The 70,482-nt window shown below is 55.0% G+C and overlaps 4 protein-coding genes and 1 pseudogene across 4 annotated transcripts; 2 read left to right on the top strand and 3 right to left on the bottom strand.

Annotated features, from left to right (window-relative positions):
- Positions 1-1,941: 1,941 nt before the first annotated feature.
- On the bottom strand, positions 1,942-17,942 carry LOC119092184 (leucine-rich PPR motif-containing protein, mitochondrial-like). Its single transcript, XM_037215162.1, is given in 27 exon segments — positions 1,942-2,593; positions 2,804-2,958; positions 3,831-3,961; positions 4,521-4,668; positions 5,128-5,317; positions 5,660-5,879; positions 6,202-6,347; positions 6,694-6,744; positions 6,883-7,057; positions 7,578-7,790; positions 8,004-8,117; positions 8,536-8,761; positions 9,193-9,385; positions 9,784-9,930; positions 10,367-10,540; positions 11,074-11,290; positions 11,641-11,863; positions 12,376-12,589; positions 13,037-13,228; positions 13,517-13,555; positions 13,558-13,671; positions 13,673-13,751; positions 14,448-14,567; positions 14,840-14,987; positions 15,335-15,457; positions 15,901-16,067; positions 17,708-17,942. Coding segments are annotated over 27 exon segments (4,107 nt in total). The 5' UTR covers positions 17,848-17,942; the 3' UTR covers positions 1,942-2,545.
- Positions 17,943-29,971: 12,029 nt separating this feature from the next.
- LOC119092185 (PMS1 protein homolog 1) lies at positions 29,972-36,014 on the top strand. Its single transcript, XM_037215163.1, has 9 exons — positions 29,972-30,078; positions 30,738-30,939; positions 31,102-31,222; positions 31,617-31,781; positions 32,534-32,613; positions 33,766-33,858; positions 34,316-34,438; positions 35,028-35,168; positions 35,886-36,014. Exons 2-9 carry the CDS (start codon positions 30,745-30,747, stop codon positions 36,012-36,014), a joined length of 1,047 nt encoding a protein of 348 aa, XP_037071058.1. The 5' UTR covers positions 29,972-30,078; positions 30,738-30,744.
- A 960-nt stretch (positions 36,015-36,974) lies between these two features.
- Positions 36,975-41,601, top strand: LOC119091859 (uncharacterized). The gene is made up of 5 exons (XM_037214760.1): positions 36,975-37,100; positions 37,792-37,933; positions 39,864-40,064; positions 40,472-40,913; positions 41,255-41,601. The coding sequence occupies exons 1-5, from the start codon at positions 37,088-37,090 to the stop codon at positions 41,399-41,401; spliced, it is 945 nt and encodes a 314-aa protein (XP_037070655.1). The 5' UTR covers positions 36,975-37,087; the 3' UTR covers positions 41,402-41,601.
- Positions 41,602-42,523: 922 nt separating this feature from the next.
- LOC119091858 (ribosome biogenesis protein BMS1 homolog) lies at positions 42,524-57,222 on the bottom strand. The gene is given in 21 exon segments (XM_037214759.1): positions 42,524-42,921; positions 43,259-43,426; positions 43,804-44,130; positions 44,494-44,725; positions 45,212-45,342; positions 46,181-46,237; positions 46,239-46,370; positions 46,691-46,827; positions 47,341-47,551; positions 48,277-48,458; positions 49,005-49,414; positions 49,776-49,975; positions 50,692-50,891; positions 51,460-51,588; positions 52,025-52,135; positions 52,509-52,653; positions 52,964-53,112; positions 53,768-53,958; positions 55,176-55,296; positions 56,521-56,620; positions 57,121-57,222. Coding segments are annotated over 20 exon segments (3,525 nt in total). The 5' UTR covers positions 56,576-56,620; positions 57,121-57,222; the 3' UTR covers positions 42,524-42,684.
- Positions 57,223-67,332: 10,110 nt separating this feature from the next.
- The window catches only part of LOC119092186 (ribosome biogenesis protein BMS1 homolog), a 15,687-nt pseudogene continuing 12,537 nt past the window's right edge, over positions 67,333-70,482 (bottom strand).

Raw genomic sequence — 70,482 nt, forward strand, 5'->3', positions numbered from 1 at the left:
CCGGGCGGATATTGAGGAGAGGCGGCGTGAGCAGAGCAGTTTTCTGTACCGCGTCCATCCGCCCGCTGTTAGCGGGGAAACGGAGCAGGGCTTGCAATCCCCAGCCGCGACCCCGGACGAGACGAATGCTTGTTTTGCCAATGTCGGCCCCCGTGTTGCAGCCAGCCTGGCTGGTCTCGGGCAGCCACCTGAGGACCCATGTCACCCGCCCAGCGTGGGCGAATGCGGTTTGCGAGCGACCGGCACGACCCATGGCGGGCTGCACGAGGCCATGTTCTCCAAGAAGCGTTCCAGGGCGTGTGGACCCGATAGCGTTTGTATTCGTATCCTATTCCTCTGTTTTGACGTGATCGACTCTATCGTTCTCCATGCCATCAACACCTGCCCCACCTCCTGCGATTTTCCCGATTCCTAGTAGCATTGCCTGGTTTCTCTTTCTTTCAAATCCGGCGATCCAAACCTGGTCCCCAATAATCGTCCTATTTCCATCGTTCTTATCGCCAAGATTGTCGAGCGTGAGGTGCAGCGTAAGATGTTCACCTTCAAGTCCGACAATCATCTGTCCTCATCCCAGCATGGTTTCCGTCACCATCACTCCACTGAGACTGCTCTGCTTACGATGGCCAACCGCATCTTTTTCAACATGGATCGTGGCCGTCTTTCACTCCTGTGCCTCTTGGATCTCAGCACATTTTTCGAATTCATTCCTCATACTCAGCTACTTTTCAAGCTCCAGCTCTATAACACTGACCGGCTTGGTTCTCCTATCTTTCTAGTCATTCTCAGTCAGTCTATATATCTTCTTCTTCTGGTGACTGTGGTGTCCTAGTCCCTCCCCAATACCATGGGAGTCTTCCAGGGATCAGCCCTTGGCACTCTCTTTTAACGCTCTTTGCCAACGTCCTCAGCCCGCACGCGCTAGACGCTCATGTCCCGCATTTCGTCCAAACCCGCATATCCGATGCTAAACGCAACCTTTCTTCCCTCATCCTAACGCATGGAAATCGCCCTGTCCTACATAGCATTGTGATTCCATGTCCACGGTCTCAGGCTCAACACGTTCAAAGCCGAGATTATTCTCTTTTGCACCATACAGAACAATTGCGAACGTTCCCCTGTCAGCGCACGGGCCGGTGGGAGACCGTTCGAGAAAGCGTAAAAAACTTGGGTGTGCTTTTCGACCGCCATCTTTGCTGGGACACATGCGTCCGTGATGTAAAAAAAAAACGCATCGGCGTCCTGATCGGTCTCCGCCACCCGAGACATTTTCTGTCGCAACGAGTGCTGATGACCATCGGGCTGCCTGCAGTCATCTCGCGCCTAAGTTACTGCATTTCGGTGTATGGCCAGGGGTCAGCCCTTAACGGGGCCAGACTGGTTAAAGTAGTTAACTTTGCTACCAGGGAAGTTACTGGCCTCTGCAAGTATGACCACGTGTCTCGCGCACGGGATGACCTGCACTTTGCCACGCCCCGCTAAATGTGCGAAGTACAAACTGTCATTGCTGCGCACAAAGCCTGTGAACGAGGTGAGCCTGCAGGTTTTGCCTGTTTGCTTCAAACATTCGCCGACACGTAGACCAGTGACCGAACTACCCGCATGGACCATAACCTGCGCCCCCCCCCCCCCCCCTGGCGGTGCGCACGGCGGCAGGACAGCGGTGTTTTGCATGCCGAGCGATGTCCTTCATGAGTTACCTGTGGATGTTAGACGACTGGATTCAACAAGTTGTAAGCGCGTTGCCGGATCCTTCTTTGTGAGATGGGGTTGTCTGTTTATACGTTGTATACTGTGTATGCGTGCATGCGTTTATGTGCTTTTATCCCTGATCACTTTTCGTTATTTTAGGCCTGCTGTTTTATCTCTAACTAATGACACGTAATAGCTACGTACGCATGTGGAGCGTCAGCTGGTGACAAATACGAGCACAAACAGCTGACGTTCCTTTCGTAATATATATTTCTCACAATCATTCTACTAGCAGCAACCAGCCACGATGCCGCGATGAACATGACGTGTATCCGACCCTCCCAACCAAAGGTGACTATGGCAATGCTTGCACTCGACCCCTCCTCTTTCATGCCTTTCCACAGCCCAGACGCACCGACCAGCCCCACAAGCAACACCGCCTGAGAGTGGGCACACAGGGACACTGGAAATGGGCATACCACACAGAACTGCACAACGGTGCTGGTGACCAGGTCAAGACATGTCTCGGAGAACCATTACCGGAAGACAGCACGTGCGGAAATGACAACCGGGCAACATCCAGCGAAAATTACCGCAACAAAGTTAGCGAAGCACTGCTGGCGCACCCAGAGGACTAGCGAGAAAACGCAGCAAACAGCATTGAGCGTTGCGTACAACACGTGCAAAACCACTTGCACTAATGCCACATGACCGAAACAATGCTGCAGTCGCGTACATAATCATCCACCAGCTACACGTGGAGAAATGGTTCCCAGAGCTCATCCCAGTGTCCGCCGCGGCCAAATGGCGTTCCCTGTCTCTAGCACTCTTACGCTAACGCTACGCTGGCAGGTGCTCAGGACGCCGGGGCCGGGGCCGGGGCCGGCGGCTCGGGCCCGGGGCTCTGCGGTAGACGGGGCGTCGGTCACCGGCGGCACAGACCGACATCAGTTGTCACCGCCGCACGCATTATCAGGACACACTGGCATCCCATGCCGAATTTGCACGCTTGAAGTAGTCGATGCTTGTTTCCGGCCTATGGTCTGAGACGTAACGCCACTGCTCAAACCGGCCCACGTACGAGAGACGTGGCGGCCAGCGCCAGATCACCTACCGTGGGTGCGGCGTCCGGCGGCGGCGGCGGCAACGTGAGGCCGTGGTCGGCCGCCGCGTGCCGCAGACGCTCTGCCACCGTCCGCTTCAGCTCCTCCACGTGGAAGCCGCTCCCCTTCAGCATCGCCACTGTCTCCCCAACATTCTCCTTGTCCACTGCGGGGGCATCGCGAATTGAACGACAGCCGTTTTTGATGACGCCGCACAGCCAGCGGAGTTAATACATTGTAACACACATGATTACATTCCATTGTAACACAACTGATTACATTACATTGTAACACACATGATTACATTACACTGTAACACATTGCACATTGTGACACACATGTAATACGCAGACCACAGCGATTACAAAAACATACAAAAATAGCGGACTTCTAACAAATCAGTACAGACTTTATGTGACACGGGAGTGGATCCAAATGGCGTGGACAATCACGATAATAAAACAGATATCCCATCATCCTGACTCGGAGCAGTGTTACGAGCCTCGCAGATTAACAGCAGACGTCCGGACGGCAGCACTGAGGCAATAACGCTGCACAATACAGCAGTGCGAAACACTGCAGGCCTATCATGGTGCGCCAGCAGCCGGCCTTGATGACTTCCCCTCCCGGAGCCGCAGCGGCGCCACGCCCGAGCCACCCGGCCCGGCCCGGCCCGGCCTGCTCTCGCGACTGAGCCCCTGGCGCCACCTAGCGGGGGGTGGGGAGAGGGCCACTTACGTGCGAGGTTGACCACTGCCGACACGACTGAGCCCCTGGTGCCACCTAGCCGGGGTGGGGAGAGGGCCACTTACGTGAGAGGTTGACCACTGCCGATACGACTGAGCCCCTGGTGCCACCCAGCGGGGGTGGGGAGAGGGCCACTTACGTGCGAAGTTGACCACTGCCGACACGACTGAGCCCCTGGTGCTATCTAGCGGGAGAGGGGAGGGGGCGAGCCACTTACGTGCGAGGTTGACCACTGCCGACACGACTGAGTCCCTGGTGCCACCTAGCGGGGGTGGGGAGAGGGCCACTTACGTGAGAGGTTGACCACTGCCGACACGACGACGGCCTTGGCACCCCGGGATATCTGCGTCGGCTTCAGCATCTCGTGCAGCCGCTTGGTCATCTCCAGGTTGCCCGTCTCCGAGGCCTTCTCGATGACGCCCCTGCCAAGGGAGTGGCGCAGCTCGCGTCAGTCCCGCAGACCGTGTGCCGGCCCGAACCGTCTCCACTATGGCTCTGCCGCCACCGTGTTGTGCTGTGTCCACCGTTGGTTTACGTGGCGCTTTACTACCGCAGCGTGGAGACGTGCCATTCCAGCCGCAAACGAGCTCAGCTCGTTTGATACGTGGGCTATGTGTTGGCCGAACTACATCAGGCATTTCTTGTCAGTTTTGTCAATAAAGATCACCTCTCCAATGCAATGTGTGCATGGTTTTCATACAGGTATAGGCGTGGAACGGAGTTGGGGGCGGGGGGGGGGGAAGGGCGTAATGATGCGGCGCCAGCTTAACGGCACCGCTAAAAACTGAATGATCGAACAGCACTCTATACGACACCCTCCTGTTTGTAGTACTCGTCATTTCGCGAGCTTCGTAAAAAAGATGGGCAGACCTACTCCTGCGCTTTCTCAAGAAAATCCATCATAACCTGCAACGATAACAAACAAAGCACCGACTGTTCGTGACTGTTCGCTCTGGGGCACCACAAAAGGCGGACACGCACCTGAACAGCACCACGTCCTGGTCGCGGAGGAACTTGTCGAAGATGCCCTGCGCCTCGTCGTACCGCTCGTTGACGAAGTGGTCGACCCAGAGCATGTTGGCCGCGCCTGGCACGCCGCGCTGCGCGAAGTCCTCGGCCAGCTGTACGCCTGCAGGCGCCGGCCCAGAGAAGAAGGCCAGTCAGACGCTGACACGGAACACCGTAGCCCAGCGGAGGTCAACACGGCAAGGACGGGCAAACGCTGACACGGAACGCCGAAGCCTAGTGCAGGTCACTACGGCGAGGACCAACACGCCGGCGGCATGACACCCCGCGCCGCTGCCGTGACATCTGGCCCGATGCCACAGTGAGGACTGGCGTGACCCGGCGTCACGAGTCGTCTCTCCGACGGTGGCCTGCCCGAGGGCCGATCCGGCCGGAGGCCGCGGCGGTGCCGGCGGCGGGCGGAGCTTAGCCCGGCCCGACCTCAGCTCTAATCCACGTCAAGTGGAACGACTGCATTACAACTCATCGGCATAACGCCTCACGCCTAAATCACAGTCCCACTGGGGGGGGGGGGGGGGGGGGACAACCAGCGTGCCAGCGGATCGGCCGTCGGGGCGCTCACATCTGTCATAGAGCTGAGGTAAGCCGCGCAGCATGCCCAGGAAGCCGCCCGACGGGAACACGTAGCCGGCGCCGCCTTCAGGCAGCCGGCGGCACGCCTCCTCCATCTGGCCGAGGTACTCCTCGCCACGGCCCGAGTTCAGGTACGCCGTGCATAGCCGGTTGTCGTAAGACGTGGCCGATTTCAGGTCCTGGCGGCGTGGCGGTCAGTGGTCAGCAGTCAGTGGTCAGAAGTCAGTCATCAGTGGTCGGCGGCCAGTAACCGGTGGTTGGAGCTGGTACACTCGTCAGTGGTCGCCACACAGATCTGGTACACTCGCACCGCGCCTAACCGCCACCAGCGCGAACATCGGCAGCGAAATGACACCCCGCACTTATAAGTGAAGGCCGACATACAGCTCTTCGTCAAACCACCTGTCACTTCCCACACACAGCTCTTCGTCAAACCACCTGTCACTTCGCAATGGGCGTCGAAGATGTCCAGTACGGCGCCCACCTGAGGTGGCCGGCTGCCAGCAGGTCGGCCTACTCACGTCCTTGAGCTGGGAGCCGATAGCCGTGATACCCTCCACGTCGCCGTCGGCCGACAGGCGCGACATCAGGAACTTGAACACGCGAGGCTGCGGGAAGGTGGCCCGCGCCAGCATGTCGGTGGTGATCTGTACGGCCTCGGTCATGCGGTCGGCGCGCACCAGCAGCTCCACCAGCAGCGAGAGGTCGTGGATGGCCGGCTCGACGCCCTCCGACTCCATCCTGGAGGCGCAGGCGGATAACGTCAGCGCCAGTGGGAGCGGCGGCGGCAGCACGCGGCCAGGCGCCCATCGAGAGCCCGGCTCGGACGCATACTGTGCGCTTCCGAGAGGTCACGGCAAAATCGGCAGGTCATGGCGCAATGAAACCGTTGAAATGCCCTCGTCCACAAGGCCGCTCTGGGGTTCGAAAGCCTTTATTCCTTCAAGTCCCTGTGGCCCCAGTGGGGGGTGGGGGGGGGGGGGATGATACATTAACGTTTGGTGGCATGCCATTACGCCAAAGCGGCGGCGACGAGCGGAGCACCTGGCGGGAGAACACATACTGTTTCCGATGCTCCAGCGCCTCGTCGATCGACTGTGACTTAATGGCCCGTTTCAGTTTGCTCTTGATGGAGTTTGCTGGCGGCTCGACAGCAGCTTCGGCGGCGGCTGCCGCGGCGGCGGAGGGAGCAGGACGGGCAGCGGCCGGCTGAAAACAGTGCAGGTCGTCAGTAACGGTACTAGCTGAGAACACAGCACAGAACAGTAACTCTTCGGGAGCACGGCGGAAACATCATTCACCAACATAGCATCACACCCGCACTTGGGGCGCGGCACTTATTGTTTAGCAGAACTCAAAATCGCCCTCTAAATAAAATACCCACACAATTGACGGCAAACGTGCCTCACCATTGTGCCAAAGCAAAACGCTACACAGCCAGCCATAGCAGTCCTATCATCCCGCGGAATGGCTCCCGACGTTGGCGTTACCCTCAGTCCGGACCTCTCAGTCCACCTAAACTGGCTGCCGTCCGGCTCGACCCGCACCCGCTCACCTGCTGGGAGGCGGGGCGGACCGGCGGCGGCCGACCCTGCGCCTGCGCCGGCACCGCCTCTTGGCCGGGCGGCGGCTCGGGTACGACGAACGGCACCGGCCGGCCGTGGCGGCGCAGCAGGGCGGCCAGCTCGTGCAGCATGGCGTCGGTGGGCGCCAGCTCCTCCTCCTGCAGCTGGGTCCACAGCGCCAGCGCGCGCTCCGGCTGCTCGGCGGCGCACAGCGCGCGCAACAAGTGGCCGTACAGCCGCAGCCGGTCCAGGCCGAACACGTCCCGCGTGACGGACACCAGGTTCTCCAGCTCGGCCACCCGGCCCATCTCCGCGTACCGCTCGCACGTCTGGTTCAGCCGTTGGTGGCGCACCCTGCCGGCAGCGGCGACGTTAGCTCGGCTCTCGCCGGACGCGGCAGCTCGGGCGCAGATGCCTGCCGACTACACGCGACTCTCCCCCTCCCTCCCTCTCACCCCCCACGGTTTAGCGGTCGCCATCAATCAACTGCATTTCACGGGCCTTCCTCATTTCCAGCAAAACGAAATTGTGTTTAAACAAACGGGACTTGCTTAACACCCCAATGTCTGGTTCAGACTAAGGTGCTCCCAGAAGCCCAAGCAAACGGACACACACGGACAAGAAAGTCGTATCTGCATGTTTGCGGCAGCACGCATCATCTGCCACGGTAAGGAAAGGAGCCTGCCCCGGGCGAACATATCACCCACTGAGGAAATCAGCACAGTTTAGGCGACACTAACCACTTTTGCGAGCTTTGCCTGCACTGCGTGAACTAAGACATGACAACCTCAATGAAGACTTGCTGTGCAAATGTCGAGGACTTGCATGCATCACGCGCCTGTGCCCTCCCAAGCGACTGCCGCCTGCCACCCACCTGAGACCCGGCGTCTCCAGCACCTTCTTAGCCTGGCGAGTCTTGCCGCACTCGATGAAGCTGAAGGCCAGGTCATAGAGCGCGTCCATCTCACCGTAGGCCTCCATGGTGAGGTCCATGAGACGCTGCAGTCTGCGCCAGGGGGTGCCGCAAGAGGTCAGCACACGGCCAGAAAGGTCGGCATACCCAGTCGACACGATCGGCTGGTCTGACCTGGCGGCAGCGTACCGCCAGGTCAGCAGCACCTCGCCCGCACTAGCTCGGGCCAACACACGCCGACACGCACACACGTGGCCGCCCGTGCGCCGGCCGGTGGCCCGGTCTCGTTGGGACCCCAGTCGCTCGCAGCCGCGCACAGACAGGACAAGGCACGGCACCACAGCCGGCAGAACAACCGCCGTCATCTCGCGCGCGCGGCCTGCTTACTGTGCCGTGTTCTCCTCCTTGATCAGCTGGGCCATCACCTGGCTCCGCCAGGGCACCAAGCGGTGCTCCTTGAAGACGCGCTCCAGCTCGTTCACCGCCTCGACCGTGTCGCCCCTGCGGCGCGGCACGCGCCCGCGTCAGTCTGAGAGCCGGGTGGATGGGCGCGGACACCAGCCGGCGCCGACCCGGCACGGTGAGCCGCCTGGTTTCGGCTCGAGCTTCAGCAGCGCGACGCCAGCGCAATCGCACCTGGTCCACTACAGAGACCATCCAGGGTGATCGGTTCTCAAAATCAAACGTCAACATCTGCGCTATAGGAACGCCGAGCGAATGCATTCATCTATTCGCGTCTCCAAGGAGGCTTCGCATTCAAACGCCACGACATTAACACAGGCATAACATCGTGCGGAGGGGGGGGGGGGGGGGGAGGAATTCGCCCACGACGCGTTTGACCCCCCCATTCCCCTGCCCCAGCTGCTCAGCTCCCCATCCAGCGGCGAAGCGCCGCGAGGGGCCGCCGCGGACCGCTCACTTGGCGAGGTAGGCCTTGACCGGCATGGCGAGCAGGGGCCGCTTGAGCTCGGCGACGTAGCCGTCCTCCAGCAGCACGGTCATCAGCCGGCGCACCGTGTCCGGCTCGCCACGGCTGGCCGGCACCTCCAGCAGCCGCCAGCTGGCCATGAACAGGCCGCGCGCCGCCTCGCTGCCGGCCTGCTGGGGCGAGGCGCGCGGCTGCGACTGCAGGAACGCCACCGCGTCTGCGAGCAGGCGGTTACGTTGTGACGTCCAGGTGCGTTTATGACGCATATAAACCATGAACCGGCCAGCATACGCATGTCACTGTGCGTGTGCGCACCCAACAACGCACCTGCAGGTGCACATGTGCACACCGAACATAATATGGGTCTGATTTGTGCCAAGTTATTGCGTTCATGAGGTAAATGCACCACAAACTCTTACGACTGAGATCACACACAGAACCACAGACACACAAACACACACCGGTCCGCATATTTATATAAATAGCGGGGAAAACACACCGACACCCCGTCTTGCGACCGACGGTTACATGCCACAACCGGACCCTCCCGCCCCCCCCCCCCCCCCCCATCGGCATGCTACAGCACACCCCGGCCAGCCCCGCGGCAAGCTCCGCCCAGCCCGAGCGAGAGGGCGGCCCGCCGCTCACCGTCTAGTCGACCTCGCAGCACCATGAGCCGCGCCAGTCGCAGCACGCGGCTGTCACTGAGCGCGTCCGGCCGCGCCTCCAGGATGTCGCGGTAGGCCTGCTCGGCCTCCTCCAGCCGCTCGGCGTCCGTCAGCGCGTCGCAGAGGCCGCCCAGGTGCGCAAGCGTCAGCTCCTCCCCCATCGCGACCAGCTCCTGCGGGCGGGCGTGACAGCGTCCAAACAGCGCCGAGTCAGTGGGAACACCCACACCGGCCGTCGTCGCTGGGACGCGAACACGGTGCACCGCTCCGGCCATACCACCCGCCCAGCCCGGTACCCTTCGACTGATCACCTCAGGACGCACCAGCCCTACGGGCTAATGACTTCCGGACAAGCCCAGGACGTGACTTATTACTCACACGCATCTTGCTATCTCGCATACCCTTATTCTAGCACAACCGGAATCGCGTATAAGCGGACACGTTGTTTGCAATGGCGCATGCGCGTGCTACGAACAAAGTGACCACAGCATAACGTAGCGCAGACCGGCGCCGGGGCCGACCGTGGCTGCTCACACGGCGGCCGGTGGCCCTCCGTCGGCACGTCACGCACCTGCTTGACTTGCAGGGCGCGGTCCAGCCGCTTCTCTCGGATCAACGCCCACAGCAGCCGGGACAGCACCGGCGGCACCGGCTCGCCGGCGGCGCGCGCCTGCTCCACCGCCTTCTCCAGCGACGCCGACAGGCCGCCGCCGTTCGTCTGGCGACGGAGCGCGGCGCGCGTCAGGGCAGCGTTCGGCGGTGGCGGGGCGGCGCTTGTGACGGCGCGCACGGCCACAGCACAGCACAGCACAGCCACCCGCCAGTGACCTGACGCGCCCGTCACCGACCGGACCGACAGCACAGGCCGCGTCCGTCGACCCCAGACTCGTCACAGTGGCAGCTTGACCCCCTGCGGCTCAGCTCGGGCCGACCAGTAGGCTTACCCCGACAGCCATCCCTCTCGCATTACACAGCGCGCGCGCGCGCGAGGCCGCCCTCCTGGGAAGCCCATCTGCTAACGCGGACGGGTCCGGCTGACACCTCCGATGAAAAGCCGACATATCCGCCTTCCGTCTCAAGTCTCGCTTAGCTTCAGACATGAAAACAAGAGGGGCGAGGGGCGAGGGGCGAGGGGCGAGGAGCTCGGCACTCACCCTCCTCGGTCTGGTGGGGTCGGCGAAGCTCGTCGGCGGCCCAGTCGGCTGCAGCTCCGGCTGGCTCAGCTGGTCCAGCAGCTGGCAGCAGCGGTCGGTGCAGCCGTCGGCCAGCGCCGCCTGCACCGTCTCGGCGCACGCGGCACTCACGCCCAGACCGCGGCCCAGCATCGCCTGACGTCACGGCGGCGCCACTCAGTCGGGGCTCAGCAGACGGATGGACCGCCGTCACAGCACAGGTCACACACGGGTCAGGCAGAACGGCAGAAGCGAGTGGGCAATGGGGACCAGCGGGAGGCTGTCAGCAGCGGATTACGCGTGGCCCGACAGAGGTTACCTCAGAAGGTAATCGCACCAAAGAGGGCACATTACACAGAGGTGGATCATGCACCTGCTCACGAGCGGCGCATTGGTCAGTTCAGTCTATATGACTCCCAATTTTCAACAGGATCCCTTACATAAAGCCTGCATCGTTCACAGTCGACAAGACACGGATTCCCCATCACATAGTCCTCCTTTGCCCAATATTCCGGAATCTGGTCATGTTCAACACCACGAACGCTTTACCCTAGGCGCACCTATTAGCACAAAGATCGCACAGAAACAGACACCGCGATAACCAGCCGGCACCAATCCAGCCGGGCGAAAATGACGTCGGCCAGCTAGGCCGTCGGCCGCGCCCAGGACCGCCCGGACTCGGCGCTGACCTCGAGCAGGGCCTCGGTAGCGGACGCGCGCTCCGCCCGCAGCAGCGGCATCAGCTCGGTCAGGAAGGCGTCCGTCACATCCGTCGGTGCCACGTTCAGGTCGGCCGAGGCCTGGCGCATGTGGTGCAGCAACTGCACCACGGCCGGGTCGCGGCCGCGCGCGTACACGGCCGCCAGCGGGCGACGCAGCACCGACGGGCTGTACAGCACCGCGTACCTGTCGGCCAGAGGGCGGTCAGATCTGATGGGAGCGGCTGGGGCTTGGCGACCGACGAGGGTCGGGGTAAGGTCAAGCGAGCGGGCAGTGTGGCGGAGCATAGCAAAGAGACGGCGTTCCATCGGCGGAGCAAGCAGCACGCAGCGCGACTTACATCTGAAAGTCGACCTCAATTCAGCAGTCTTGCCAGTGTGGCCATCTCAGACTAACTGGTGTCTGCCCTTCCCCTTCCCCGCCCCCTCCCCATCGCCAACTGGTCCGAAACAACATGCTTAACGAGCAGAACAAATAACGCCCGACAGCAGCAGCCAAGGTGCTGCGGCCGAGGCCCGCGCTCGGCGCCGCCTCACCTGTCAGCCACGGCCGTGGCCAGCTGCAGCTGATCGGACTGCAGCAGGTGCCGCACGAGCGCCGGAGCCGCCAGCGCGTACCGCACGCCGGCCGTGTTCAGCTCGTACAGCACCTTGTCCCAGGAGAAGGTGGCGTCCAGGCCGGGCAGCACCTGCTCCGACAGCGTCTCTATCGTCACCGCGCAGCCCAGGTCGTGCATCAGACGCATCACGCCCATCAGATCTGCGGGCGGCAGCGGCGAGGTGTCAGCCGGCGCGCATCACTCGGGCGTACGGGCGCGCTCACATCCGTGGGCGATGTGAGGACAATCACGCTCGCCTCCAAACGGCGACAACACCAACTCAGTCCTCGCCATGTACATACGAGGTGAAATCAAATTACCTCGCTGACTGTAACTGCGGGAGGTCGCATGTTAAGTCCAGTAAGCCGGTGACTCCGTCAGTTGACCAGGCACGCCCGATAGCTGAAGTCGGTCATAAGCTTGGCCACGCAACCATCCACACTGGCCACCCAGCTAGTCAACCGTATTCTCCACAAAGACCATCGCTTTCTTCAATCCTGGTGCATGCCGTATGGAACAAAGACCCTTACGCATACACGAGGCTGGTTCGCTGCGACCGTCACCATCACCTTGCAGCATGCATTTCCACACACTGCAGTCGCCTGTTCATCCAGCTCTCGGGTCGTGCCGCGCGTCCACCGTCCCTCCGGCCCGGCGAGCCGCCCGTTCGCACCTGGCAGCGAGCCGCTGCGTCTGGCGGCGATGATCAGCGGCCAGAAGTAGTGCGGCCGGAGGGCGAAACCGTGCTCGGGCAGGGCGCGCAGCAGGTGCTGGGCGGTGACCAGTTCTCCCAGCTCCAGCGCCTTGTGCAGAGCCACCAGCACCGCCTTCTGGTTCATCTCCGACTCGCGCAGTTGCGTGCAGTAGTGCAGGATCACCTCCGGCGGCTGGCGGTGGGAAAGACGGAGCGTCAGCGGCGAGGAAGGCGGAGCGTCAACGGCGGGGAGCCGGAGCGCCAGAGGCGGGGGAGCCGGAGCGTCAGAGGCGGGACAGCCAGAGCGTCAGCGGTGGGGGAGCCGGAGCGTCAACGGTGGGGAAGACGGAGCGCCAACGGTGGGGAAGACAGAGCGTCAGCGGCGGGCAAGACGGAGCGTCAACGGTGGGGAAGACGGAGCGCCAGCGGTGGGGAGGACGGAGCGTCCGTGGCACGCAGCTGCATACCAGGCTGGCGGCCCGGAGGCTGACCGCCAACACCAATCACCCGACAACATCCGGAGGAGGTCCGAGGCCGTCTTCCTGCCAGCTTCCACGGCCATCGACGAGTTCCGCCGCCGCGGGCCGGCCGACGTTCCTTCACCCCGCCCCTACTCTTCACGCGCGGCGGCGGCACTCACCCGGCGCGCGCGCACCATCTGCCGGATGAAGAAGCTGCCGACGCCGGGCGGCTCGCCAGAGGCCGGCTCCGGCGGCACCATGCCACGCAGGATGCTGAACGCCACGTCCTCGTGGCCGGCGTTCACCAGGCGCAGGATCACCGTCACCGCCTCCTGGTTGAAGCCGGGCGACTTCTTCAGACCGGAGAGCACCTGCCAGGGGTGGGGCCGAGGGGTTACTGCCCGCCGGCCGCCGCTCGACACGGCCTGGTGAACAGTCGGCGGCACGGACCGCACACACTGGCGATGGTCTTAAAAGAAATGTTACGGATCAGCGCTTCATCCAACTCGCACAAACACGAAGCCACAACAGCACAGAAAAGTCCCCACGCTTCCCCTGAAACGTTACTGAGAATGCACTGGCGGAATCAATCTGACCAGGCCCCACAGCAAAGCCTCCTCATCGCACGTCCAGCACACGACCGGCGGCCGCTAGCCGACCTCGTCCAGATGCTGCTTGTGTCCGGACACGGTGAGGACTAGTAGGCGACCTCGAGCAGGTCGCGGTCGTACAGCTGCACCTCCTCGCGCTCGGCCTGCTCCAGCGTCTGCCGCACGCCGGCCACGTCGCCGCGCTGCGCGTGCGCACACGCCAGGTGGCGGAAACGTCTCGGCCGACGGCTCCAGGTGCGCCCGCTTCATCATGGCCACCATCGACTGAGCCGACTCCAGGTCACTGGCGGGCACGGCGCGCGGTGCTGGTGAGACGGGGCACGTACCGCGCGCCACACAAACCATGGCCGACACTGACTCCAGCTGGACCGCTCGGTCACGTGTTCTGCTATTTACAGTGATGTGAAAAAATGAAATTGTGTGAAAAATGTGCGACAGTGCTAAGATACAAATTATAGTGCTGCTGTTAAGAAAGCCTCAAACATATGACCCGACACATATGGCAATCCGACAATGAAGTCAACGCCATCGACCGTTGCTTCCCTCTCTCCCAGCACCCCGCCTGGACCCGTCACACCTCAGCACCCCGCGCCCCGCCTGGACCCGTCACATACGTCACACCATGAAGCCGCCGGTAACACGGCGCGAGCAGGACGGCCGCCGGCGACACGGCCCGCCGTCACCGGGTTCGGACAGGGCGGCCGGAGCGGAGCCGCCGGACGCGTCACCCCCCGCCCCACCCAGTGGGCTGCACCGGCCGAGCATCTGCCGCCGAGTGCTGCGCGTGTGCCTGTCACGCCGCCGCCGCACACGCGCCATTCGCCCGGCCCAACGACTCGGATACGGGCACGAGCGCGGCGCCACCGCCGCAGGCAGCGGCTGAAACACGACTGTGTGCAGAGGCGGCGGCGCCGGCCACACCGTTGCTACAAGGAGCACCAAGGTCTGTCAGCAGTGGGCAGGAAAGCGAACGACTCACTTTGCCCGCGCGTGGCCCACCACCAGCGAGTTGAAGACGTGCTCGTTGATGCCCAGGCCGTTTTCCTTCATGTGCTCCAGAATTCGGGTGGCTCCCTCGATGTCACCCAGCAGGCAAAACCTGAAACGAACGAGACACATTATAACCACACAGGTGATATCCTGATATGCGAGTGAGCAAGTGCGTGAGTGAGTGATTGTATCTGTGTATATATCCATCCTGTCCAACTGTCTATCCGACTCAACTGTCTTTTTCAACTGCCCAGCTCCAAACGGGCAGCACACGAACACATTCGTCCCTAACATTCGTTAACACATCCGTTACACACTCGTTCCCATTCGTCTCTGCTGGCCCGCCGCTGGCTGTCTCCCGCCCGACAGCCGGCCACTGACCTGGAGATGAGGCGCTGGTAGGTGACCCGGTTCGGCTCGATGCCCTGTGCCTTCAGGTAGGAGAGGAAGTCGGTGGGCGAGAACGGGTGCTCGTTCTCCAGGTACACCCGCAGCAGGGCGTTGTAGTGCGATATGTCCATGGGGACGCCTGGACAACAGGCAGGCACAACCCTGGGGCGTGACCCTCGACAAAACCACTCCCAATTCTCGTACGAGTGTCCGTCACAGCAGACACAGTTCACAGTTCAAAGTTCAGAACAACTGACATGCCCGCGCCAAAAAATATATTCACAACTGAAAATCATCTACCATTACCAAGAAACCATGAAAACATCACTGACATTAAAACTCATCATTTTTATGACACAAGACTGCAAAATTCCTGTACTGAATTATTTTACAAACAGCATGAGTTTACATAAGATTCTCCGGCACCACACCCAGGAGCCACCTGTCCTGGCCGCCGAGCCGAGCGCCGGTAGCCGGCCCACTGACCTATGGACTGCAGCGTCTGCCATATGTTCTGCGCCAGATGAGTCCGCTGCTCGGGCAGCTCCTCGGCCACCAGGTTACCGCAGCATCGGATCAGCAGCAGGCTCTGTGAGCTGCTGATGGCGCCTGCAGCAGGAGAAGGGCGTGTACGGACGCGTCGTCAGAGAGGTGTGGCAGCAGCATGCTGTGTGGGGGCGCGGGGCGGTACATCGAGGACATAGATGGTGCTGGTACCAGTCACAGGGGACCACATGCAGTAATATCACACAAAAACAACTGGTCTACATGCATACACTATGAAGTGTTGCAAGAATCATACTGAAGATTAAAAACAAGACATTCGTCAATTCATCAAGGTGTCAAATATCATCCGACGTCGCCGGACGTCGCTACAAAGTATTCCGCAGCGTGGCCGAAAAACGCCTAGTTTGTGTCTACAAGGTGAAAGTAGCACTGACACCCCACCAGCTCCACTAGCTCCACGATTTCGAGCCCTGACACTCCACCAGCCACCAGTGGGGTGATAACAGCCAAGCTGTTAGCAGAGCAGTCGGCGGCGCGTGCCTCGCACCTGTGACCTTGACCTCCTCGTAGATTCTCCTCGACGTCCCTGTGCGTGATGCGGCCTGTGCGCCGGATGTCCAGGTCCAGCTTCTGCAGCGCCTTCTCCAGCGTCTGCAGGCCGCTGCTGCCATCCAGCTGCAGCGCCGCCGCCGAGGGCTGTGTTGACAGTGTCCTGGAACACACAGCAGTGCAGATCAGTGAGATGGCAATCCACTGTAGCAGCAGCATGCAGAGCATGTGACCATGTCCTAGCCAGAGAGAACACTGTCTGAAAGATTTGGAAGGTCCAAGTGTATACATGCTTGGTTTCACATTCTGACTTTGGTCAAGGGCCATGGCCATGGTTAAGGGGAATTATACAGCAATGGAGAGCTGGGGGGGGGGGGGGGAGAGACTCAACATCACTTTGCCACATTTCTTTCCATGTACCATCACAGCCTTTAATATTTTCCAAATGGTCAGCAAACCTATCCATCCACATCCCCAACCTCCTAGCCATCATATCCATCACAGCTTTGATCATCAGCCAGCCACTTCACTTGCAAAATCCAAAATATATGTCAGTTATGCACAATGTGATGTATATAATATAACCTTACAATTCTCTTAATGGAATGCTCACACTCAAATCATGTAGTCTCTGGTCACCCAGGGATGGTTTGACATCAGAGCAAACTACAAATTAAGAACAAATTAAATCACTTATTCTGTGGTACATGGAAGGGACTATTCACAATCACATTTTTCAGCATCTTGAGTGAGGATAATAAACATTATCAACCCTTCACATACCTTTACCTCCAGTCCTTAGCATAGTACCATGTCAGCAGCTATAATGTGCTAGCATGAATGATTTTACTAAATATTTTGGTAAGCCCATCATACTATCAACATAGAAGACTAGGGGATCCTGGATCCACCCTTGGGATCCAGGCACATGTCTGCCTGTGGGAATTCTACAGGCAGACAGGGATGTCTGAATGATGCACCATCTTGGCATGTACATCATATGCTTAATTAGCATCCCCACAGGCCATCCCCACCTCATTATGAACATGAGACTTACAGTACTGAAAAATATATCAGCTAGCCAGGATGTCAGCTGTATCATGCTATATGTGCTTGGCAACTTATCCAGCTTTTTTACCACATGAAATTTATCACATAGGCCTATTTGGAGTAAGAATAAAGAATTACACTACTATTACTCTATGTAAAAGCAGCCCAATTGTGCTCATGCTAGCTGCTTGTATCTGATGCATAGGGTGCTCATGGTGTTGATTTATGTTCCTCTAGATGATGAGGTGAACTACTTGGAGAAGGCATGCAAACTATCTAAAGGCCAGTCTGTAAAAATCCAACCACAGCACCAGATATCTACACAAGATCAATACACTAAACTTCGTGTTTCTGTGTGCTGTACATAGGCCAACCCAAATTGTGCTGAATTTTTCATGTGTCTTTATTTGAAGATGTTTGCAGTATACTTTTCATGAATTACTTTCACAACATCACAATTCCTTGAAACACTGTCTACTGATGAGACTGCTTGTCACAATGCACCAATCCATGTGCCCTCAGATAAATAGCACTATGCACCAAACTTGTTGCAATAATTTTGCAGTTACACTGAGCACACTCAGTGCCAAATTATTCCTTTTTCAGTCTGTCATGCCATTCTTGGTAACTCCTAGAACAAGCTTACAATGGAATACCATACATATTATAAAAAGAATTTTCAATATCATACAATATAGGCGATTCATGTAACCCATATAAGCAGACGTGAGACGTCACGCAGTTGTCCCTCACCTTGTATCAATCCCTTGCCATTGGGTCTTGTGGTTGCCCAGAAAATTATCCGCGTCATTTCTGACAGACCCAGCAGTGAAATTTCGAGCAAATCCACTGAACAAGCGCAAGAACTTTGCTGATCTGAGAAGTGCCGACATATTTAAAATGTGCTTTACAAATACGGCTAATATGGACCACGTGCCATTCAACCCTCCCTTGCCTCGGCCTCAGACCGGCTCATGCGCTCCGTAGTAACACGCGAAGTTCTGGAAGGGTCACATGGTCTTTCAAGTTTACAAGCCATACCCTCTAACACAAGATACAAATAGCTGAATGAAATGACGTTTTTACTATTATTGAAAGGCCCACTTCCTTTCTGACATTAAACATGATTTATAAAACTAATTTTGTACAACAACTAATTTATGTTTACCTAAAAATATACCCAGCATGATTAAAATAACTTTATATTTTAAAATAACTATTTTTACGTCATTAATTTGATATTTTCTGGGTCCAACCATTTCATCAAAACATGGGGGACATGCGCTATAATGGCCGCTTTTCACCGTTTTATTACGTAATGCAATTGCGTACTAATACAGGATTGCGTCATCTTATTGTACAGTAGGGTATTATCATTCCTGAACTTCCAAATGGTCCACCCATTCAACGTTAAGATAGCTCCAATCAAATGAATGGTTTTAACAGTGCTGTTAAACAAAGCAGCGAAGCCACATCTGAGAATGTGTTGGCTCCGGGCATTTGAACCTCTGGATGTCAGCAAAGAAAATTGGGACGTCCGCTGACTTTCTAGAATTTGAATTAGATCCAACGAGCAAAAAAAAAACAGCTTTTGTTTCGTTCAATGGGAGGAAATAAACACTGAACCAGTTCTGAAGTTCACACATGGTAGGTCCCAGCCTGGTTTTGGGGTCGGCGAGACCCGGCCCGTCAGGTGGGGGGAGGGGTGGGGCATTCCACATGCATGGTGTCGTCAGCGTAGGTGAGGCGGCAAAGATCGATCAAGTATCCATATGAAACGTTAGTAAAAATAAACAAGATTGGACAGATGATCGAGTTTTGGAGTACACCGTTTGACGCGGGGAGAGTAAACCGTCCGTCATGTACCACCTACCCGCCATCATTCAATAGCTCCTAAACCAATTCACATCGGCGACGCCATGCCAGCACAGCTTGGTGGTGAGGATGTCGTGGTCGACGCTGACGAACGCCTTTGACAAATCGATCGTTGTTTCCTACCATACTGGACCGTCGTCGGTGTTGGTGACCAGGCGTTCGACTGCGGCGGGTACGATGTCCTCGGTCGAGTGACGAGGCCTATAGGCATACTGGAATGGATTCAGCCAGGGGTGTCATTTAGCCCGCTTTACTTTGATTAAAATGATACATGCTTTTTAATCTTTGTATAATGGATGTATTTAACTTAAGCAGTATAAAAGTCATGCAGGGTTGGATCCAGGGAGCAGGCACTGGACGCAGGCACTGAACTCTTCCCAGCCAGCATTCCCAAATGGGACCCACATGGGCTAAAAGTGGGGCAACTGGGTTAATGTGGGTATGGGCTACAGGTGGGCTTTTAACTGGGCTCCAGCTGGGTCCTTCATGGGACGCCCACATCGCTTCATATTTGTGTATGCACCAGAACTGTTCCTGCCTTGTACTGTTCCGTCCGGAATTTATCATGTCAAGAAGAAATAACTCACCAGGAGGGAATGCTTGCATTGGTGGGATCCATGTGGGCCATATGTGGGCAAGCTGGGCTCATGTCAACATGGGCTGCCGGTGGGCTGATATCTAGGCTTAATGTGGGGCTCAGATGGGCTGCCCATATGTTACATGCGCAATCAAGTTGTCGCACACTCAGGGTTTACCATATCGTGTACAGTTATTCTAAAACATGGGGCTGCTGCCTGGACCGGGTTGCACATGGGCTGAGCACGGTGTAGCTGGGCTCACGGCCATATAGGTCGTGAGCGGGCTGGTATGTGGGCTCCATCTGGTACCCAGATAGGCTGCCCATACGCTACTATATTTGGTGCAGGTGCATTATGTCTGGTATGTTGTGCTTCTGCGTTAGATTTTTCCTTGTCATGTACAAATGAGTACATAGCAAAGGACAACAGCATGGGTTGAGGCTCATATGGGATGTACGTGGGTAAGTTGGGCTCATGTCAACATGGGCCGCAGATGGGCTAGTATTTGGGCTTCATGTTGGACCCAGATGGGCTGCCCATATATTACATACGCAATAAAGTTGTCATATACACAACTAGGTGTTTATCATCAATTGTATTTATTGTTTTCAGGTTTTACCATACCGTGTATGATTATTTTACATGTGCTAACTCCATGCTCACGTCCATGTAGGTTGCGGGTGGGCTGGTATTTGGGCTTCATCTGGGACCCAGATGGGCTGTCCACACGCTACCATATTTGGTACAGATGCATTAGGTCTGCTACCTTGTGCCCCTACGTTGGATTTTTCCTTATCGTGTATAAATGAGTGCATAAGAAAAGAGAGCAGCACAAGTTGAGGTTCATATGAGATGCATGTGGGCAAGTCGGGCTCATGTCAACATGGGCTGCAGGTGGGCTGGTCTTCGGGCTTCATGTCGGACCCAGGTGGGCCGACCATATGCTGGTATCTTTTACACCAGTGCATTAGTTTTCGAACTTCGCTCTCCATGGTTGGGTATTTTTTTATTGTGTGCAAGCTAGTTTGTAACGAGGGTGAGTGGCACAGACTCAGATCCAAACGGGCCGCAGGTGGGCATGCGGGCCACATGCCAGCATGAGATGCAAGCGGTTTGGTGCCTGGGCCCCATCTGGGACCCATATGGTTGGCTGCCCATATGCTATCACATTGACTATGTGTGTAGTAACTTTCGTACCGTATGCTTCCTAGTTCGGTTTTACCATGCCATATACCAATAAGAGGGACTGCTGGCACGGATCTCATCCGCATGGACTGCGCGTGGGCGAACTTTGCTCACGTCACCACTGACCGATTCACTGTCATGTCACTTGAGGCAGTTGGAGTGCCCCGTGCCGGAAGTTTGTGCGCTAAGGGCATGGAGTGATCCCTCTTTTTACGTTTCACCAGTTGATGGACCGTTGCTCCCGTTTGGAGCTCCCCTGGAATTACGAGTGTCCCGCTGACCGGTCGCCCGCTGGGGTCTCGGCAGCGGCGAGTGGGGGTCTCGCATGACCGGCCCCCTGACCGGGTGGCCAGGGTGGGCCGGCGGTACCGAGCACGCCGCTAAATAATCTCTTCTATAACCTTGGTCGGAGTTTCCAGAGGTTGCACGCAACTAATCAGATGCAGTTTCTTTCAGCTGCTTGGTGTTAAAAAACACAGACTCCGAGAGGCATGCTTGAACTCATCGACAGCTTTAGTGTCAATGATCCGACGTGGGCGACTCAACGCAATCATTCCTTATTTGGAAGCTAGTATTCCACTTACCAACCGCCTGTAAAGACTTTCAGCATGTGGAGAGCTATTGTCCGTCCATGGCATTGGTGATTGGGTGGTGCGATTGGCTAGTCAGCTCTTGACAATATTCGATTGGGCGCTGTGTCTTCTCAATGTAATAGGCCTGGAACCAGTGCTCCCAGCTAACAAAGGCTGCCTGATCATTTGGTTCATTACGATTGAACTGTACCACCGGTTTCTATGAGCTAAGCGATTTATTTGTGTGCAACGGGATTTGCAAGCAAGGATGTATTTGGTGTATTCCGATACAATATGAATATGTATTCGGATACCGCATCATATTGCATCGTTTCACCTTCGCCCAAAATTCGCAGTTTTTTTAATGAAGATAGGGAGCGGTCGATGTGACACCGCTGAAAAATCCAGCGGATTGACCCCGACTATCTTGGCCACAGCGGAATGACCAATCTCGGGATTGGATGCCAATTTGATGTCTCTTGGTCCATATTTTACCCCTCTAGGACGGATCAAATGTCAATGTTTCCTGAAAACGATGTTCTTCAGCTTTGCATACGCATGTTTGCGTAACAATGCAGCTTAACAGAAACGTTGCTTTTGTTTGATTTTGACTACCACCATGTATATATATATATATATATATATATATATATATATATATATATATATATATATATTTCTGAGGATATCTCTCTGGAACATGCAATCACGCCGCATGCTTCGTGGTCGTATGGCTATTCAATGTGGGTGTTTTAACACCAGAAACGTTTCTCTTTCAGTTTGATTTCTGAAAGGTGAAGTTTTTGTCGGAATACTGCATGGCGATTCACGACCAGCGCGGACGGCGGGCGACCGTCCGCGCCAATAAGCCAATATATATATATATATATATATATATATATATATATATATATATATATATATATATATATATATATATATGCTTAAATATTTTGGATGTGTTTTGAACATACGTTTATAATGCATGGCTCTGTTGACGTAGCAGTTTTGGCCGCCGTGCGCCATCGGCGGATCCGTCGGTTGCCGCCCGCCGTCCGCGCTGGCCGTGAATCGCCATGCAGTATTCCGACAGAAACTTCGCCTTTCAGAAATCAAACTGAAAGAGAAACGTTTCTGGTGTTAAAACACCCACATTGAATAGCCATACGACCACGAAGCATTCGGTGCGATTGCATGTTCCAGAGAGATATCCTCAGAAACTTCGGGACGGGGTAAGAGTGCGTCACCCTCCCACTTAGTAGGGAGAGAATAAAAACATATAACTGTGAATCCATATGAAACTGTGCGATTGACATGGACGTGTCGAAAAGCATTTATGAGAAGCGCCTATCCGGCATGATTCAAAGAAAGAAAAGGATGATAAGCCATGGCTCGAAGTGTTTGCCACTTCAAAGCTGTTGTTTTGAAAGAGTGCTGGTGCATGATTGTAGGTTTAGAGCCAAACGTTCAACATGCTCTTGCAGCTAGAAGCCATTCTTCAGCAAGGGGTTCTCTGCAGGTGACGCTAAAACCAGAACATTTAAAAATGATCCGCGAAGTCAAAGAGTGAAATATATGTCATCGGTTGCCACCGCCAAACAGTTGCCTCTATTTCATTTATGGTATGCTTTTAATTCGTCACATTCACGTACAATCCAGACCCACTAGGAACAAACGATGCGGTATTTTTTGTGTACCATTCGGCAGGAGAGCTGTCAGAAGCCTTTCCACAAAAGCGCTTGTGCGTGTGCGGAGGGGGGGGGGGGGCGCCGCCCAAACCGCCGAACATCTGTGATAATCGTTTTTCTCAAGCCTGTGCTGTTTTAGACGTGTTTATGTACAATCCCTTTTTACGTGCCCTTTATTCACATGTGCATTATGCTATCTACGCTATGTACATTTGTTGAGCATTATTGCATTCGGTGGTCACATCTCGGTTGGACCACACACACAACGGCGAACTGCCGCATACGACGCCGACACAGATACACCCAACCCACGCGCCCGAGCAGCGCCTCTTATACTGTTTCCAAGGCTCATCCCACAACACGATCTGCGTGCGACTAGGCGGCGCCACCGTGACGCACCGCCCCGAGCCGTGATTGTTCTCCTCACTCAGACATGAGTCATCGCCCCACTCGCCTTACATGCTCACACAATGTTCCGGGGCATGGTCCATCGCTACAGTTTTAGAGACCCGTAAAGTTCGGAATTTGTCCAGCGCAGGTCTGAGGGGCATTGCACATGCATAAGGTAGTGCTGATAGCCTTATTCCTCGTCAAATAGTCAGAAGAAAGTGAAAAAAGATGCATGACAATTTCGTAGTGTACTTATTACCAATAAAGAACACACTAAGGCTGAAATCCAGAAAGGTACAGCCCCTGTCATTCCTAGAACTCAGCTGTACACAGAGCACAGGACCATACAAAACGGAAAATTAGTGAGCCCATTCGTAGAAAAGTCGGCGACCAGACCTAAACGTGCAGGGCTCATGGCCGATTATGCGTATGTCATTAATGCCTTAATGTATGATGCGTGCTAGCTTGAAATCGTTTGAATATACGACAGGTGATGCATGATGCGTGGTGCGTGACGTGATGTACGGAGCCGTGTTATGTATGTATAGCACAGTGCATGTGGTGCGGTCCAGGACGGGGTCAGCGGTCGTCGCGGAGCCGGCGACAGCCCGTCCCCACTGAAACCTGACGCCGGAGAGCCGACGGGCGGGGAGACACCCGGCGCGGCGGCGCCATGCCACGCCCGGCGACAGTGTCGAGAGAGAGCTGAGGCGGGGAGGTGACCTGCGAACTGTCGAGCGGTGGGGACATTTCGTTCTAGTGTTGGCGAGCTGAGACGGGAAAGACAGTGGGTGGAGAGACAGCGATTGTGTGAAGAGACGTAATTGTGTGTGCAAAGACAGTGAATGCGAACATTTGAACATCGAACGGTGTTTACTACGGCAAAGAGAGACAAGAGTTGAGACTGGCTAGTGGACGTTTCTAACCCCTATACTTCAATGTCCCTAAGGGGCTCAGATGCATGGATATTTACGTACAAACACACTACTATCATTACAACTTTACATGACGAGGTGTAGATACTTGCAACGATTTTTTACTACTGAAGGGATTAGCCTACAAACAACTCACACGACTTTTCCCATGAACTTTTCCGCCAAGAATATGTTCGCTACGACAGTTCTCCGGCAAATATTTTGTTAAATAAGCTGTACCTTTTCTACCTCTTTGCATGATTGACTTTTTGCGTGACGAGATCTTCATGTATATGCTGTTTTACTGTACTTAGGCATGCAAACTTTAGTTTAAGAAAATTGCTGTGCGATTTTCTCTTTGCGTACTTTTGACCTTAGCAGAGATATTGGCACAGCCACCAGATGACACCCGAGGAGTGTTGTCTGCTCACGGACAAAAGTACGCAGAGAAAAGGCCGAGCGACAACTGTTTGCAAGTCACAAGTTTGCGCGCGGTAAGTCCGTCAAGACAGGCTGCGTACGGTATCAGCTTCGTAATGTGAAAAGACCGTTATGTGAAAATCTTGCTTGGCAAAGCAAAAATCTGAAAAATTTCAGCACGACACTGTTTGCATCGTTAACCATAGATAATCGACAAACTTCCCTTCAGCGTATAGTGAGAAAATCGAAAACATTAGCCACACTCCCTTTAAAAGGCCAGGCCTCATTTCTATGACTAAGAGACGAATCCATCCCTCACACACCGCATTCAGGTGACGTCGGAGGGGTGGCGTGAATAATTTGATAATCAGGTGATAAATCTCTTTTCTGAAACGCCCACATAGGAGTGATTTGCATGAACAACTGATGCTGCGACACTGATGCTTAGGAATTGTTGCGTGCGTGTTTTTGTCAAATAAGTTTGTGTTGCCAGCATTGACGTGCTTTAGATTGCTTAAGATAAATGTTATGCTTCACTTTACACATGCAATCCTTGTGCCTAGTGGCCTTTGCCAACCCGTCAACGTTTTGCCACAACAAATATTTTGCAGGCGTTCTTTAAACCATGCAAACATTTATTTACGAGATGTTTGGTGATACCCTTTTCACACGTTCTTTTACCATACGCACTTTTCGCGTGCGTATTACGCACATGTGTTGGCTAAGATCTGTGCATGAATTTGCTTAATCCATAACTCCATTTTCCAAGCGCAGTTTTGTCCTAAAATTATTGCCTTGGTGGTGATCGATAATCCAACGTTAGTGTTGCCTGCAGCAGCAACACAGGGCTGGCGATCAGTGCCTGCTGGTTCGTACTGTTGTGGCTTAATTCCAAACTTCTGCAATTAAGCTATAATTTCAGCCTGGAGATGAGTGGCGATGCCCTATGCATACATGCTACTGAGTATGGGGATTCCCTCATTCCAAGGCATGCTCCTTGCACGACGACGGAGCCGCTCGCTGACACCATACCGGCGACGCCGGCAGTCCATCTGACCAGGCCCGCCCTCCCATCCATTGCACCCCGCTGTGTCTGACACCTGCCGGACCCTGGCCCTCGCTTCTGCCGGCGCTGACCCACCCTGTGCCCTTCCTGTTCGCAGGAGCGACAGGAGTCGTCAATAATTTGGAGGGGGGGGGGGGGGTCAGAAGCATTTTAAGTGTTTCATTCCATGTACCGTTGCAAGCCTAGTGCTTAATTGTCACAGTTGTTGGGAGGTGAGCTCGATCACCGAAGCCTTCCTCCAAATAATGTGATCGTTCCCTCTCCCATGCTTGGTAACATTGTCCCAGCCCCGGCGTCCTGGTTGTTACGCTGGCGGCTGGTGGCCGGGGGGCGTCGGGCCCGTTCCGGTGCGCGGCTCGGGAAGGGTGGCTGCATTCCCCAGATAGGTTGGCACGTAGGGAGGACGGCTCCTGGAAGCGTTTGCATTCGTGTGCTGGGCGCACCGGTGACTGTGCGTTGTGCGAAATCATTTCCGTTTCGTGCATTGCGCTTGCGTGCGGCAGGATTCCTTTTAATTTATTTGATGTGTTAGATATGACCGGTACACTCGCGGGGCTGTGCTGTGCCCGTGCAGGGTGCCGTGCACCCTCGTTGAATAGAGGGACGAAAATTCCTCCAGTAAGACCCTCCCCACCCAGTGGCGTGGAAACTCCCTCCCCAAGTCAAATGAATCTCCATTAAATGAAGTCGCTTCCCGTGAAGGTGTAGAGCGTCATGTGAGGCTTATTCTATATGGATACGAACCGCCCCCCCCCCCCCCGCTCATTGGAAAGGTCTTAGACGAGGCCCTGGGCCTGCATGACTTCTTTCATATGCGGCAATACATTTGCGACATCTCATCGCCTGCTTCTCCTGATGTGCTTGCTTGCAATATGCGAGCGACGCGCTATTAGTATCTTTCAGTTTACGCCCCTTTTGCGTGTTTTTCCGGCAGGATGAGGTTTGCTATTATGGGGAAGGGGTGGGCATCAGCTCCAACGCTTGGTTAGGTGGAGAAAATGCTTTACTGTTATACTCCTGAGATGCTGTTGAGAACTGCGTCTGCTCCGCTCTGGAACGCTGCTTGAGGACTGCTCCTGGTCGCCCGGAAACAGTACGTCTGCCAGCAAGCTGGCACAGCAATGAGACGCTTCCCTCAAATACAGATGGTGGCTTCAGAATCATCATGCTTGGGAAAGGAAGTATTGGACCATATGGGTTTGTAATGTCAGCTCGCACTTAATGTACAATTCTGCCAACATTTACAGCGAGGGTTTCCTTACCACGATTATTGGTAATTTCACAAGATTAACATGACGAAGACAACCCCATTTTATATATTCCATTTCTCTGAACACCTTCCCGGGTAAATATAGCAGACCGAGTTTTTGAATTGTGACTTGGGAAAGAGGTGGCAGAACTCTTTTTGAAAGTGGGTTGGCAGTGTTTTCGCGGAGCTCGCTGTTTATTATTTATTTCAGCCATGTTTAACAAGTGCACCTATTAATCAATGATGACTGCTTTTATTGCCATCAGCCGCAGGCCATTCATTGTGGGGGCAAAGAGGGAGTGCCGAAAACGACCCAAACTCATCCTTTAATGAGTGAGTGGATCGGACAATAACCGCTCTAAAAAGTGATCTACGGGTGCACTATCGCTTTCCCATATAGACAGCTTTCCCATATAAACTGCTGCACTCCAGTCTAATAGCGCGTGATAAGCCTGTTAGCATCATCGTGGCGAAATAAAATACAACGCACCATTTCTTTCTCATAAAATATAATCGTTTCGCTTGATTACCTCATAAACAGCACCATTAAGAGTTTCATACCGTTGTTGTGACCGCAAGAAGACAGAACCCAAGTCGGCTTTCGTGCAAGTACTCCGTGTAAGCACCCTCTCGCTAAGTTTTTCCATACATGTGCTCCGAGAGAGTGCATGTGCAGTGCATTTCTGGACTGCTGTTCGACATAGATGTTCTCATTATTTCGACCTCAGCAAACGATTGAACAAAATATCAGTACTTTCAGTATCAAAATAGGATAACATGAATAATCACCCACACTCAGGCCGTTGGGCACCGGTTTGAGGTACTGAATATCGACATTTTCAGGTGCCTGTGCATCCTGTGCAGCACACTGCGCTACGTTGCCTCCCGCAACAAAAGGGAACGACACCAGGAAAATGGTTTCGGCGGGAGACTGTGACGACGGCAGGAAACATCGCGCTGACAACGGTGGCAGCGGCAACACCTAAATCTGCTGAATGGTTTAGTGATCGGGCATGATAACAGGGAAGTGTATGTTCTGTGCAAGGGATGCTGTTGTCGAGGCAACTTCGGTCAAATACGTGGTGAATGAACTTTGACCTGGCTTGTCATCGGTGATGTGAAGCAGTCTGCCTGGAATTGCGGCGGTCGATCAATCAGATGAAACTTGAAATGGTAGGTCGGTAAAGCCCAGCTGGGGCCCATCTGGGGTGGCTAAAAAGTTTCCATGTGGGATAGCTATATGGATCCCATCTGGGCTGGTCACATGGGTCCCAGCTGGACTGGCTCGTATGGGTCCCAACTGAGCTACCCAGGCGGGTCCCAACTGGGCTGCCCAGGTGGGTCGCATCTGGGCTGCCCAGGTGGGTCCCATGTGTGCCCCAGCTAAGCCTCACAGGGGCCCCACATTGGTTTCCATGTGGGGCCCAGTTGGTCGTCCATGACCTGCCCGCATGGGCCCGAGGTAGCATATCCAGGTGGGCCCTATTCGGTTGCCCATCTCGGACCCACATGGGTCCCAGTTGTAAACCTTGGATGAGCCCCACGTGTGCCCCAGTTAGGCCCCACACGGGCCCAACAAGGGTTACCCATGTGGGACCCAGGTGTTTGCCCATGACAAGCCCACATGGGACCGAAGTGAACAGCCCAGGTGGGCCCCATATGACTGTCCAACTGGGACCCATATGGGTCCCGACTGGACATGCTGGCTGGGTTCTGATCGGCACGTGAAGGCGGCCTTTTAGAGGCCACCATAGCGCGCCGATGACGCTGTTATATGGCGGTCATGGGAGGCGGCACACATTTTGGTTGTGGGGAACGGGGACGGGGTTAGCCATGACGGACTTAGGTCACCTCCATATTCCAGAGCTTTTCCCTTTAAACTTACAAATCGTTGCGTGTGTTATGGCGCTAGGAGTGTGAAGTTTATTAGATCGTTTATGCGCTCAGCTGTTACGATTTGTATCGCGTGGTGAGAGCAGCCATGACTTTTTGTTAAGAGTGGTACGAGACGCCACTACGCAGAAAGATAAAAAAGATAGTCTTTGTGTTATGACCGTCTTTTACCCGCCTTTTTCGCTTTTTGTATTATTCCAACCAAAAACGGGGGGCCAAGCCAACATTGGGGACTCAACCTGGGGGGGGGGGGGGGGCAACTCAACATCGGGGGCCAGAACCCTCACAAAAGAATACAAATCGACACTCGTGGATTCAGCAGCGCTGTCGCGTTCAAATACTCCACCAGCTATGTGCAAGCTGCCTTTTCTAAGATCTTACAGAGCACACTGAGTAGAGATGTGGGCCTTTTACCGGACAGCACGGCCGGATCAGCAGACTTCGGAACTGGCGCAACGCATGCCGTCTTCCAGCTATCTGAGCAAATTTTGGCCACGGGAGACAAGTTGAGTTTTAAAAGATGAGCACCGACGACCGAAAAAAGATTCCCGCACAGCCTGAAGTGGGATCTCTTCCAGGCCCACCGTCCACGATGTAATCATGCGCTGAACACACCGTGGCAGCTCTGGTAGCGTCGCAGGTCGGAACGAGAAGCCAGCAGTGCAGACTGGACGGCCTGGAGTTTGTGGAGCCGGCGTTCACTGCGCTCCGCAGTTTGGCTGCGATGCGGTGCCCCACGGCAGGAAGGTCCGCTGTCACATCGCCGCCCTCGGGGCTCACTGCAAACTCGGCTCCGACCGGCGTCGAAGCTGCCATGAAAAACCTCTTGAAGGTAGGTGAGAATCCGCAGAGGCCACCGTGCACCATCTCATGGCGACGGGAGGCGCTCACGCTTTCTCTCCATGTTGACAGGATGGCAGCAAATCCTGGCATCATCGTGAGTCGGTTCGTGACGTCACAAATCACGTGACTGCGGTCACATGACATTACGCAAGGCGAATACTGGGCCGTGATTGGTGTTGACGACAGATCGAGCGCGGACTGTTTGTACTCTTGCGAGAATGGCGTTTACCTCAAACACATTCATTTGCTGTGCTTTATGACGCGTGTGTTTCGTGCTGCGGCGCGGCGCTCAGGGTTTACGCGCGGAATTGTTTTGACGTACATTTTCGTATTTTTATGTTTATTAACGTCGAATCGTGGGAACAGTGTGAACGGATTTCGTTTTACACGGCTACTGTGATAAGACACTCAAGTATTGGCCAATTTGTTAGACTACTTTCACTGCCACACTGTAAGAAATGGGTTTATTGTTCAATTTTATCATGAATAGAATGGGAACGAGTGGACTGAGCTTTGTACAGATGTCCATACCTTACAGCATAATCTGCGTGTACCGAGTGTCTGAAAGTGAAAGGATTTGAACAGAAAATAATATTCAAGTGACAACAATTATGTCTGAGCCTTGCTTTCACACTTTTACACAAATCAAGATTGAGCATGCTTTCCTTGCCCCACTATTTTGCAGTCTGAGTCTGAACATTGCAGCAAAATTTCATGTCACCAGTAAAGAACCAGGAGGATCTGTTTAGAACTTCTGAGATGCCAAAACTTCCAGAAAATGATGACATAGTTTTGAAATAATTGTTGGGACTTTCACAGTTCATTGTGTTAAATTGCTGAAAATCAACACTAGTCAAGTCCATATTTTTGGCACACTTAACTCACTTTACATCTGTGAAATAGTGTAAAATGATAGCATAGTGTGAACAGCTGGCTGTAGTACCATTGTTTTAAATACATTTGTCTTTGCAAACATTCTTGAAGTGGCATGTGACAATGGCATGTGGGTAAGGTCTGAGCCTTAATCATTTCCTTGTAGTATGAATGGCTGGCAAAAGTAAATTGTGATTCCAAACTCCTTTTTGTGTATCTTCCATGAACCTGTTTCAGGGCCTAAATGCATACTGTGTCTGCATCAGCTTCATGTCACAACAACTCTCAACTTCCTGAGATGACCTCAATCCACCAGCTGCCTCCGGCCACGGCACACAAGCTGTCCATGGGCCAGGTGGTCACGTCAGTATTCAGCGTCGTCAAAGAGCTGCTGGAGAATGCACTGGATGCAGGGGCGACTTCTGTTGACGTCCGCCTGGTGAGGGCAGTGCCTGAATGGAGGGCATGTTTGGATGGAAATAGAGCTGTGCCTTCCATAACCCCACATGGTGCGTCTCAAGTACACGATGGATGGACAGTTTGGATACCCTGCTCATTGCTTTTGTGGCAGTATCAAACACTGTAGTGGTTCCGCTTCCAGGATGACTTTGGCTTGGACAAGATTGAGGTCCGGGACAATGGCTGCGGTTTGTCGCCGCAAGATACTGCTGTGATGGGCCAAGCCCACTACACTTCGAAAATACGACAGCTAGATGACCTGGGTAAGCTGTCACATGGTATGTGCCTGTCATGTGAAAAAGGAATCTGCTGTGCCAGGCACGCACAGGTCAGACTGCACATACGGCACTGCAGGCACAGAGCCAGGACGTATCAGCGGGCTCGATTCTGCATCGTGCGTCTCTGTGGCGTCAAAAGTCGTGTGACGCTCTTGTGTTTACTTGCTAGCGATGGTTCAGGTTGGCGTACAAGACGGTGTCGCGTAGCAAGGCCCCCCCCAATGTCCTCCACTTGGACCCGGAGAGACTGCGCGCCCAGTGTGCTGTGCTGGTGAGTGGTTATCGCGTAGAAAACCAATAGAGTTGATGCGCCCTGAGGCCACGCCCACTCCGTTGTCCGATTGCCCTGACCGAACCTGACGCCGACGGCCGCCGCCAGGTTCGCTGTCGTCGTTCGGCTTTCGCGGCGAGGCGATGTCGGCGGTGTGCGCTAGCTGCGATGTCACCGTGGCCACGCGCACCGTCGCCGAGCAGGCCGGCCGCCTCGTCACGCTCGGTCCGGATGGCGCCGTCGTCTCACAGAAGCCGGTGGCGCGCGCTCAGGGTGAGCGACGGAGAGCGGGCGGCGGGACGGGGATTGCGGGCGGCGGGAAGGGGAGCACGGGTGGCGGGATGGGAGAGTGGACGGCGGGACGGGGAGCACGGGCGGCGGGACAGGGAACGCGGGTGGCGGGACGGGGAGAGATGGACGAGGAGCGCAGAGGGCGGGACAGGGAGAGCGGGTGGCGGGACAGGGAGCGCAGCTGAGGTCCCAAAGCGATGGCATTACTGGTGCAGAGTTCGCTTGCTGAGCTCTAATTCACCGGACCTGCCACGTACGTTATCGAGCCCGTGCGTGTAGGCATGCGATACTGGCTAGCTATGCAAGACTACCGCGACAAGCTTTGAAGATACATTCATGTGCGAAGTCCCATCAGACTGCGCATCTCATGCTTTTGTTTTCACTGGGTTTGGCAACCCCCGGGGCCTTCGAAAGACATGGCTCCGAAACATTTGGTCAGATGGACTCACGGCGCCAGCTCGCCTATATTTGTGCGTCCATGAGTCCCCTTCAGTCAATTTACACAGTGCCACAGTGCGAATACCGCAGGTCTCCCAGCCTGTACCTCCCGGCACTGGGATGAGGCCGGTACCATGCCTGGTGCCCCCTGCGGGCGCATCGGCCCGTCAGCTCAGTCCGCACCCCGCCGCCAGGCACCACGGTGACAGCGGCGGCGCTGTTCTCGCGTCAGCCGGTGCGGCGCCAGCTGTACGGCGCGCCGCGGCGGCGGCGGGACGACCTGCGCGCCACCGAAGCCCTGATGGCCGCCACGGCCGTCAGCCAACCCCGGCTCCGCCTGACGCTGCACCACAACGGCGCCCAGCTGCTGCACAAGGTGAGCGCGGCCCTGGTGGTGGGGCTGGGTCGGTCTGATTTACGGTCGGTCGGTGGCGACCCGGCTGGGGAAACCGTATGGTGGTGCCAATAGTGATATGCTAGTATCTAAGAGGGTGTATCATCAGTGAGGACCGGGCCTGGATGATGTATTTGGGCTCATTAACCTTCTCCCTACAAGGGGCCTCACAGGAACCCTTCATAGTTTTTCCTAGAGTAACTGCTGGATGGTTTTGGATTTGGTACTGAAGTTTTTGGAACCTGGGTTCACGCCAATTCTACACGTGTTGTGCAATTTTGAGGTGTCAGACCATGACTGTTCATATTCTTTTTGCTCAGGGTCATGTCACTGACATTTCGTTGAAGAGCGACACATTATGCGCATTCATTGCGAACAAGCAGACTTAAAAGAGGGTTACTAGACCCCTATTACCTTTATCTTACTGACGTGCATTATTATCGTTCTTTTATATTTTGCGAGGTCAGGCCATCCAAGATTAAGCTGTGGCGAATTTTGATGTCTGTGACCAGATTTGACCTTTCGGTCATGTCAGGTCATATGATTTAAACGTGATTGGTACGTATCTTACAGATTTGGAAGGCCTTCCTAGCATTGTTCTTTCCATTGTTGTGGACTTTTCATTTTTTTATTATTATAAAGCTGGGCAGTTCATTGCAACCATTGCCTTCACCTTTTTTACCTGAATATATATCACAGATCACATTTTTGGATGTTCTTGAGTGCCTACTTGGTTAAGTTTTACAATAGCCTTTCAAAGCCGCCTTCGACGTTATCATGTCGTGCTTGTTTTGAGGCCTTAGGAGGGGTCCATACCGTGTTGATTGACTCATTCAACCTGGTTTGACCTGTCAAAAGCCATTACAGTCCCTTTTTCTGTGTGCTTCTGGCCTGCCTAGCTTTTGAGATGTTAAGGGGCTTCTGAGCATCCCCCCGTCGTGAAACGAAGGTGAAAAACTCCAATAGTTCGATGGTTAGATCCGTCCCAGGCTCCTCTCTCCTCCTCACGAGTCGTTAAGATGTGCTCCGTGACGCGTCAGTCGGATGACCGCTCAAAGCCTCGCTCACGTACGTCGCCTGCGCTCCCGTGGCACCCACTGCCCGGACCACTGAGCGGTGTGTGCCGTACCTCAGGCGCCGTGCGACTCTGCGAAGACGGCGGCCGTGCAGGTGCTCAAGTCGGAGGTGGCCCGGCAGCTGCAGCCGCTGACGCTCGGCGATGACCTGGTGCGTGACGGACGGACACCGGCCGCCTGCGGGCGGGGGGGGAGGGAGGGAGGGAGGGAGGGAGGGAGGGAGGGAGGGAGGGAGGGAGGGAGGGAGGGAGGGAGGGAGGGAGGGAGGGAGGATGGATTCTGGTCGGTATTCCCCTGTCCCGACAATCAAGGTGATACACATTTGCCAATGTTACAAACAGCCTTCACGTTATAATCGCATAAAAGTGGTTATGTCCCAAACGGCATTTACATTACCAAAAAGGGCAGGATAGTTGGAGATATATTATTCACGTTGGCTATCAACTGTGTGGATGACAAATTTCATCTGCGAAGATGCATTTGTATGGTGGATTCCTCACGTCACAGGCGGTATCACCTACACCACATCACGATGATGTGGTGCATCAGCACCTCTTATTCAGATACGTGCGTAGTGTTAAGTGGCACCGGTGCCGGCTGTCCCCCAGCTCCGCGTCGAGGTGCTGCTGCCTGCCGTGGACGCGCCGCCCAAGGTCGCCGGTCGGTCGACGGCCGACCAGTGCTTCGTCATCGTCAACGGCAGGGTGGTGAACTACAGGGCCGTGGAGAAGGTGAGCTCGTGCTGTGAATAGGTGGGTGGATCCAGGAAGAAGTGGAGAATGGTCTTGGAAGTGGCTGCGTGGATATAGTACCCATCTATGAATATGGTAAGGTGGGAGATAGTAGCGGCAATGGTTTGCCTTTAATCGGCTCCAACGGGTAGGCGTTCTGTTCCTGACATTTGTGTAAAATGCTTCAGTTGCTCTTTTTGTTTGTATATTGGAGCTTGTCTATTGGAGCTTGTATGAAAGGTATGGGGCATAATTTTGCATGACACCAGCGGAATATCGTTTTTTACGTCATGCTTTTTTCTTGCCGGCCCATGTCCTTCGTGGACATTTTCTGTCAACTTCATGTAGCATCCTTTAGTGGCTTAACCAGCTACAGGCCCGCTCTGTGGAGCAGATATAGCCCACACTCTGCGTGACCCGCCCTAACCTCCTCGCTGCACAGGTGATATGTCTCCTCGCCAGAGCCTGACGCGCCTCCCTCTACGTAGGTGCTGCGTCGGCTGTTCAGTGCCCGGGACGTCCTGACTCCCCCTCCCGCACAGGTGCTGTGTCGGCCTCACCGGGGCCTGACGCGCCTCCCTCTGCACAGGTGCTGCGTCGGCTGTTCAGCGACCGGCACGGCCTGACGCCGCCCAAGGTGCCCGTCTCGGTGGTACAGGTCACCGTGCCGCCGGCCCTGCTGGACGTCAACCTCGAGCCGAACAAGACTCGGCTGCTGCTGCTCTGCGAGGTGAGGCCTGCGCTGAAGGGAAGTGAGGCCAGTGCTGAAGGGAGGTGAGGTTCGCGCTGAAGGGAGGTGAGGCCTGAAGGGAGGCGAGGTCCGTGCTGAAGGGAGGTGTGGTCTGCGCTGAAGGGCGGTGAGGCCCGTGCTGGAGGGAGGCGCCGCTGACAACCGCGCTCGTAGAGATGATATTCTGGAATACCAGCATTGGATGCTGCTAGTTGATTGAGCAGTATCATGAAGAAGGTAATGGGGAAAATGCCGTCCAAAATCAAAAGGCGATTTCGCGGGCTAATGCACTGTATTCTGCGATTCAAGTTTTGCATTTGCCACCAAATATAGTTGGCCATCTCCGAAAGCGAGTGAGGTGGAAGAACTCAGCGTACCAAGGCTCAGGCGGTTACGTTGTCGAGTCAGCAATGCATATGGATTATTGGAGTGTCACAGTGCCAAATATGTGCTGTTTTACAACACCAGGCAACACAAATACCTGAATTGAAACGGTGCATCTTTTTCCACATGCCACATGGCACTGCATGCGATCCTCCCACGTCTGACCGCATTAGCTGCTATTGTAAAGCTGGCATAGGGTATTGAGTCCAGGTCTCAGTCGGCCTTGAAACCTTTCTGTGAAGTGAAGGTTTTGGGTACCGGTCGGGGAACCCGATCAGGGCAAGTAAGCTCTCGGGTCCGGTCCGTACGCGCGCCGTGCCCGTCTGTCGCCAGGAGAAGCTGCTATCCCTGCTGGAGGATGGCTGTGGCCGACTTCTACCGGGTGCCGGCACCGTCGACCGAGCCGACCGACCCGTCCACCGAGCCGGCCGACACCACGCCCTCCTCGCGGCTGATGGTTGACGGGGCGCCTGTCACCGATGTGGACGCGTCACGAAGCGCCTGCCGCGGCAGTGACGTGCGGCGAAACACCTGTCTCGGGTGTGACGCAAGACGCATCTGTCACGGCCGTGACGCGTGAGGAGGCGCCGCCCGCGCCGACGGCAGCGCCGCCAGATGACGCAGGGGCTGTCCCCGAGCCGTTCGCTGTGCCACCCAGCGGGGACATCTCTGCCGAGAGTCTGTTCGGCGAGAACTTCCTAGGAGTGGGTCTGGACGGCGGCGAAGCGGACGACCCGCCGCGGCTCGGCGAGGAGCGGCTGGAACGGTCCTGCGGTGACCTCTCAGACCAGGAGTGCGCGCCGAGCGGTCAGGCGGGGCGGGGCCGACGTCCGCTGGGATCGAGCGGAGTTGAAGCCAGCCCTGACCCCGACCCCGACGCCTGGGCCACGGGCCGGCTGCTCGACTCTCAGGGGGAGCGGATCGAGGTGTGTGGACTACCACTGGCTGCTGCCATCTTGCGGGGTGGGGTGAAAGGGCATGTTGTCCTCCGGTTGTCAAATCGTGCTTTAGGCGGGTTAAGTCGATCCGATGTGCCCTTTTTTCTCTACGCAGTCGCCAGATGTAGCCCTCTTGGACATGCGCGGCGTATGTTTGCATTTACGTGTTTTGCGTTTGGCCTGCTACGTCCTTCCGTCCATCGAATAACAGAGAATTGTCCCGTGTGTTGTGGTACTTTAGTCAAAACCACGGCGGAAATGGGAGCTGTCATACATCCGTTTGCTCGCGTACTCCTCTGCATGTCGTCACTGCTACCGGTGCCCTGCGCCCCGTTTGGCCGCCCGTGGACCTGACGCAGTCGTGTCGGCTGTCAGCCGAACTTTATGGCAGGGTCCCACGCCGGTCAGCCGCCCGCCCGACCCAAGGTTCAGTCGACTCTGCCGCGGCCGGTGCGGCCGGCGCCGCCCGCCGGCCAAACGGCGCCGACCGGGCCGCCACCGGCCAAACGGCCGCGGCCCGACGAGCCCGAGTATGAACCGGTGGCGTCGCAGGTGGTGCGCAAGGCCACCACGGCCTTCCAGTACTACTGCCGGGACATGCGGCGCAAGTGTGAGGAAGCGACGCCGGCGCGCGTGGTGGGAAGGCTACCCCCTCCCCCCGCGCACTGGCTGGCCTAACTTCTGTGTGCTGTGTTGTATCCACATTTGGAAGCCAGACCCACTTGTAATTGGTCTTTTCGAATCTATTTCCAATTTCTGTCCACTTTTTTGCGTGCTATGGTTTTGCCTCACATACCTGCATGACATTGGCTTGGTTTCAACTTCAAACGGATGATGGCGACGATGAGCGGATCACCAGGAACACTGCAATAGCCTTCTAACGGGCTTCGAATGAGCACGGAGCTCGCATATCCGACATACTTTTACCAGATGGCGTCCTCCGTTCGGACCTGCTGACCGTGGCCGTGAAATTTCGGCCCCCTCCCACAGAACAAGAAGGCTTAAAACATGCTTAGCGCTCTCCCCATAGCGCGTGCGGTCACGTGCTGACGGCCCGATCCCGTTACCGAGTCCTCCACTGACGTGACTGTGTGACTGGCGGCCCGACTCCGTTGTCGAGTCCTCCACTGACGTGACTGTGTGGCTGACGGCCCGACCCCGTTGCCGAGTCCTCCACTGACGCGACTGTGTGACTGACGGCCCGACCCCGTTGCCGAGTCCTCCACTGACGCGACTGTGTGACTGACGGCCCGACCCCGTTGCCGAGTCCTCCACTGACGTGTGACTGTGTGCCGGCCCAGATCTGTCTCTGGACCCGGACATGGACATCGGCGAGCTCAGCTCGAGCCTGGCCGACGGCTGGAAGGCGGCCCTGCCGTCCGTCCGGCGGCAGTTCGAGGAGATGGCGGAGCAGGACGACCATCGGTACCGGGAGGACGTTAGGTGGGTGTTGGCAGCAGAGGAGAGGAACCGGGAGGACGTTAGGTGGGTGTTGGCAGAAGAGCGGGCCCGAGACGACCTCAGGTGGGCGCTGGCAAAAGAGAGAGGGACCGTTACGACATCAAGTGGGTGTTGGCAGAAGAGGAGAGGGCCGGGATGGCATCAAGTGGGTGTTGGTAGAAGAGGAGAGGGCCGGGACGACATCAAGTGGGTGTTGGCAGAAGAGGAGAGGGCCGTGACGACGTCAAGTGGGTGTTGGCAGAAGAGGAGAGGGCCGTGACGACGTCAAGTGGGTGTTGGCAGAAGAAGAGAGGGCCGGGGACCACGTCAGGTGGGTGTTGGCAAGAAGAGAGGGCCGTGACGACGTCAAGTGGGTTGGCAGAAGAAGAGAGGACCGGGGACCACGTCAGGTGGGTGTTGGCAGAGGAGAGGGACCGGGACCACGTCAGGTGGGTGTTGGCTGAAGAGGAGAGGGCCCGGGACCACTTCAGGTGGGTGTTGGCAGAAGAGGAGAGGGCCCGGGACCACGTCAGGTGGGTGTTGGCAAAAGAGGAGCGGGCCCGGGGCCACGTCAGGTGGGTGTTGGCAGAAGAGGAGCGGGCCCGGGGCGACGTCAGGTGGGTGTTGACAGAAGAGGAGAGGGACGGGACGACTCAGGTGGGTGTTGGCAGAAGAGGGGAGGGACGGGACGACTCAGGTGGGTGTTGGCAGAAGAGGAGAGGGCCCGGGACCACGTCAGGTGGGTGTTGGCAAAAGAGGAGCGGGCCCGGGGCGACGTCAGGTGGGTGTTGACAGAAGAGGAGAGGGACGGGACGACTCAGGTGGGTGTTGGCAGCAGAGGGGAGGGACGGGACGACTCAGGTGGGTGTTGGCAGCAGAGGGGGGGGGGGACGGGACGACTCAGGTGGGTGTTGGCAGCAGAGGGGAGGGACGGGACGACTCAGGGGGTGTTGACAGAAAGGGGAGAGACGGGACGACTCAGGTGGGTGTTGGCAGAAGAGGGGAGGGACGGGACGACTCAGGTGGGTGTTGACAGAAGAGGAGAGGGACGGGACGACTCAGGTGGGTGTTGACAGAAGAGGGGAGGGACGGGACGACTCAGGTGGGTGTTGGCAGAAGAGGGGAGGGACGGGACGACTCAGGTGGGTGTTGGCAGAAGAGGGGAGGGACGGGACGACTCAGGTGGGTGTTGGCAGCAGAGGGGAGGGACGGGACGACTCAGGTGGGTGTTGACAGAAGAGGAGGGAGGGACGACTCAGGTGGGTGTTGACAGAAGAGGGGAGGGACGGGACGACTCAGGTGGGTGTTGGCAGCAGAGGGAGGGACGGGACGACTCAGGTGGATGTTGGCAGCAGAGGGGGGACGGGACGACTCAGGTGGGTGTTGACAGAAGAGGAGAGGGACGGGACGACTCAGGTGGGTGTTGACAGAAGAGGGGAGGGACGGGACGACTCAGGTGGGTGTTGACAGAAGAGGGGAGGGGGGAACGGGACTCAGGTGTGGTGGGTGTTGGCAGCAGAGGGGAGGGACGGGACGACTCAGGTGGGTGTTGACAGAAGAGGAGAGGGACGGGACGACTCAGGTGGGTGTTGACAGAAGAGGGGAGGGACGGGACGACTCAGGTGGGTGTTGGCAGCAGAGGGGAGGGACGGGACGACTCAGGTGGGTGTTGGCAGAAGAAGAGAGGGCCCGGGACCACGTCAGGTGGGTGTTGGCAGAAGAGGAGGGGACCCGGGACCACGTCAGGTGGGACAGCTGTTGGCCGTTGGTGCTGACATCCAGCTGTTGCTTTTGCGGGACGCTGTGATATGGATGTTTTCAATTACGAGTCTTTTGATCGCAGTCCGGATCTCTTAACTCGCGCTTACCCGATGTGATTGCTAGTCTACCTCTCGTGTTGGCATCAACGTCCACCGCCGTCCGTTGATTGCAGGAAAGCGAAGTTGTCCAGCTTGATCCAGACGCCGCAAAAGACCATCACGGACTTCTGGGGCGTGCACACGCAGCTGCGGCGAATGGTGGCGCCACTCACCCCTGAGGCGCGCGCCCGCCGGCCCCGCAGGAACACCGCTCACCTGTCCTTGCGGGGACTCAAGGAGAAGGTTGAGGCGCTGGAGGCGGGGGCGGGTGCCGCGTAAGTGTGCAGGATGTGTCGTGGTTAGTTCGGGTAAAGATCGCAGGCCATGCATGGGATTTCTGAAACAAAACCGTTCGCCTTACTTCGCCGCATGATACTTATGCGAGATAATGCGTGTTGACCTTCATTGCCATCGGAACTTGTTCGTTGGACCAATTTAAGTGGTGTTTTATGCGTTATGAACTAGTTTATTGTACCGGTGCTTGTCTAAGCGCAGCTGCACACATAGGCTCAAAGAGTAGGGTAACACCGCATCTGACCGCGTTCGTGCCTAGGCCTGCGGTGATCTCGGGGCTGATCTAGGGAACTTTACTTTGAAGCCTAAATGTAACAATAACGGTGACAAGATGAACGTTTTCCCTGATGGCTCGTCGCCCCTACACCGGGACTGCTACGGTTCGCAGGGTTCCATCTCCATCAGCACTGCAGGTGGTGGGTCCCCTGGAGTCGCATCAGGCGTGGGTGGTGCTCCAGCCGCCGCAGCTCCTGCTCGTCAATCCGCTCCGTCTCTCCGAGACCTCCACGCTCGCTCGACTGCTGGCCACCTACCACTTTCCCCGCCGCCCGCTGGCCGACGCGCTGGTGCTCACCGGCGCCACGCTCGGTGCCGCCCGCTTCTCCACCCTCTCCCAGCTGCCGAGAGATGGCAGTCGCGTCACCGACGAGCGCCTGCTCGCAAACGGCTTCTGCGTGGAGATGGCGGGCGAGGCGGCGCGCGTCACCGCCATGCTGGACAGCATCAGCTGCTACGGCGTCGGCGACCTGGTTGAGGTGCTGACCAAGATCGCCGCCGGCGCCACCACCCTGACCCAGAGCCGGCCAGCGCGGGCAGTCAGCTGGTTGCAGGTCAGTCGGGTGGCACGAGACTCGAACGGAACAGGGGAAGTTCCCGTGATACCCGCGCTAAAGGTACAACACGGAGACATTCTTGCTGACGGGATGACATTTTGTTTCGTTGGGACCAGCATAGACAAGAATCAAACGACAGCGTATTGCAAAACAAAGTTATTGGCAGTTTTTGAACTGAAATGCAATAATTTTGGAACGAACTCGCGTCGGCAGGCCGCGACAAAAGGTCAGGCGACGGCAGGACCCCGTAACATACCGTGCCACCAGTCTCCAGCAGCCACAGCTGGTCGCTGCGAGCCGGCAGTGGGAGCGTTGACACGACCGTCCCTTGTCTCCAGGCCGAGGCGGTGCGGATCTCACAGGGCGACGGAGCGCGCATGTCCGCCGAGGAGGTAGCGACGCTCATCGCGGACGCGGATGACCTCGGCGCCGCCTGCTTCCACGGCCGGCCGCTGGCGGCGCCACTGTACCGTCTGGAGACGTGACCGACGCACCACGTCCCCCCGGCAGATGCCAGCCACGACGGGTCGATCAAACGTTGCGACGCAGTATTCTCAAGATCACTTTGTGTTTACGAAATGTCTAACTGTACACCGTTTCTACGTTATAAACTGTGTGCTCGTATTGAGGCCTCGTGCTGCGGCTCGTCTGCGAGCGGGGGGCAGCCGATGCGGGTCCGATAGGACGTCGGCCCCCACGCCGAAGCCCATGTCGTCGCCAGACGGAGCTGTGGCAGAAGCACCGGTGTATCTACGGCCGCGACGACTCACTGGCTAGAATAACGTCACTGGCCGTTCGTTAGCGTCTTGAGTAGTGGTGGTGGTGATTTGGTTTTTAAGGGCGCGTCGGCATCGGGGCCATTTTGCGCCCAAGCGTCTGAGCGGAGGAGGCGCCCACGCCATTTACCCCATCTCCCGCCGCCGGTGTACAGGGTAGCCAGCAGCCGACCACGCGGCCCATCTACGGGACCCAGACGGCCCATCTCGAGGAGGCAAAAGACGCGCCGGTCATGGTTAGCCAGCATTCAGTGCCCTCGGCAGGAGCCATCAGGCATCAAACGTAAAGGGAGTCGTCACACTCCTGGCTGACAGCATTCGTGCGGCTAACCCGACGTCGGTTGCGTAAGGCGCGTGTAAAGGAATCACTTGTCTTCGTGGGCGCCATCAGCCGGTATGGTCAGCGCCATCTACCAATCGCACGTGGCGACGAACGCAGCACTGTGAAACATGCGGAGCCAGACGCCAAACACGGCCGTCGCGGGAAAACAGGGCTAGCTCAATGAGTACAGCTGGCAGCTTGCCAGATGGTTTGGTCTGGTCTGATGCAGGGCATCCCCACACTCTTCACCTTCACCACCCTGACTGACGACTGACCCGGACCACCGCACCACTCCTCACCTTCACCACTGTGACCGCCGAATGACCTGAACCAGCGGACCACTCTTCTCCAGCACTGTGACTAACGACTGACCAGAACCAGCTCACCACTCTTCGCCTTCACCACTGTGACTATGCGACTGAAGGTCGCATAGTTTTCGCCTTCACCATTCGGAGCCAGCGTGCCACCTCGGTGGTAGTTTCAAACCATTCGGGTGCAAACATGGGATTGGTTGTATTTTCACTATGATAACGACGCAACAAATCCGGCACGCACGCACAATACCATCAGCACCAACACACCACAGTCTGTCACTCAACGCACTCCGCACAACTTCGCACAAACAGCGACAACGGCGCCGGCGGACGAGGCGGCAGAGCGGTGTCCGCGCTCACCCGCCGCCGCCGCCGCCGCCGCCGCCGCCGCCGCCGCCACCGCTCTTCTTGCCGCTGTTGAGCGCCAGCATCTTGTACACGTGCTTCCTGACGCGCTTCTGGCGCTTCTCGAAGCGCTCGATGTCTGCCTTCCGCTTGTCGACCATCTTCTTGGCGCGGTCCTGCGCCAGGCCGCGTCGCTTTTGCTGCTGCACATCGTATGTGGCGCGCAGCGTCTTCATCATTTTCATCACCTGGACGGGGAGGTCAGGTCAGGAAACTGATGACAACATGATACGATTCAACCATAGGCTAACACCACTCACACAAACCCTAAAGTCCTGCCCGATTAGGAAGAAATCTGCCGTGCTTCCGCATAACCAGCATTACCAGTCACACGACAAAAGGCTTGGCATTTACGAGCCCCCATCAGCTGCGCTCGCAGCGCCCGACCGTGCCGATGGTCCCCGGCAGCCGAAGCGGCCGCAGCACATCATGACCAGTCAGCGAGGGGGGGGGGGGCGACCGCCAAACGGAGAGATAGACGGTGACCGGCTGACTTGACCGACGGCCTCGAGGGCAGCAACGCACCTTCTGTTCGCGCGGCTGCAGCACGACCGCCACCCGCTCGTGCTGCTGTCCGGGCCCGGCCAGCACGTTGCCGACACCCAGCTTGGCGCGGTCGGCGTATGGCAGCTGGCGCTGGAGGGAGGCCGGCACCTGGAGCGGCCGGCTCTGGCGCGGTCGCCGCTCCACCGGCTGCCGGCACGGGGGCGCAGGTCACGGACACAGGCCAAGTCACAGGCAGCACTGCGCCCGCCTGACCCAGAGGTCGAGAGGGCAGATTTCACTGACGGTATAGCGGGGCTGTACAGTAAGGCGTGAGCACAGACACATCCTGGGGTCAATAATCGGCTTGGGCATGTGCTGACGATCGTTAGGTAATGGAGGAGCTTGCCTGGCTGGTATGAAGCGCAATTGCGAAGCTCTGCGCCCAACTACATCGGCGTATGCGTGATTTACGTTATGGTGTTACCGTTGTAAACTTCGTGTCTTTTCTAGCGGGGAAAAAGACGCAAACGGTGACGAACTACTTCAGTCATCACGGACGTCCCCGCCCGACAGCGCCAGCTCACCGTGTACAGCTGGTCGGGGTCGGGCTGCACGCGGATGTCACGCTCTCTCTTGAGCTGGCCGACCGTCTTCATGCCCTGCCAGCGCGCCTTGTCGGCCGGCGGCAGCAGGAGCGAGGTGACGGGCGCGTACAGCCGCGCCACCTCCATCGGGTACCACGTGCGCACGAACACGATGTCGCTCAGCTTGATGTGGTCCTCGAACGTGCAGCGCACCAGGCCGGCCGGTTTGGCGGTCAGCGCCTTCTTGATCTGGCCGCGCACTCCCGACACCGTGCGGCAGAGCGCGCCCTCAAACTTGGCCGCCTCCAGCACCGAGGTGAACATGCCCTGCGACGGAGCACGGGGGTCAGCAGAGGGCGAGGGGCGTCGGTCCGGCCTGGCGCGGAGCAGGCATGTCCTAGGACGTGGACGACACTGAAGGGCTCTGTTTGTCCTAAACCTCACGAACCACGCCGTCAGTTGTCTCATGCGGCCATAACTACGCAGCGAGACGTACCGTAATTCCCCATTCATGAGATCACACGTATTTAATTTAACGCTAGGTCGCCCCCTTAGCAGAAGTACCATACATCAAGATCTCGCACCACACCGCTCATCATCAGCTTCAGACAGGCCTCAACCACAACCACAACCAGCTCCCCAGCATCCGCCGTCAACTCCGCCGCCGGCCGCCGCCAAGACCCACCGCACCTGTATGAAGGCGGTCTTCTTCATGACCTTGTTGGGCGTGCCGACCAGCTTCAGCTTCTTCACCACCTGGACCGACTTGTCCAGGTCGAGCACGGTGCCGGTGGCGGCCACGCGGAACGAGGCGGAGACGTCGCTGACACTCTGCAGCGCCAGCAGGCCGGTGCCCTGCGGCGTGATCGGCCCCCAGAAGTGGGCCGTGCAGTGCAGGTGGTCCGGCGTGTACTTGAGCAGCCTGGCGAGCGAGCCCGGCACGTCAGCGGGGGTCGGCAGGTGGGCGTCCCGGCGCCGCACCGCGACCGGCTCAGGCCGATGTCGCGTCGATCGTTAGCCGGTATCCCGGTGACCGTTGTACCCATGGACAGGACCGGCAGCGCGACCGCACGTCCTCACCGATTACAAGGGAAAAGCGGAGCTTTGAGCTGGCAGCCTCGCGCCACAACAGCGTCCCCAGGTGCGCGACCGTCAGCACACAGGACAAAGAGAGACGCCGGCTGGCCACAATCCAGCCCGGAGCATTCGCCAGAATGCTCCGGGCTCCTGCAAACGGACAAGACAGCCACTCGGAATCACAAGAACCGTACGCCCTGTCGCGGAGCCCTGCGCCACCACGGCTATGTTACAACCCATTCCGACAGTCGCACCACCCGAGCGTCACAGAGCGTCGGCGGCGGGCTGGCTCCACCAAGGCCGCGGTCGAGCGCCGCGCACTGCAGCCCACCTGTTTCGGCCGTTGTGGTCCTGGACCGAGTAGAGCGGCAGCGTCTGGAAGCGGCGCCAGCCGAGCGAGACGATCAGCGGGTCGCGCGTCTTCAGGGTGCGCTTGTACCAGCGGTGCCGCTTCACCCGCGCCTGCGTGCAGCCGGTGGCCGGTGGCGATCAGCGACCCCGGCCATGCACGGCAGGGCCAGGGGAAGGGTGGGGTTGCGAGAGGCACTACAGGAGAGCACCATGTGGCGCTGGGCAGGCGTAACCGATGACAAACTGGCACACAGCGCTTAGCCTTCAGAAAGTATAAACCAGGTATATACAAAGCGCAAGTACAAACCAAGTATGCTGGGTACAATCTTCAGTACAAACCAGGTATACTTAGACGTACCACACAAATTTGATGTGGTTTCAGGCAGGCCGGCATCGCTGCCGCACGCATCGTAGCTGCAGCCTCACACCTATCTCACACCTATCGCTATGCGATATCGTCTGTCAGCCCAACACGCGCCCGCATGACCACCCGGAGACGTGGACCAACCCTGCACGAGCCCGTCACGACCGGCCTACCTCCTGAGCCCCGCTCACCGCCTGTCGCGCCCGGTCCGCACCCAACACCCCTGTCCGCGCCCACCCGCACCCCCTGCACCCACCCACATCCTGCCGCCCGAACCCGCACCTGCACACCCCTGCCGCGCCTCCACACCGCACACTGCACCCCCCCGCTCTGCCCGGACCCGCAATGCCACACCCCTGCCCCGCCCGAACCGCGCCATCACACCTGCTGACCGGACCGCCGGCCCCCTGCCGCGCCCGACCCGCACACACCCTGCCGCGCCCGAACCGCAATCAACCCCTTCGCGGCCGGGTCCGCACCCGCACACCCCTGCCACGGCCGGGTCCGCACCTGCACACCCTACGCGTCGCTGCACTCACACCTGCCGCACCGCACCTGCCACGCCCCGCAACGGCGGGTCCGCACCTGCACGTATCCGATGTTCTCCTCGCCGGTGGTGAGGCCGCCCACAATCAGCGGGATAGGTGGGGTCGAAGTTGGTGACCAGCTCGCACGGCACGCTGGCGACCTCCAGCCGCACGTACATGCCCGGCCGGTAGCCCTCGAACTGCACGCGCAGCTCATCCTCCAGCCCGTCGAACTCGCTCCGGTTCAGCTGCGGCACACAGGCGGCTGGGAGACCTGGCACAGCAGCCGAGCCGTGTCGGCAGCGACACACAGGTCCACACGTGCTGTCCGCGAGGCATGCTTTTCAAAACGCACTTCACGAAATGCCTCACAAAATAGCCGCTGTGAGACGAACGCGTGGGCCGCGACTGGCAGAACACAAGCACAGTGCCCCGCAACCTAATGCGATGATAGGATGTCCAGCAGATGTTCATCAACAGCTTGGGCGTGATACACTCGTAGCGGCGTCCGCCAGCTGTCTCCAGCTGTACCAAGGCTGCCGAGCGACGCTGGTCTCCGCAGACGTACCTGGGCCTGCTGGTCCAGGTCACGCTTCAGGTCATCATAGAAGCTGGAGCCCTCCTTGTCGTCGTACTCGGCGTCAAACATAGCCTTCAGTTTCTTTTTCTTCTCCAGCAGCTGCTTCCGTGTCATCTGCTCGTCCTCTGGAGCGCCATGAGCAGAGTCACGCCGCAGGATACAGGGTGACGGGGTGCGACGCGCCACATCGTCAGGGGTACATACGTCACGTCACGGGAATGCCACGTCACGAATACGCCACGCTGCATCACGGTCACGCCACATCATGGGTATGACGTGCCATGGCCGGGCACGACACGTCAGGCCGGGTACGACACGTCAGGCCGGGTACGACATGTCAGGGGTACGTCACGTCACGACCTTTCGCCTTGGCAAACGAGGAGAATTACTTTGCCCGCATGGCAACAAGGAAAAGACAGGGGTCAAGTGTTGTATGAAATCCATCAACTGCTAGGATATTTCACCAATTTTGGCGCTGGTTCAACGCTCCTTTTCACCCCCCCCCCCCTCGCTTCAACACCCGAAATCCTAACACCGCGTCATCCCCACTCCACACCCATCTGAACGCATGGTGCCCAGGTCTGGCTGTGTTGGGTGGCCCCAGAGAGCACATCACGGCCCCGGCGTGCCCACCGCACCTTTTTTAACAGGCATCTGCTCCTCGGCGTCGGAGTCGGCCGGCTCCGGTGGCGCCGCCTCGTGCTTCTCGCCGGTCTCCATGTCCTCGAAGTCGCCGTCCAGCTCATCGTCCTCGTCCATGCCATCCTCGTCGAGGGCGAGCAGGGCCGAGGCGTTCTCGCTCTCCTTCCACTCGCCCGTCACGAAACAGTCGGCGATGCAGGCGCGACCCTGCGGAGCGGTCGGCGTCACGTCACGTCACGTCACGGCTGAGACGGCCCGCAGGGCGAGCGGCCCAGCAGCGGCAGCCGCAGGCGGGCAGCAGGACGCTACAGACTGTACGCTCTCATACCGGTGTGGCGAGCTGACCAGCCACCGGACTGAGGTGGCATCCCACCTGTCACAGGAAGGTCGGCTTTGCCAGGGTGCTGATGGGGCGTGGCCAATGCGAACAATGGCTTCAAAACTGAAATCCACGACACGCACTTTTACTGACACGCGGACCAAAACGGGAGATATTCATCTGTGTCGAGCCGTACACGATGGCAAGGTTTCATGCGTTATCCACAAGTGGCAGATGATCATTGAGAGGCATTCACTGCATCACAGCGGTTGCGAAGTTTGTGGGTCCGAAAAAGGAATGGCACAGCTGCTATTCCTTCTATCCCAGCAACGAAACATGCTGTACTAGGACGCAACAATACAGAAAAATGGCCTAAACGCACAAGTTTTGATATTTCTCAATCGCGCGTAATTATCCTTCGTAAATCGCAAGCTAGTGGGCGATTTGTACCCACCGATCCAGATTTATCCACTTACTAATTCTACCTCAAAGCCACCAGTAGATGGTGCGATGTGGCTTGACCTCGTGCACAGACCTACGGACGACCACTGACTACCCCTCTCGAGGAGGCGCCACCACAGCCCAACAGGCGCGCGCAGGCGTCGGGCCGTACCTCGTCGGTCTGCCAGCGGCTGAGGTGGCGTCCGTCCGGCTCTGGCAGGCTGCGGTCCGTCTCGTCGCGGCCGCTCCTGTCGCGCTGCTCGGCGCGCACCACGCGGAACAGGCCGCCCACCTCCGGCTCCTGCTCCTCCTGCTCGGCGGCCGCGTCCGAGGCGGCGCCGGCCGAGCCCGGGTCTGCCGGCACGGGCGCCGCGGTCACGAACGGCCGACCAGCCCCGCAGCTGGCCCGCCCTTGGCGGTCGGGGCGCTTCAGCACGGACAGCGGCTCAGCCGGCTGGCACGGCCCCACCAGGGCAACTGTCACGAACGGTCTGACCCCCACCTCTGACCCTAGCCAGACGGCGGCTGGCGGGAGCCGTCATGACAGCGGGGTCTCAGGGGGCGCGATCAGACCTCGAGTACTGACTCATCAGGAGCTGGTGGTATGGTCAGAGCCAGGCGGAAGACGTTGGGCACAGCGGCACCTAGTTTACAGCTTCCGGCCAGTACTGCAGCTATGATGGGATGCTAGAGACCAGTCTGGCCTCGAAACGTTAACGGTATCACGTAATTATCAGAAATAGGGCGTCAAGTCCGACCAGAAGTAAGCGACTAAGTAATCCTAACCAGAATACCTGGCCTGAACGTGTGTTCCGCTCAATAGAAACACGAGCAGTTCAATAAAAACTTCATCCATCCAAAGCGTCAGAGCGAGAGTGGTACAACCTGCACCGTACCCACCTGTGCCATATATGAGCTTGTGTAGCTGGCGCGCGTTCTGGCGGGGGGCGACCGCGGTAGCCGTCAATGCTGCGTCCCCCTCCTCGTCCTCGGAGGAGTCCTCGTCCTCCTCGCCACTACCGCCTGGACTCCCATTGCTCAGGCCGTTGGAGGCCGGCTTTGCAGCAGGGTTGTTAAGGCTCATATCGGCGTCTTCCTCTTCACTGTCCTCCATTGCCTCATCATCACTGTCCTCCTCCACTTCCCCCTCACTGTTCTCTGCTTCCTCATCGCCATCCTCCTCCTCGTCCTCGTCGCCATCGCCATCGCCATCGCCTTCGCTGTCCTCGCCCACCTCCCCGGTGTCGTCGAAAAGGACCCGCCGTCGGCTGCGGCCGTCCTCCCCGGCCACCGTCTCGTAGTGTAGTTTCCTACAGGAGTAGCCGATGTCAACGCTAACTTTCGGCCATTCCGCGAACCATTTAATCGTCGAAAGCGTTTGTCAAAATGTTTCACTGAGGATCAGCGCACAACCTTATGAACTTCCGCCATTATCCTTCGACATAACGGTGGGCCGAATGGTAAGTCGCTAACATTTTTTTCTCGAATGTAATAAAATACCGGCGTAAGCACAGTAAAGTGTCACATTCATGGTTCCAGCATGTGATGCCTCTTAAGAGTGGCGATTCCTGGTCTAAATCACTTGGCGGTCATTTAACTCACAGCCAACGCTCCTGCCCAAACAGCCAAGCGAGAGCAAATATGGACATGAATGCGGGGAAGACAGCTTACATGGCCGCGTCCTGTGACGAGATGGGCTGCTGTCCGGAGAACACCTGCAGCTGCGCCTCCTCCATCTTCTGGTCGATGGTGTGCTGCGATGTCATCAGCGAGCTCACCAGCTGCTGATCCTCGTCCTCCTCCTCCTCCTCCTCTGCGCCCTCCTGGTGCTCGCCGTCCCGCGGCGGCTCGGCGGCGGCCGTGTCGGTCGGCTGCCAACACCGGTACGTCACTCAGCGATCAACAATTGATGCGTTTTTTGATTGGCAAGGATTGTCAGCCCCCAACCACTGACGGCCAGAGCGGTATGCCACAGGAGGCGATGACCAACAAAAGAGTGAAAACAAAACAATAGTGGGCGAGCACAATCAGCGTCATCTGCAAAAACTACTCGCAGTGCGATGACAGCAAACAAGCTGTGAGTTTGATCTTGCTGTGCTGCCGACTAACCGCAGCGTCGGACCATCGCGAAGGGAACATTAATGCACACGTGGCCTACCTGAACACACGCCTCTAAACGTCTCTGGCCCCATTCTCATTCTGGAGGCTGTAAGGTTGCTCTGGCTTTGCTCTGGTGGCAGCCTGACCTCACTCAGCCCTCGGCGTGACACACGACGTGTCACTGACCCCGCCCTGGACCCCACCTGGCGCCCAGGCTGCAGACGCTGCTGTCGACAAGAACTGAGCGGCGGCCTCATCTTATCGCAGCGGGAGTGGCTGTCAGGACCCGAGCGGTGGCCTCACCTTGCCGCCGTGGTAGTGGCTGTCAGGATCCCAGCAGTGACCTCACCTTGCCGCCGTGGTAGTGGCTGTCAGGATCCGAGCAATGACCTCACCTTGCCGCGGTGGGAGTGGCTGTCAGGACCCCAGCAGTAACCTCACCTTGCCGCCGTGGTAGTGGCTGTCAGGATCCGAGCAGTGACCTCACCTTGCCGCGGTGGGAGTGGCTGCCGCCCAGCTCGATGTACACGGCGTCCTTGTCGTAGACGATGCCGCCGACGCCCGACATCGGCGCGTACATGGACTTGTCGCGCTCCGTCAGCGACCGGCGCGACTTGGTGGCCCGGTCCGGCAGCGGGCACGGGTCCGGCAGGAAGTCCACCGACGACACGCGGAAGTCGCCGGCGCCTGCCGTGCCGCAGCCGAGTTAGAGGCCGGTCGCCGGCGCCGCCATGGCGACCGTACAGCGAGTGAGTCAGGGCAATGTTTGTGGTTGCTTAGCTCGTGTCCGTGAATGAGCGTGCTCCGTCAGGCGCTGTGCTATTTTACAAATGCTTTACAAGTGGCCTGGCACCACCGCCGCAGAGAGGGCGGTACTTTGGGTTTGAGCTTTCGAGTGCGGGTTCGAGTACTCTTCGAAAATTCCGGCGTATGACGTCAGCGAAGGCAATGGGGACTTCTTAACCCTGGTAAAAATGTTGCTAAAACGCGAAGAGCAGTTTTGGCGGGGATCCGTTGGCGGGACGCTTAAGTGTGCGTGAATCAGACGTTCAGACTCACCAGTCTGAACTCTGAGAACCCATCAGACCCACCCAACAGACCTCGAGACCTGGCTAACGGCTAAAACCACATCGCCAGCAGAAGCACGTCGTCGTCACCACAACCAAAACCACCCTACCGACACACACGCTCGAGTACGGGGCTGGAGTGGATCTCCTGGGGCCGCACCAAGACCGCGCAGCGTGGCTCCCCTCACCGGGTATGTGGATGGGCGTGTCCTGCCGGAGGGGCACGCCGCGCACGTAGCCGTACAGGCTGATGGTGCGGTCACACTTGGGGTTCTGTCGGACGGCCTCGGCGCCGGTCAGGTCCTCCATGCGGTCGGCTGGAACGGTCCGGCTCCGGTCAGCCGAGCTCAGGTCAGCGCGGCCCGGTGCAACAGAGGTCACCGCAACAACGGCCGGGACAAGCCGCGGCCTCCCACCGATCAGCTCCACATCACTGACTCAGGTCAGGCTGGGGCCTCCCGACCCACACATCAGGTCAGGTCAAGTCGGCGCCGGTTCGCCAGGACAGGTCCCACGCAGCTGTTCTGCGGACGTGAAGCGCCACGAGGAGGCCCGTGACTCCTCAGACGTACTGTCGCGACACTTTCAGCGGAGCTGAACCACACGAGCCAACAGGGGACGGTACCTCACCCGCCTCATTCCTCTCCTTACCACCAGTAGCCAGCCGCAGTGGACAAAACTACACATCCCAGCAGCTGTAATGTTACCGCTCGGAGACGGGTGTGATGTGCCCCGTAGAGGGCGTTCGCTCACCGAGGATGTAGGGGTGGGCCTGTTTCCAGGTGAGAGGGCGGAACTTCATGACCGATATGAAGCGGCCCAAGTTGTGCACCTCCATCCGCTGGTAGTCGCCGTGTACCATTCCTGCCAGCACACAGTCGGCCTTAACAAGCGCAGCTACTTCCATGCGTAGTTCTCGCTGTTAAAATGAACGGGTCACATGCAGCTTTCTTTCATAACCATGGACGTGAAGGAAAAGACGTACAAGGCAACACGGTTCACACAATGAGAGGTAAGTCCACACTTTGTATTTTGCCCCTGTACTGCAAACTTGAGGTGTATCAACCTCAGTAATGTTCGGCATATGAGCTATGAACGCATGGGATTTACAGCACAATTTACATGCCACCCTCCACCAGGAATATGATGACGATGGTGATTTGGAGTTTTTGGGCTCGTCGACGAAGAATGGTTGTGCAGCGCCCATTACGCCAGGAATAACGACATAAATAATTACCAGACAGGTAAAACAGCTTGGCTCCTGGGTAAACATCCGTCCAGAAACGATTTTTCAGAGTTTTCTTCGTTTTCCGCATCTTCTTAGTGTCTTTGAACATGTCCAGATGTGTCAGGACTCCCATCACGCGCGGAAAACCGTGCACCTGGAATGCGGGCAGGGTCAGCATCAGGTCAGGTCAGGGTCGCTACAAACGCCGCGCAGTCCTGGGGTCACATGGACAGCGCAGCCCGCCCAGCGTGACATTCCTCCTTACCGTGTCCGCTCCCAGCCGGGACTTCAGCCGACTGACGCACGACAAACATACCACAGGCCAGAGCCTGCCCAGGTGTCAGCACGCTAGCCAGTACAGTTCGAAACATCGCCGAACGTGAGCCGTCATCACGGCATGATACGTGCCTCCGGCCGCGGCCCGCACCGCCGCCGCACCGGCCAACGGAGGCCGCCCCACCCACCTGGCAGATGTTGAGGAACTCGAACGTCTCCATCTCGAAGCCGAACGACGCGTCCACCAGCAGAAGCACCAGGTCCACCACCTTGGCCAGGTCGATCATGCAGTTGATGTCGTTGTTGCACTCAATGAAGGTGAGGCGTCGCTTCTTGGCTGTAGAAGGGCGGGGGACGTGGAGAGACGAGGGGACCAGCAGGGTCTACAATTTAATGCAGTCTGTGATGTCCCTCAGACCACAACTTGTCGCAACAATACGCGGACGGCGTTGACAGATGAGACGCCATGATTATTTTAATAACATGAAGTCAGCTCGCAAAACTTCCCCTCTTTTTGACAGAGGAGATATTCGTGATGACAAGAGCTCTCTGCAACGTCAAGAAACGAGCGCCTTTTGAGCCTGTTACAGATCCAAGCCAATGTCCCGAAGCTTCACCAGAAGCTTTGCAAAGTAACGTTCATGCTGTGACAATGAACCAACTCGGGCTGGTTCAAAACGCTGTGATGTTCAAGCCTATTTTCATACTCCTTAAAGTACTACTTACAGTACGTTTCCAACGTTCTTAAAGGAAACGAAAGGTCACCATCCATACAGCGTACCGCGCTAGCCAATACTGAGGTATGCTAAGACAGATGGCCAATACCGAAAATATAACACACTTGCCAAGCACGCGCCTCTCACGGACCACTGGCACCACAACCACCAGAAGCACGTGCTACCATCACGCTCAATTAATATGACACAACTACAGGTGGCTCGCCCATCGCCCAGCATCACGCGGCCGCACGACCCAGTCGAGCAGCAGCCCACCTGACACAATCGTGACCGGTCCTTGGATGTTGGTCAGCGTCTTGCGCGTGAAGTTCTTGATGAGGCACTGGACGAGGGTGGACTTGCCGACCTTGGGCGGCCCGACAACGCCGATCACGATGGGCGGCGGCTCCAGCGGCGTCCGGTCGATCACCGGGATGTGTGTCTTCCGCTCTTTGATGTCCTGCGAACTGGGCCAACACGGTCAGACGCCGCAGCCGACGGCCACCGGCAGCGTGTACACACGGGAAAAGGCCACAGAGAGCGTGTGCAAACGGGAAAAACGGTCACAAGAGCGTGTATACACGGGAAAAACGGCCATGCCGAACGTGTACACACGGGAAAACATACTATGGAGAGTATGTGTATATGTGAAACATGCCACGGAGAGCGTGAACACATGGAAAAGACAGCCACGACAGCGTACGCTCCCCTAATGCTTCGTGTCCTCTTCAAAAGGTGATTGAAAAGCATTGTTCCCCCGTTTTCCGACATCAGTTTGCTCTGCGAACGGCTCACGACGCAATGCTACGAAAAGCATAGTGTTCAAGACAACCAGCTGCCACCATTACAGCAAGCGCTGCGTGGCCAGAGGTGATTCCAGCCAGCTAACAATTTCAGCCTGAAAAAGGTGGGCCCGGCTCGCCAGTTGCGGGGCCACACGATGCGAGCAGTGGGGAGATGGACGGGGGGAGGGGTACCTAAAGCACCGGCACCGGCACCGTCAGGTGCCCAAGTAGTCGCATTGACTGCAGCATTGCCTGGCATTGGCAGCAACTGGGCGAAACAAATTCTGCCAACTGGTTTCTACCAGTTAAATTTGGTTAGAAGGAAACGAAAAATCCCAGCGCTGAAAAACTAGCTGTGATAGCGGAGACCATTTGTGCAGCCCAATAGCCATATGGAATGCACGCTGAACGTGATTGGAGTACGCCTGGTACATACAACAATTAACCTATGGTAAGAAAAAGGGTTGGCGGACAAACGTCACATGCTGCCAGAAACTGTTGAAACTGATGCATGGAAGACAACGCTATTTACATCGCTGGGGGGGGGGGGGGGTGAATATGCTAACTAGCAGCCGTCTGATGGCCCTGCATCACACAAGGCATGGCCAGAGGTTGCTGTGCACATGTTCCAACACTAAAATATGTGCTCATTAAGCAACAAAAAAAATGTATCATGCCCTTGCTATATCAAAAAACTGAGCCAACATTTTGAATTAATAAAACTGATGTGGCAGCCTTACATAACTGAAAAAGAACCACCATGGTCTCATTTTTGTAGCCTGTCAATTTCAACTGTTAAAAACGGTAAGAACCCTACAGTTCCAGCCAGCTAGGATGCCAGCCTGGGTGATGATGGGCGACAGGCAGATGGCCAGTCCATGCCCATTCCGAGCACGTACCGGCGGAGCGTGCGGGCCGCCGACACTGCCGAGCGGAAGGCGAATGCCTTGGGATTGCGCTGTTTGGCAGTCAGCTCCTGCTTGTGAGGCTCCTTTTGTTTCTTCTTGTCTGCCTTCCGGCCTGCAAGCAAATGTCGGAGATCACAAAGGCAATGTCAAGCAACACAGAAGCAGGGAAGGACAGGGGCAGTTGCCCCAAACTTAAGTAAACATTTAGCATCACCCCCATGGTGTCACAGCAAACAAAGAATACCAACCTTGCACTCAAAACAATACATCACTAAAATAGTGACTTGAACATTTTCATCTGTAAGCTATCTTCAGATACCAGGTGGAGTTGGAAGTAAGGGGGGGGGGGGGAGGAGTGAAGCCAGTTACCACGGAACACCAAAGTGCGAAAGGTTCTGACAAGGTTCATGGGTCAAACCAGGCAGCTCCCTATTTGGCCATTAGGGGGTCAGCAACTATCATAATCAATCACAAAGTGGGCAGGGGTGTTGTTTGGCCACTTATAGTGTGACATCTGATGAACAACAGCTTCAGAGTTTTCTGCTGGAGACAGCCTCTACAGATTATCAGGATCCTCAAACCCTCAGTGCAAGCTTGTTTGTTAGGGTGGCAGGTCATCACATGGTCTCTGAGAGCTACCTCCTGGACATTGTGGTGCACATCATGTTAATGTGCATTGATTCTTTGTTTGATGCTGTGTTTGGTTTCTCTGATATATATGCCCCTTGTTTCCTATTCAAAAAGCATACATGTGCTTTTCACACCACATTTGTGGCATGGCACCTGTCATCCAAGCTGTCTGGTCAAGAAAGGCACCCCCTAAACCCCAACCTCCCTAGTTACTGACTATGAAGCCACCTGGTGTTGACTTGTGAAACCTCTGTATTTTTCTCTGTTAAATGCTTTATGGTGGCTCCCTTACTTTTCTCCTGTCATCAATTCCTCTTGCCCCTATATGAACCAGGCCTACAGCTGGCAATTTGTAAATCTGGCCATCTCTATGCTGAGCTTTCATCATTAGCACACCATATTCCCAACATCCAGGCCAGTTATCACCTTCACATAAGAGTTCATTACCACAGTCATCAGAACAGCACAATGCACTCCAACATACTAAAAGCTTTCAGGCAGCTGCACAGTGTTTAAAACTTTCAAAACATGTAAAATCTCTGATTGCAGATATTTTTGCATCAAAGCAATGCCCACTGAACCACTACAGTAAGAAAACACACATTACTGGCTGAACAAATTGAAAAATTTGGGTGGCATACTCATACAAAACTTGGTACTCTTGCTTGTAATAAATAACAACAAATCACGAGCTGGATATACTTACCAGCTGCTCTTTTGGTGTGCCTCTTCTTGTCATCTGGGAAGTCCTCGCCACCCATAATTGCAGTTTATGTGTACCTTTTTATCAAAGAATACAATCAGCCCTGGAAATCAAGCATGACATTATCAATTCTTTAGATATTGGCTTCCCATGCCCCAACATTGGTGGCAACAGTGCACAAAACTCATTTAGTGCATTCAAATTTATGACACATGTTGAAATTTGTGTTAAAATATCACTGCTACACCAGAAATGCTTAGCACAGCATGCATGCTTTGAGGCTTGGCCCACTAGATAGAAGCTACACCTGCACCTGTCACCCTCACGTCTTTGTACTACAGTTAACTAATCAAACTGAACACTAACAAACTGTCACGATGCATCTTTCTCGCTTCACTCTTAAAACCACCTCAAAAATGCACCACTAGTAGAGTGGTTGAGTTAGACAGCCATGAACCACTGAAATCTGTTTGAAAAAGGAGCCATATTACGCTAAGTTTCGACATTTCGACGAAAACACGAACCTGTTCCGGTCTCAAATCAGTGCAACCAGCCAAATCATACAATTCCAAATTTCAGTGAACCCTCAGCTATATCACGTACCTGCTTTTGTAATGCCTACAAACTAACGCATGGCATCAGAAACGCTAAGCGCCAGCGTACCACGTGAAGACGCACACGTGGTAAAACAAGATTGAGATATCGCGTCCCGGACTCAAGCGTCAGTCCGAATGCCTTAGTCGCGCCATCTTCGTATCAGTATATTTTGATGGCTTTGCCGTTTAGCTGTAAGCGCAGCAAGCATAGTAAACAAAAAGCAGACGGTTGGCCATGGGTTGAATGTATTTGACTGGGAATGGAAATAGTCAGAAACGCGTGAACGAATTCAAACCAGGGGGGGGGGGGGAGGAAAAGCAAGCAACAATTCATCTGACCCCTCCCTACTTTTCCCCTCCAGACCTCGACCATTTCATTTTGAAATTTGGTGAAAATGGTGATTTAGATAAGACATTATTCATATCCTTATTCCTCGTACAGTAACTAGTAAAATGAAGAGATAGATGTGATGTGTGGGCTAAATACCTTTATCGAAGCGGGTATCAGTGGTTCCTCATGATCATCAGTGGTAGGCTTTGTTAATACCAGTAGTCAATAGCGTGCGTTGTCTAGTGATATTTGTTTCGAGAAATGAATGCACCCGAAATATCACATCGATCTCTCCATTCTCGTGGTTTCTCTACGAGAAATTAGGCTATTATTACTGTCCTATCTCTATGCATAGTGTTACTCGCAACTGCACTTTTTCAAGGCTATAACACATTTCGGCTTCATACACACGGACGAGTGAACTTTGACACAGTAGAAACGCATGAACAATCAACATAACATGGCACATCCGGCTACAATTCGATCAGCATCAAATTAACAGCACATTAACAACAAATTTGATCCAATTTCAACGCATAGAATACCCTTTATCACTGTTATTTCTCCTACACACCGTGCTGTTGCGTTATACACGCTTAATGACATTTAACTTGACACACAGGATGCGATCGCCCAGGTGGCTGACGACGCGAATTACCCTAGGGTGTGCGAAGACCTGATCTTAATGCATGCAGGTTATCTCACTGCGATAGCCCCTCCCCAACTCTTCTCCTCCCACCCCACTCCCCGCCCCCCCCCCCCCCCCCCTCACACCCTCCTACCCTCCCTTTCCTCAAGACGGTCAGTTACCCTGCCTCCCCACGAGCCGAGAAGAGGCAGATAATTATGTCACCGAGATGTTCAGGGGTAATTCACGGCCAGAACGAGCGAAATCTGCTCGGCTGGTCCGTTACCATGCCGCTTACCTCATGACGCGCTGGACAGTTCAAGGCGGTCTTTTACTGTTCAACAGCTCGGTCAAGCGGGTCCACTTGTCGCAAAATATGTTCATCTTGTTTGTGACGGTAGCTATGTATTTTTTCAGCCCTGATTTAGTGTAATACGGCTTTAACAAAACCCTGCGGCTCTGGGCGAAAATCAGAGATCCTATATTCATATCCATATAGGATTTACCCAAAACAATGTTCATAAGCACTGCTCCCGAGTGCAGAGAGTGATTGCCCTCGTAGTGACCCAGGATCACGGACTGCATGGTAAGCCGGATTTGCAAGGCTCGCTGTAAGTCGGCCCAAAACTTTCAAACTTCAGTACAGTGTCAAAATGTGTGCGAAATGGTCTCGCTCCCTTCTGGACATTTCACACATTCGTCTCAATCGCGTATCCCGTACAAAGCAAGGCGAGTGTTCGTTGGTGGTATGCGGTGCAAAATGCGGAACTGAAGCCACCTCAGCTCGAAATCCTTTGTTTTGTGTACGCATGAAAACATACGATTCCGATTAAACGTCTCAGGGAGATTTAGTTCACCTCCCCATTTTCTTTGCACTTTTTCAACATAAGTCAATTTAGGGTCTATTTTAGCAAGATAACGTGAGAGCACTTGGCGCTTTTGTTTATCTTCATAATCTGCTCAAAACAAACCGGCAGATTTGTGTTGATATTTGCGGTCTGTATTGTAGGAGCGCTGCTTTCTGTTCTTCGTGCAGCTTTGATCACAGAGCATATCATAGAAGAAAGTTTGCTAAATTATATTGGCGTCGTAGCTCAGCTCCTGCCTTAAGCCTTCGTCGCTCAAGGTCGCACAAGTCGGCCGCCGTCACAACACCGTGTCTGATTATGGTCTGTTTTCAAAAGTAATTGCTACGTTTAGTGTGCATGTGTTTGTTGAGCCAAAAAGTTTTGAACAAATTGCCCCTCGCTTCTCGAAGGTTTGTCTTTGAGGCTTTTTTTGTACCAGGCGGCTACTACCTCGAACCGACGTTTGTTTTTATGCAGCACGCGCATCATAGACAGGTCGCCATTGTAGTGAAAGATTGTGACGTCGTTATCGACAAATGATTTTGTTTGCAGTGTAGCATTCCATTTGCTTCTGCGTCCCGTGTCGAGTGCTCTTCTTACCCACGCTCTCATCCGACCGTCGTCCTTGTCCGTCGATCATGACCTCGTCCGACCGAACGCTCACGTCTGGAAATTTCAGCTTTCCGCACTGCCGAGCGCTTTTCACTGTCGATTGCTTTATCTTCTCTGCCTTGCCCCAGAGAAATGAGGCATCAAATGTTCTATTTGTTTAATTTGCTGCGATGTAGACTTTTCGAAAAATGACATGACGTGGATAAGCTGCGACAGCGCCTCAGACCTCAAAACGTGAGCCTTGCCGGACGGCATGAGCTCGGGAGAAACCCAGGGGTTAAGTTTTTCGCTCGCATTTTTTTGGCATCGTACCTTGTTTCAGCAAACTTTCACTGTTCGGGTCGATTTTAAGACCCAGGTACTGTACTGAACCATATTCCCACGCTACACCTAGGTCTGGGCATATGCCAGACCGATTACGCCAGTGCTTCCAATCCACCGGGCTCGCGTTTTTTGTGCATTTAATTTTAGGCCAAACACACTGCATAATTGAGTAAACAGGCTAAAGGTCTCTCTCAGCCGTTCTGCTTGGCCATTCATCACTAGTAATCTGTCATCCGCGTATGCAGGAAATCAGGAATAGGCTACAACTTAGAGGGCATCCCTGTCTCTTGTCTCTCATAATTTGATACGGTAATGACATCTCAACGTTAATTTATATCAGCGCAGAGCTAGAGGAGTTATCTTCCTAGTAAGATATGTTGGTCTACTTAAACGTGGAACTCTAAAGCAAATTGTTCAGCAACGTATTTTAGGTTTCCCAAATCCACGGAGTCATAATATGACACCGACGAAACTGTACTGCAGACAAACGCTGTAAAACACCCTCGCTTAAAGTGCGTGAAAAGGGCATTTCCGTATCGAGCCGTGGCGGCATGGAATCGCCTCCCTGCTGCCATGAGCCAGTGCAAAAACTTTAATGAGTTCAAGGGCAAAGCAATGTCTTTCATAAAAACTTACCTAAATTGACCAACTGACCATGACGTGCAGGTGCTGATTGCATCATTAGTCGCTCATGTTTTATAACATCGTATGTGTGTCGCTGGCGTTGCGTCCCATTTGCACGTGTCGCGTGTTCTGTTTTTATCTATGTGATATGTACTGACGCGGCATTAGAATAGCCGCTCGCTGGATTTCGCCAAGGTCCGCAATGATAATAACAGTGACTGCATGTGACTGCATAGCCATAATATGACTGCACTACGAAAAGCATATCATGCTTTTTGCCAATCACAAAACAAAAGAAGTCCCGGCATTTGGGTTTTCTGTGTGGCTTTCAGTAGGTCCAACATCGTTCCAATATTTTCTCCAGTGCATCTCCATTTTGTGAATCCCGTCTGGTCCTCACTGATTAGTCCACGAACCACTTCCCAATGCGTCTGGCTAGTGTTTTGTCAAAATTTGTGAAATGACTCGAAGAGGCTTATAGGTCGCAATGATTCCACCATGGCTTGATTCTTGCCCTTCTTCGGAGTGAGAATTGCTACACTTTTCTGCGGTGCTGATGGAATGTGGGCATACTCGTGCATTTCTCTAAAAACGGCACAGGCTGTGGTGTCCAGTTCCTGCCAAAAATTTTTTTTTATAAAAAGGCACCGTGTAACCGCCTGGACCAGGACTAAGCAAGCTCTCCATGGACGCCACAGTTGCAAAGAGCTCTTGTTCTGTAAGAGGCCATTCCAGCTCCTCGGCTTCCACGTTTGTCATGACACGGATACATGAAATGAATTCGCTTGAAGCGTTGTGCGCCGATCGCTTGCATAGCGTTTCAAAACAGAAGCGGCATTCTTCTTACATCTCCGAAGTGCATTCTGTAGTATGCCTGGCTTTGGTGTGATTTAATATCATTGACCTAAACACCGTTTGCCCACGCCCGTGGAGGCGTTCGTTCGGCCCGAGAAAGTTAGCGATACCGCGCCCCGCAAGGTGTCGCCACCATGCCTGACGACCAAGCACACTCCGACTGGTAATGTCTCTTAGAGTGTCGTCTCGTTCTTTTTTAGCTCTGGAAAGGCATGGAGCTGTGCCAGTATTGACTGGTACGTTAAGTTAGATTTTGCATCGTATTAATAGCGTTCTTTTAATTATTTAGCGTCTCTTCCCTCTTTTTATTCTTGCGAGATGAATACTGTATTGTCCACCCATGGAATACGCACTGTAATGTCTTCAGGAGCAAGCATGCTGTTATTCCTGTCGAGTTATCTCGGATAATTTCAGCCATTTTCAGTCTTGCCGACTGCAGGTTAACACCGTCGAGTAACAATAAATTATTAAACTTCCAATATGATCTGCCCTGTTCAGATTTGTTGACATTCAGCTCAGCAACGATCATCCTATGAACGGGCAGAAATCCGTAAACGATTCCTGCTGTAGGTGCTCTAGCCTGGTGAAGAAAGAAGCCGCTAATCGGAACAAAATCAATCCTATCTTCACTTAGCGGGTTTCTTCGCTCATACGTGTACATGTGAGCTTCAGGGTTCAATGACCTCCACATGTTTATCAGGTTTGTTCGCATGAATTCTTCGACTGTCCGTTTTGATTCGTCGTTGTTGGCTGACTGCAGCTGTAAGCCTATCGATCTCCACGTCTAAGCAGAAGTTGAAATACCCGCCCTATATGATGTCACCAGCAGATGTCACTTCTTCGCACTTGTCAAGCAAGGTGCGAAGTAGCTCGAGCTGCCTGTATTCGGACCGTATGCATTTACAAACGTAACTGTCTTTCGGTTGATATCGGCAATGAGAATGTCAAAACAACTTGATGAGCACTTAACGATTACTTGGATGAACATTTCGTATCTGGTTTGATAAGAATGACAGCCCTCTGCTTCTGCTGTCGCCGTGCGCGAAAACACCTCGTCCTCCCTATTTGCCCAGCCACATGCTCTCAACTGTGATGTCTAAATGTGTTCCTTGCATGAACCCTCTTTCTTATCTCCGTTTCTTGAACCAGCAAAAAATTGTCTTTTTGGCTGAACCATTTTGGCTGAGGATGATCCAATGATTTTAAAATAGAAATCTTAAAAATAACGTACCTAGAATCTGCGATCTTTTGTTGCAGGGGCGGGAGACCAAATTCTAGAAGACACCACAGTGAAGTGTGAGCCTTTCCTTGACGAAATCCGGAACCAGGCCCTGTCTCCAAATGCACTCCGGTCTGAATGCTACTGGCTCACCAAAAGCTATACTTGTTTTGAAACATCGAGATAAAAACCTCCCAAAATAAAGTGAACGACATGGACATCGGCAGACGCTGGCGAAGTGGCCGGTGCTGCCACAGAGGCGGCATTCACTGCCGTCGGCCGGACAGTCGCCAGTCCGGCGGTGCAGGTACCCGCAGTTTCGACATCAGACCCGCTCGACCCCCGCCGGTGGCGTGCGGCGCAGTGATTTGGACTGGCGTGCTCTGGCAGGCCTCAGTCCACGCCGTGCCTGCTGCGGTCGGAGACGGTGCGCCGCCGCATCCGCCGCTGCAGTCGCCGCCCGTGGTCTCGTGGCAGAGCATGCCGGTGATGGATGAACCGCTGTCTTGAGTCTCCGAGGCGTCTCTGAAAGCAGCCTCTTGAGACTTACGCAGGGGACAGACGACGGAGACGGTCTCCGTATTGCGCAGAGCCTTTAGACAATCTTTGCGGACCTCAGACCCACATCGATGCGACCTTGGATCAGTCCCTCATTACACGATGGGCAAAAGCTGCACTTTCCATACAAGTCACGAAGGCAAGTGAGAAAAACATCAAAGGTCTCTTGCTCACCCTGAGCTCTGCCACTAAGGCGTTTTCCATCCCATTAAGGACCTCGTTCACCTATTCAACAGCGCAAGCTTCCATGTGTCCAAGTAAAACAGTCATGTATTGTCGTTCCACATCTTTTGAGCGGCAGATTTCAGACGGCTCGGCTCCTGCTGTCAGTCAGGCACAAGGACGAGGACGGAGGACGGCCATCTTGATCCTCGGCTCCATGTTCCAGACACCAGCGAAGAGGTGGAAATGCTCCCACCTGTCTCCCACGCGCGGAACGCATCGCTGCGGTCTGTGGCTAGGTCTAGCCGGTCCGGCTGGATCGCCTTCCTGGGCCACGAGGTGCTGGCTGCTGGCTGCTGGCTGCTGGCTGCCATTGCACCAGCCACCGGTGCAAACTCCACATCACTCGGTATCGTCACGCCGCTACGCTAGATTAGATTAATCGGACGCAATTACGAGGCGTGCCATGTTGTCATATCTGGCCGCTGGGTCTTTCTGTAAGCCGTGCGCCTTTGAGAGCTACAACAAACCAACAACAAGCAGGTACAAAAAGCCGAAGAGGTACAACAAACCAACAAGGGTAATGGCTCAAGGTCAAAACCGGGTCGCTTCCATAAACGGGCGTCATACGAAAAAGTAAGAAAAAACAACTGAAAATAGAAAAAAATTTGCAAGGCCGAAATGTCCCCTCACATAATGTTGAGCCCACCGATATGTAAGTGTTATCGATTCGGATAATTTGGCTCTACGTTATGACCCATCAAAGGCCTACAGCATGACCTCTTGAAAATGCCCGAGGCCCTAACTCGGTAACGGCTGCCCAGAGAGGCCTAGGATTCACACAGCTGCCTTTAGGGCCTAAGATGACACGATTAATTTGTTAACGGTTTACAAAATCAAAGCCCTGAGGGTGTAAAATTGAGATGGTCTTAGTCGTTTTGTGGCGAAATGCATAGGCTAACGCTTTAGATAGGTATGTGCATTACTTTTGCAATCTTCATATCTTTAAGAGGGAATAGCTAATTGGCGTGACATTGCGTTATGCTAACAAACGCATGCATCAACTGCATTGTTTTTTATTGACTTCGCCGAAGCACCCTGTATTTTGATGCAAAGAAAAGGTAGCCATCTCTGTTGGAGTTATTCACAGCAGTACCTTCCACTTGGCTGTACAGGTTAGCTCAGCGCGTTACCCCGTAAAGTCATCACACGTCCTCCCAGCGAGCCAGCTAGTTTGGGCACAAGCTGGTCAACACTAACGGCCTTGTCATGTCCGAACGAACTATTCCCTTTTCCTCAATCTCTACCAAGTGCATTCTCCGGCCCTCATCCCAGTCGACATCATGTTCTCGCCAGTACACACATATCACGAAATACAATTTATTCACGGCTGTAGTGCAATAGCGCAACTTGGAGAATACTGCGATAGATATAGAGCAAAAGCCATATGAAAAACCGGAAGGGTCTATCAAAGTTTTCAATAAATGCAATTAGCAGGTGTCATACGCCATGTAGGGTGTCCTCTAGACAACGCAAAGTGAGGCTGAGAAAAGGCTGCCTTACGGCAACTTTCTCTACGGTGCTACGGTGGCCTGCAATTCAGATTACGGTAATTCTTGAGAATGTTTGAATTACCTTCATGACTTAGAGGGCACTTAGAAGTTAGCAAATTTCCACTAGGATAATATGTCAGGTCAAGTCCTTGGTCACGTACATGTACTACCGGAAGAGTTTCCACAAAAATAAAAAAGGGTTTACTGTAAATATTGATCATACACATATGTGCGTGCCAAGCGGCTAAGATCTTTAAGTGTTGTACTACCAGAAAAAATATATAAATCAGAAGAGACTCAAACATTACTATTGGTGAAAGAATTTAAAGGCATAACATTTAAAATACAAGATCAAAGCGGTGCGTACATTTCGTGAAGAAATATGCAGTACAAACCTTTCAAAAAGTCACACGTGCAGACGCACAACCAGAGTTTTCAACAAAAATCCAATTCATAGAATAATATGGAGCACAACAAACATCAAGGAACATATGGACACATTTTTCAAAATAAGTTAATCGAGTCTGATAGAAGCAGCGATGGCGTGCCACTGCGACTTGGAAAAGCCATGACCATGATGGAATGCGTCTTGTAAATATATAACATAATACAACACAATCCATAGCAAGCCGTATGTCATCTTTCGGAACAATTTGCTGTCGGGGTATAGTTCACTAAATTAATGATGCGCCCAGCCCAGGGAGAATCAGCCAGCCAACGATCATTTCCCGAGTGAGCATCCTCCGAGATTCTCCATGTGCGTTCAATAGATTCAAATATCATCCCAAGTTTCGTCTCACACATGCCATGCATAGCCAATGATCGTAGCTGGGCAGGGCAAAAAATGTTATCGGTCCCGACCATGTTCTGCAAATTATGAGGAATTATCCGATAATCATCCGTGGTGACAAGTGCCGAGTGCCATTCTGGAGAATTTTTCAGGGTAAAGCTGTCGACTGATGGTCGTTTACCACTACCATCCGTTTTTCCGCTCAGTTGAATCCGTTTGTCAACCCAATGCCATCCGTGTTCCTGTCCAGTAGAATTCGCTCCTCCTCCAGACAGCGAACGTTCGTCATTTATTGCTCCTTGATTGTTGGAACAGCCTCTTGATCCATGCTGGGTCCTCAGTGTGGGACCTGACCTTTCCTTTTGACCGCTATCCTCAAGGTCGGCTCTGTTGTCTGGAACACGCGGCCTGAGGGCCAGTGCCAGACTGCGTTAGAGCACAGAATGCTGTAAAATGTGATTGCGATCAGCGAGCCGGATACAGCGCCGAGTTTTGTGAGCAGGGGCCGGCTATACCATGCGAAGGCAGTTAGCAGGGATAGGCGCTATGTGTCGCGGCGATTTTAAGTCGCAACTTACAGCAATTGCGGTAGAGTAGCGACTGTTTGCTTCTTCGCGCCTAAAGTCAGTTGGTGAGGTGCCGCCAGAGAGTTTCATCTTAAATGGACGTAACACAACTAAACACATACTTAACCAGGCGCACCACGAATAATTCAGACTAGAAAACAGCTTTCTGGTGTTATTCTCAAGTAGGTCAGATATTTTGAATAGCCTGTTTCCGGCAACTTTTCATCGGAGTTCTTACTCGCCATTAGAAAATCAGGCCTCTGATACATGATCTATGTTTCGTTCATCCGTGTACCCATTACCGAAGCATCTGGTCAGTGAACTGGGCCTCAGCTGCCGTTCTAATTTATTTAACTAATACGTTATATTGCATGGGGCGTTTGCCCCATGCAAACTGATTGTTTGGCATGGGAACGGTGAATCCCACTTCATATTCATTTCCTGATCCTTCCACTTGCAAAAGTTTGAAGTTTTGAGCAACATCAAGATGAGAACAAAGTATTGTTCAGGCAAGTCATATGACGTTATTCCTATAACAAGTGGACGGGCGGTTTTCGAGACCTCAAAGCAGAAGCTACCCCTGCAGGCTAGCACAAACCTCAGAGCTCACAAAAAAATTGTTAATATTTTCCCAGGGCACCCCAGCTCGAGCTTCAAATGACTCACCAGGGACCACCGGTCTCGGAGTCAGCTTCTCTACGCTATTTTTCTGATCCGTAACCCGGTGGTGGCCGTAGATAAACAGAGACGTGTTGAGAACCATGAAGAATAAGTACTCCAGTATTTCTACCAGCAGGATCAGTGCAATGCCGAGGTAGAGAGAGAGAGCACCACCCAGGTTGCTGATCAACGTGTTGTACTAAAAAGGAAGTGGCATTTTGTTAGTTGCAGTTAACCTTGTATCTGATCCAGTCATACACTTGTGTATATCAATGCATCATTGCTCGCTCACTTGACGAGCTTTTAGCAGACAGCGAAGACAAACCGGTCGCAATTTAATTTTACCCGTAAAGAATTAAATCTCAGGACTTCTGGTATGAAAGCTAGAAATGACCTTAGAACGAGGCGAAGCAACCGTGCCCATATTCCTGCTTTTTCCATCCGACACGGTGTGAGTTTTGCGCAACACATGTAAATCGTGCAAATGGACTAAGACGTGCTGAATGCGCATACACGCGGGTAGCACTGACTGCAGGTAGGAGGGCTGTTCTCTGGCACGATGGTATAGGTCAGGCTCTCGATGGCACGCACCGTATAGGTCGGGCTCTCGATGGCACGCACCGTATAGGTCGGGGTCTCGATGGCACGCACCGTATAGGTCGGGCTCTCGATGGCACGCACCGTATAGGTCGGGCTCTCGATGGCACGCACCGTATAGGTCGGGCTCTCGATGGCACGCACCGTATAGGTCGGGCTCTCCTGCACAATGTCACTGCTGATGTCACGGTAGTAGACATTCAGTTTCAAGAACTCGCCCGACCAGCGGACCAACGCCTCGCTGTCCAGGAGGTCACTGTGCGGCACGAAGGCGGTCTTCTTGAGCAGCGTGGTGAGGAAGTTGCCCTGCGGCCATTTGGCGACGGACAGCTGAGGCTGGTGGTTCCATTCTCTGGCGACGGACGCGAGCGGGCCGGTGTCAGCGACCAGCGCACAGCGTGACGGGTCGTCGACAGGAGCAGCGTCCAGTCACCGAACACAAAATTCATGTATTGTAACACTGTTCGCACGTCACGTTTGTCCTCTCTCAGGCAAAGGTAAAGATGTTCAGCGAGCCATTGTATTTACTGGTCCAGTGGCCAGGCAGCCATCAAGTATATCGCCACATCCACGCAAGCGGCGCACGTGTGAACGGTTCGCTGATCCCTACACGTAACAGACACCTGGCAGAATACACGTGTTTGCCATTCCCAGCAATTGCCCGCGCACGGCATACCGAATGCCCTGCCCATCCCGGCTCCAAAACACCGACGGAGTGGTCACGAGCACAAGGTCACGACGAACTGAGTGAAGCTAGACTTCCCAGATCAAGCCCACTGAGTCATTTGTGAATATGAAATCCTCCTTTTTCTACGTCACTTAGTTTGATCTATGCAGGTCAATAAAAGGTCAAAAGTTGGGTACCCCGGCATTTCTTCGTCTATCGCGAAGAAATTCAATAAAATGGGTATCATATTGAACCTTGTTGTGTCCACTTTTGTGAAACGTAAAAAACTCGCTCTCAGCGTCAAAGTTCAAGGTCACACACAATTTGTTACACTGACATTTCTTCGTTGATGAAAAGTGTAACAAAAAGTACCCGTAAAAGGGTGCCATATTTATTTGAAGATAACTAGTGTGTTGCAGATTCATAGATCATGCAATGAGTTTGACCTGGGAAGACTGCCTTTGGAAAACTCAACTCTATACTGAAATGGAATACAAGTACGCCGCTAACTTGACGGACATGAGCACAAGGCTCAAGAGATGGAGGGGGGGGGGGGGGGCAGTGTGCATGGGACCAGTTACGTCACACCACTGCGGAGTCCAACTGGACCGGAGCGTCATAGCAATGCGACGGTGGATGCACAGGGTAATCAGCATGGTTCTCACCTTCAGCGGTGCGGGCAGACGACTACCAGCCCGTTGACGCCGCGTCTTTCACCTTACCACAAGTCATGTGGCTAGGCCAATCACAGCAAGCTAACAGCCGGCACGCACGCAGCTGCCGCGTGGACGGAACTCCAAATTCCAGAATATTTTAGATGTTTCTAACCTCTAAAACCACTCACAGAGACATCAGGAGACCTTGCTCAGCGCCAGTCTCGCCAACACGACCCTTTCTATCTGTGACATGCGCGTACATCGCAACCAACGGCAGCACCAAAGCGCGGGTTTCACCTGGCAATGAAACTCACGAACTAGACCCCGGCGTATTCGTAGCAGTGTGATGCCAGGATCGTGACACGCTCCACACGCAACAGGGGCCTTTGTAAGTATGAGGACCACGGCCCGTTCGTTTCATTATAATGCCAGGGTGATTGTGGGTGCCTTCGTAAGTATGAGAAGCCCGGCCCATTCGTTTCATTAGGATGTGAGGGTGATTGTGGGTGCCTTCGTAAGTATGAGGACTCCGGCCCATTCGTTTCATTATGGTGCCAGGGTGATTGTGGGTGCCTCCGTAAGTATGAGGACTCCGGCCCATTCGCTTCATTATGGTGCCAGGGTGATTGTGGGTGCCGTCGTAAGTATGAGGACTCCGGCCCATTCGTTTCATTATGGTGCCAGGGTGATTGTGGGTGCCGTCGTAAGTATGAGGACTCCGGCCCATTCGTTTCATTATGGTGTGAGGGTGATTGTGGGTGCCTTCGTAAATATGATACGCGCAGGGTTTCTCGCAAAATGCAAGGTAACGTTACGTCACGCTTTATCTTCATCATATGTAATACTTTCTTATGATCCCACAGCCCATTTACACCGTCTTGCCATACGTAAATACCATCGTGTACAATAACCAAAGGCACCTAAATTCATGGATATGTTTTCAGAGGTCAACTAGTTGATTGTCTACTCCGCTGGGGCCATGATGTCAACATGACCACACTCAGCACAGCATACAACGCCGACGACCAGTGCATGGGACGCGCGCGCGTCGCTGCAGCCCGGGCCTGCCCGACACTGGCCGGCGCAGACTGCGGGCTGTCAGACGCTGGTCACCTAACCCTCGGGAGCGCTGATGGCGATAATCGACTGCCACGATCATTGCGGACTCACTCGCAGGCTGCTGAGCAGCCGCACTCCACGGAGCTGGCGTCCATGCTCATGCTTCTCGCCACCGAATCCGTGCAGTTGCTGTCCAGCGCTGCATGCAGAGAGGAGACTGATGAGAGGTCTCACTTCCTTTTCAGTGGACGCCGACGCCGCACCGACCTCGCTGTGTGCCGCCGGCGCGGCCTGACGCCAAGCATGCGCGGAACGCGCGGGTGTCCGGTTTTGGCACCGCGGTAGACGCCGAGGATGCAAGGATGGGTGATTGTCGGGATGGGCATCGTCGGCATTGGCATGGCCGGTCGCTTACGCCGACCAGGACGCTACCTATCGTTTCGTGTTAGAACTGCCGCTTCTGTGCGTAAAGGCGGGATGTCCCTTTGGATACCGCTGCATAGCATCTACTATTGGCATGCTTGATCTTGTACTGCTGCAGTGAACGGGGAAGCCTGAACAGATACGGGTCTCTTGGTGCGGTCAGGGCTTTACAGAGGTACGTGTATCATTGAGCGAATAAGGTGAGTTGATTTGTACGCAACTAATTTGCTAATTTCA

The sequence above is a fragment of the Pollicipes pollicipes genome, unplaced genomic scaffold (assembly GCF_011947565.3).
Source record: "Pollicipes pollicipes isolate AB1234 unplaced genomic scaffold, Ppol_2.1 Scaffold_3447;HRSCAF=4054_pilon_pilon_pilon, whole genome shotgun sequence".
NCBI classification, from domain to species: Eukaryota; Metazoa; Arthropoda; class Thecostraca; order Pollicipedomorpha; family Pollicipedidae; genus Pollicipes; species Pollicipes pollicipes.

What these genes read in the sequence shown, in the direction of transcription:
- LOC119092185 (XM_037215163.1), top strand. Translation starts at nt 30,745, where the DNA reads ATGCATACTGTGTCTGCATCAGCTTCATGTCACAACAACTCTCAACTT. An exon ending in TGACGCTCGGCGATGACCTG is followed by an intron (nt 33,859 to 34,315) that starts GTGCGTGACGGA and finishes GCTGTCCCCCAG; the next exon opens with CTCCGCGTCGAGGTGCTGCT. An exon ending in ACTACAGGGCCGTGGAGAAG is followed by an intron (nt 34,439 to 35,027) that starts GTGAGCTCGTGC and finishes CCCTCTGCACAG; the next exon opens with GTGCTGCGTCGGCTGTTCAG.
- LOC119091859 (XM_037214760.1), top strand. An exon ending in CGGTACCGGGAGGACGTTAG is followed by an intron (nt 37,934 to 39,863) that starts GTGGGTGTTGGC and finishes CGTTGATTGCAG; the next exon opens with GAAAGCGAAGTTGTCCAGCT. An exon ending in GGGCAGTCAGCTGGTTGCAG is followed by an intron (nt 40,914 to 41,254) that starts GTCAGTCGGGTG and finishes CCTTGTCTCCAG; the next exon opens with GCCGAGGCGGTGCGGATCTC.